The 70,734-nt window shown below is 52.6% G+C and overlaps 1 protein-coding gene and 1 pseudogene across 1 annotated transcript; both read right to left on the reverse strand.

The window, feature by feature from the left end:
- Window positions 1–230: 230 nt before the first annotated feature.
- On the reverse strand, window positions 231–39,617 carry ANKDD1A (ankyrin repeat and death domain containing 1A). The gene is made up of 15 exons (XM_028141934.2): window positions 39,584–39,617; window positions 35,012–35,115; window positions 31,341–31,439; window positions 30,185–30,283; window positions 25,950–26,054; window positions 25,181–25,279; window positions 20,136–20,234; window positions 19,483–19,581; window positions 18,089–18,187; window positions 14,155–14,253; window positions 7,265–7,363; window positions 6,250–6,345; window positions 4,104–4,308; window positions 1,432–1,563; window positions 231–292 (listed from the first exon to the last, which is right to left on the reverse strand). The coding sequence occupies exons 1-15, from the start codon at window positions 39,615–39,617 to the stop codon at window positions 231–233; spliced, it is 1,530 nt and encodes a 509-aa protein (XP_027997735.2).
- A 2,815-nt stretch (window positions 39,618–42,432) lies between these two features.
- On the reverse strand, window positions 42,433–43,036 carry LOC103283813 (transmembrane protein 230-like; annotated as a pseudogene).
- Window positions 43,037–70,734: the final 27,698 nt, after the last annotated feature.

A 70,734-nucleotide genomic window follows, 5' to 3' on the forward strand; every position in this document is an offset into this window, starting at 1 on the left:
CCACACCTGTGGGAAGGGATTACCTGCAAAACCCAGCACAGGCCCCTGGGCCAATCACTGAAAGAAATTGCAAGCATTTGCCTGCAGGCCCTGCATGACGATGCGTTTCCGTAAAAGCAGCTGGAGGTTTGTTAACGGTGATTTTTTTTTTAAGCCCTTAAATGGTGGTCGTCTTCTGTTCAGGGGCCCCCACTCTGAGGTCCCGGCTCCTGAAGGTCCAGCCCCTCTGGTCACATGGCGGTACACCTGCTGGGGGTGCCCGGGCCGGCGTTTATTTTCCTCCGGATGCTTTCTGCAAAAGACGAGACCCCTGTTGCCTCATGTTGCCTAAGGGCTGGTTTCAGGTTTTCACTGGCTGCCAGAATTTGTGTTAAAAGAAGAAGCAACAGTAATAGTTAACATTTTGGAAGAAGAAAGAAGTTATGCCCAATTCCTCCACTCTGAAATGACTCTTTTCCTGCCCTGCCTGTGGCAGCTGTGCAATGGCCAGCATGCCAGGGGCTTTCCTTTCCCCTCGGGAACAGGCTCTCCATGTGTTTCCTGTTGCCACGTGACTAAGGTAGCCTTCACTGCTACTGGCGACTGCCCGATACCCCATCCTGTGGTTTCCCGTAAAGCGCCGCGCCAATCAGCATTACAGTGTGGAAGGCTTTGTCATCAGAGCTGGCCTTGTTTCTAATGGGGGGGGGATTGGTGCTAGAACCTACTGTCCCTCTGCCTGACGGTCCCATGGGATGCCCTGAATACCAAGCCAGGCTTTTGGGACTGACAATTTTCTTTTCTTTTCTTTTCTTTTTTCATTACAAGCTCCATTTGTTTCCTCCTTTTTGTCTAATAGGTGGAATTCAAAAGTTGGGATGGCATTGGAAACTTTGAAATCTGACTGGCTCAACTCATATTAAGCCAGTTCTGGCCCGTAGGTCTTAATAACCTTTTGCACTCGGATGTCGAGTGTGACTCGACACGGTTAGCATTAGAATAAAGGAATCGAGAAAAAAGCAAGCGAGTGCAAAGGGTTAATGTTTGTAAAAGAAAAACAAAACAAAACAAAACAAAAACTCTGCAGGCTGTTTCAGCTTTATTCCAAACTTGGGGGAGGTGGGGGATCAAGTATGGAAGGCTGGAGAGGAAGAGATTGTAGCATCCTGGCTCTGGGGCTGTGAACATCACAGGGATCACCTGGGACAACACCCTCCTTGCACAGGTGGGGAGACCAGGGCCAGGAGGCACTGTGATTTGCTCAAGGCCTCACCTGAGTGCCAGAGAGAGGCAGAGCCGGGACCAGGAATCTGGAAGGTTCAGAGCCAGCGCCACGGCACTGGGGTTTGAGCAGCCTTGGAAGGCTCTGCCGCAGTCCAGTGGCGGCCACGCTGCTCTGACCCTGGGGCCGGGCGCTGCCCTGAGCAGGAGCTGGGCAGGGGACGCTCTTACCCGCCAGGTCCCTCCTGCCGATGGCCACGAGGCCCTCAAAGAGCACTTTGCTGGGGTTCTCACCCGCCGTGGTCACGCCGTGCAGCCAGATGAGCAGCATCCGATGGCCGTGCTCCTGGAAGCTCTTGGTGCCTGGGGACCGTGAAGGAGAAAGAGAAAAGCAAAAGGAGTCAACCTGGCCCACGGAGCACGAGCCAGATCCCAGCACGTGTCTATGCAGCCCTGACTGCCTCCGGAACGCCAGCCTTCCTCTGCTCTAGAGGGGTTCAGCCCAGAGAAGGGGAGGGCAGGGGCAGAGCCGCCTCGGGTAGGGTGCGGGTGGAGGTTTTGTGTTGGGAACCCTGAACCTCCCCAGCCCCAGGCTTCCTCCTGAGCATCTACCACGCATGCTGTTGGTGTCACTCTTAAGAGAGAACTGGCACTCATTGTGGGACACGATGCACAAGGCGGTCGGCGTCATCTCTGGCTGCGCAGGACAATCTGTGCCTTGCCCGCTAGTGGCCCTCCTCGAGGAGAAGTCGGCTTAGTCAGCGTCCGAGCTGGCCAGGTTCTTTCCCGGCATCAGTGGTTCCCGGCCGGACGTGCCCACTGGGAACACCTGGGAACACCTGGGAACACCTGGGAAGCTGCAGGAACTATTGACACCTAGGCTCCCCTCCCTCCCCCAGCTTCCCACAAGCGTGGTTCTGGGAACAGCTGGGCACTGAGTGGTGTTACCGCTTCCCAGGTGATCCCAAGGCACAGCCATGTCTGGAAATAAGTGTTCACGCCTTCAGTGCCGGTGGTGGGGTTGACTAGTTTCAAACTCTGTGACTCGGTCTGCTCTCCCAGGCAGGGCGATGGCGGGCCAGCCATGGGTCCAGGTCAGTCCTTTGTGTCTGACCTTCCTCCCCGGGGCCCTCAGCGGCACTTCCTCAGGGGCTGCCCTCGGCGCGGCGCGGCAGTTTCACCCGACCTGTTTGTTCACTAGCCTCTGTCCCCCAGGGCCCTCTGTCGGCTGTGAAAGCTCGTGTCTGTGATAGTTTACTTTTGGATACCCTGCTCTATTCCACTAACTGGTTTGCATATTTTTGTGTCAGGTGTCTATATTAGTTATTTTAACTTTATAAATGATTGAGTCTGGTTGGGTTAGATCGTCTTCACTCCTCCCCCCCAGAATATTCATTTATATGTTCCCTGTTTATTCTTTCAGTCAAGCTTCAAAAACCTCCTATATTCATTTGATTAAAACTAGATCAGCCCTGACCGGTTTGGCTCAGTGGATAGAGCGTCGGCCTGCAGACTGAAGGGTCCCAGGTTCAATTCCAGTCAAGGGCATGTACCTTGGTTGCGGGCACATCCCCAGTTGTTTCTCTCTCATCGATGTTTCTAACTCTCTATCCCTCTCCCTTCCTCTCTGTAAAAAAATCAATAAAATATATTTTAAAAAAAACTAGGTCAAAGTTTTAATCTAATTTGGGAAAAATCAATATCTATAAGATATTTCCAGCCAGGAATACAAAATGTCATTCCATTTACCCAAGTTTTCTTTTATGGCTAAACTAATTTTTATTGTTTTATTAATATGTCATTCATATTTCTTTTTATAGACACACATTATTATAAAAGTAATATCTTTTTTAAAATGCCTCTATATATTTGGCCCACTTATTGATGGTACATAGGAATACTCTGGTGTTTTTATATTTTATCATATATTTAGCCATTTCATGGAATTAAATTTTGTTTGTTTGTTTGTTACTCCTCACCCGAAGATATTTTTTCCATTGATTCTTAGAGAGAGTGAAAGGGAGGGAGGGAGAGAGAGAAAGAGATTGATGCGAGAGAGACACATCAATCGGTTGCCTCCTGCCCACGTCCCAACCCGGGCCAGGATCAGGCCTGCAATCCGGGTACGTGCCCTTGACTGAGAACCTTCAGTCTCTGGGCCGATGCTCTAACCACCAAGCCAAACTGGCCAGGGTTGAATTTATTTTTTAATGTTTTAATTGATTTTTTAGAGAGAGAGGAAAGGAAAGGGAGAGAGAGACAGAAACATCAATCAGAAAGAAACATCAACATCGATTGGCTGCCTCCTTCTGGGGGGATCGAGACTGAAACCTGGGCACGTGCCCTGACCAGGAATCGAACCGGCCACCTCTTGGTGCCTAGGTCAATGCTCAACCACTGAGCCATACCGGCCCGGCTCATTGAATTATTTTATTCTAAGAGCTTTTCAGTTGATTCTTCTGGACTTCCTGTGTATATAATTATAGCATCTGGACTTAATAAATCTCTCTCTTCCTTTCCAGTGTTTGCACTCATTTCTAATTCTGTTTCATGCCTTAGTACCAGGGCCAACATTTTCAGATACCCGTTAGGTAATAGTGGTCACAGAGCTCCTCTTCTCTCTACTGGGAGTGCCTTCAGTTTCCTGTATGAACCGTTAGGATCAGCTCCGGCTGATTCACGAAGACTGTGAGGTTCGCAGGACAATGGGGCGGGGAAAGCAGAGGGCATGCCGGTGCAAAGGCCTGGACGAGTGAGAAAAGCACGCCGCGTGCTGGCAATGGCACGTGGCTTCACGTGGGCGGCACAGGCTTTTCCCCCAGAAGCACAGGAAACAGAAGCTACCTCAAGCGCCCCTACCCCTCCACCTGCTGGCTGCTCTGGGGTGCCAAGGCGAGGGGTACCTGTCCACTGTTGCTCGATGGCATGGACGTGGGCCTCAGTGAACTCCCAGCAATACGCGAGCTTCTTCCACTCGTGGGGCCGCAGGTACCTGGAGGCCAGTCGCCACAGCACAGCGCGAAGCTGCTGCGTTTCCTGCCGATGGTCCTGCTTAAAGGTCACCCTCTTCCCAGCGAGGTCACGGGGGTCCCCGAGTGAGAGGTGGTCCTGTGGGGCAGATCCCAGAAGTGCAACAGGGGTTTCTGGGGGGAATCCCTGCCAGGCTCTCCCTCGTGATCCTGGGCTGGGAACTGGGAAACGGTGTCGTGGCCAACCTGGGCTTCCTGGCTGCTGCTCTGGTTTCCGCCTCGATGCCTTGCCTTGGCCTCTGGGACCCGAGCTGCTCACCCTGCTCCTCCATCCAGAGGTCCTTTCCTCACCGCCCTGCCCCTCAAGCCCATTGCCACAGTCAAAAGGCCACCCAGATGCCACCTCTCAGGAAGGCTTCCCCATTCCCCTCTTTTCTCTGTTTTTACGCGGTGCAGGTGTCAGAAGGGCGGCTCAGCAGTTGTGGCTAAAACCAAACAAGGCACTGGACTTGCCACATCCCAACAAGCAGTGAAGGGTGAGGGGACAATTCTTTCTATGCAGAGCCAGTGATAAAATGAGAGGTTACAAAAGAATTACATAATAGCATAAGCTAACCCACAAAGGCCTCTGCAAGCCCCTCTAAAGGAAGAGGATACAGAGTTCCGGTTGTTGAAAAGCTCATGGTGAGAAAGGTCACCCTGGGGTCTGCATGTTACTTCCCGGTCAGCAGTGTCTGGCCAGTCACCTGTGAGGGGAGGACCTGGGAGCATGGCTCTCACCCTGGTAGTAAGAAGCCGTTTCTTAGAGCAGGGTTCTCAGCGGCATCTCCGTGCATCAGATCACCTGGGAGCTTTAAGAACTACTAAGCTTCATCCCCAGGCCAGAGATTCTGACTGAATTGGCCTGGGGATGGGGGTGGGGGGTAGGGGGGGGAGAATTTGTGATTCTAACTGCACCTCTGCCCTAGAGTTGAGAGCTTTAAAGACTGTTGTGGTTTAACATTAAGCACATAAACAAATCATTTCGTCAAACCCTTCATATTAATATCCTGGGGTTACATTTAGGGGTTGTCTGTTGTAAAGGGGTGGTAATGTTTATGAGACTCTTGCATGTCAGTGAGAAAGAATATCTCGTGATTCCTATTGAAATTGGTTATCCACCAACTGATTTGGAATAGTGATTTTTTTATTTTTATTTGAGAGGTGTAGAGAAGTTTACAAAGTTTGTAAACAACATTGGAATGATATTTGAATGAAATTCACTTTATTTATAGGTTTAACTTATTGGGTTTACTAGGATAATTTTTAAATTGAGGAAGCATTTGAAGTACGTGAAAAGAAAATCTATTATATTAAATGTATTCATTCACTTTAAAATGTTTACAATAGTTTAATTAACTAAATTCATACAGGAGCCAAACACTAATCAAAAGGCTTCTTTGAAAGTGACTATTCAAATTTACTGGGATGCATAAATAGAATAACAAGATTTATAAAATAAACTTAAAATTTACAGAAAATTAGTTTTTTAAAATTATAATAAATTTAGTATTACTTTTTAAAATGGAAGTAAATGTAAAAAATCATTTTCTGTGTATATAAACAACCCTCAAAGACACCAAAAAAAAACAAAACACAACCCTGCCCCACCCCCACTTGCTGAGAACTAGAACAGCAAATGCCTGGCCTTCCTCAGCCACCCTTCTTTCCCAGTTCCACAGCAGACATCACTAATCAATCCCAGCACACTTTCCTCCTGGGTTTAGGGAGTTGCCTGGATACAACACCCCAAGCAGTAATTCCAATCACCCGGAGATGGCAGCGATCTAGGACCAGCCAGCCATCTCTTTCCTCACACCTGCACGCATGCATCTATTCATCCCCCAACCAGGAGCCAGAGCAGCGTCCTGTAGTCTCTCCACACTGGTGTGGGTGCTCCCCATCGCAGGCCCTCACAAACCTCCCTGGTGGGAGGTAAGGCAGGGATTACTACCGCCTTGGAAACTGAGGGGCCCCTGAACTGGTCAAAGCCAACTCCACCCGGAGCCCAGGTCGCTCCCTTTGTGCAGGGCCCCAGTACCTTCTCCCATTGGTAGAAGCGGTCAGCTTTTATGATCATGTCCACCAGGCTGATGTGGTTGCTGCGGGCGGCCACGGCCAGGGCGGTTTTCCCTTGCTGCAAGCAGAAGCGAGGAGGGAAGCCAGAGTTTCTACAGGAGGGGTGTAAGGTGACCTCTAGCCGGGACCACAAACCCTGCCGCCCAAAGAAAGTGGTTTCCAGCCACCTATACTTCTTATTGGAGAGGAGGAAGGGTTTCTGGTCATGAGGAGGGAGGTGGGGAAGTCACGGGTAGAATAAGCAGTAATAATCATTCCAGCCACCACCTCCTGTGTTCTCTAGAATTTAGGAGGCCTTGGTGCTTATGGAATGCAGCCTGCATAACACTTCTACGTCACCTGTGAAACAGGTGGTACCAGCCCCACTCCTCACATGAAACCAGAGCCCAGAGAAGGGGCTTGGGCTCACTGAGGCAAGTTTGCCTATGTCCCCACATGTCCCCAGCCCTTGGATCCAGGCCTCCCAATCAGGGCTGGCCTCAACCACCCCCAGGGATGGGAAGCTCCTCTTCGAGTTTGGCCAGCTGCCCAAAGGCCCAGCTCAAAGCAGGGAGCCCCTCCCAGGTCCAGCCTCAGAGCCTGGTCCTGCCCAACCCTCCTCACCCCATCCCAAGGGCCTTTTGCAAATAACCTTCCCCTCACAAGCCTCATACTAGGTCTTCACTCTTCTCAGACCTCCAGCCACTGAGGACGTAGTCACCCCACCGGCATGATGTGCTGAAAAGCGTCCCCCTCCCCCACCAGTGACTCAAGGTGCCCAGAGTCTGATGGGGCCATGAAACAGAGGGCTACCACATCCTAGGCCTAGAGAACAGGAACGGGAGGGCCAAGGGCTGAGGGCCCTCCGAGGAGGCAGGGGAAGGCAATGCAGCAGGAAGGCTTCCGGGAGGAAGCTGCATTCGAGGTGGTCTGTAAAGGAGGGGAGGCCCTGGACACTCTGAAAGCTTGAAAGGGAGGCTGGCTGTGAGCAGAGGTACCTTATCGCTCAGGTTTAAGTTAACGCCCGCAACCAGGAGCATCTCCGCTATGTCCTGCCTGGCGTGCTCTGCGGCAAGGTGGAGGGGCGTCTGCTGCCTCTGGAAGAGAAATCAGGGGACAGGGGAATGGAAGGGCATGGAGAAGTGGCCTGTGCTTAAAGCCGGGACAGGACCAAGGTGGGTCCACTCCCGGTTGGGCCTTAACAACGTTTCTCTAAGAAGTTATGAGGAAGAGTGAGCTGGGTTTAATCGTAAGCATAATACCAGAGAAAAGTTGGTAAAAACAAAAAAATACTGCTCACTAGCCCACCCAAGTCAACCTCTGTGATGATATTTCTTCTAGGCTTTTTTTTTAAATGCAGAATGGCCCTAGCCGGTTTGGCTCAGTGGATAGAGTGTCGGCCTGCGGACTGAAGGGTCCCGGGTTTGATTCTGGACAAGGGCACGTGCCCAGGTTGCGGGCTCCACCCCCGGTAGGGTGCGTGCTCGAGGCAGCTGATCAATGATTCTCTCTCATCATTGATGTTTCTATATCTCTCTCTCCCTCTCCCTTCCTCTCTGAAATCAATAAAAATATATTTAAAATAAAATAAAATAAAATGCAGAATGTTCTTAGTTTGTTGGTTTTACATATTTGAGACCATCCTGAATATGCATACATTTTGCACCTATTTTTATACCTATCATAACACTTTACACATATTATCAACTCTAATAAACACCATTTTAAAAAATCTCGAGAAACCAAGATGGCGGCATAGGTGAAACACCTAACCTGCCGCCGGGCACAACAATTTCAAAGGCACAACTAGAGGTCAGAACGGACATCGTCCAGAACCACAGGAGAGCTGGCGGACTGAAATGCCCACAGCTGGGGGGAAGGAGAAGGCCACGAGGACAATCGGGGGAGCCGTAAAAGCCTGAGGTATGGAGAAACTGGCGGAGACACGAGCACGCGCGCCTGCGGGGAGGATGGAGCCGGAGAGGAAGGGGCGGCTGACGGCCTGGCCGGCGTTCACTGGCAGGAAGGAGATAAAGGCTCTGGAGTGCGCTAAGCGCCGGTTCCGACTGCACTGAGCGCCAGTTCCGGGCAAAACCCTGGGAAGCCAGGCGCAGGCTGGGGGAATGAATCTGGGCTGTGGGGCGCAGGCACAGAGGAGCGGGGGAAGGCAGAGCTCCAGAGGCGCGCACGGGAAGGGGCGCAAAGGACGGACTGTTGCCTGCGCCACTGAACTGCCCTAGCGGGAAGGAGACATAAGCTCAGGACCGTGCTGAACCCCAGTTCCGACTGCACTGAACCCCAGTTCCGGGCGAAACCCTGGGAAGCCAGGCGCACGCTGGGGGAATGAATTTGGGCTGTGGTGGCGGAGGCACAGAGAAGCGGCGGCTCCAGACGCGCACACTGGAAGGTTCGCAGAGGACGGACTTTTGCCTGCGCCACTGGGTGGCCCTGCTGGGAAGGAGACAGGGACGCCAGACTGCGCTGAGACCCAGTTCCAACTGCACTGAAACCCAGTCCCAGGCGAGAATCTGGGAGTCCAGATTCATTAGGGGAGGGACTGGACTGTTTGGCAGTGGGCGAAACTTCAGGGCGCGTTTCTCTCAGAGGTGTTTGCAAGGAATACAGAGGGACACAGACACAGGAGCCTCATAGGGCGGGGCTGACAGGAAGCCAAGGTTGTAGGCTCCACCCTGTAGCTCCGCCCCAGCCAAGCTGAGCAGAAGCTTTTTCCTGCTGAGTGCCTCAGGTAGTGGCTGACCCACACTACATTGGAGACCCAGAAACGAGGGCATCTAGTGGTTGGTGTGAGATGACACCAGATTTCAATCACTTGCATAAGGGAGGCATTCTAGAGGCAGACTCAGTGAGCGCCAAGGCATTGCTGCATCAAGACCCGGCCCACAAACATGTCTCCTGCACAGCAACTCTTCCTATATAGACAAAGAGGGTCCTCACGGCCAATTGGCCTGGAGGACAATTCCTCCCAGTGACACCAACAACAATCAAGACTTAACTGTACAAAGGAGGACCAAGATGGAGACATAGGGCGGCAGCCTGATCGTTGCCTACCACAACAATATTGAGACTACGACGGGAGAGCAGAGCAGACACCAGCCAGAAAGACCGGGGGGCTGGCTGAGCAGGTGCTCTACAACTAGAATAAAAGAGAGGGGTACGCAGGATGATGCTGATGCCGGTGACCCAAAGTCCACACTTTAAGAACTATGGCTCAGGCGACACAATGGTGGCCTGGAACGTGCTCGGCGCAGTTCCCCCGGCGGTCTCCGGCTGAGGGGACGGCTCCACTCGCTGCCGAGCACGGACAGACGAGCCCCTGGGAGACATGGGGAGGGAGACTCCGTGCTTGCTGACCTCCGAGTCCTTCAAGAATCTCAATGCCCCAAAGTGGCCAGGTGCGCACGCTCAGCGACTGGCCACCGTTGCAGACCCAAGGGCTGACGCAGCGACACCGGACCAGCCCACCGCCGGGCACCGGGCACACCACAGCCTTGCCGAGCCCGCCGCCCAACGAGTTCTGCGGCAGCCGCCCTGGAGCTCTGAGAAAATGACCGAAGGAATTGCTGAGAGGGAATTGACCAACAGGAATTGGGATCAAGAAGACGAAACCCCGCTGAGACCCGAGTCCAGGCGAGCCTGTGAGCCTCTGGGCTCAGATGTGGTCACACGCCTCTGGGTCTAGGTGAGGCCTCACGCCCCTGGGTTTGGGTGAGGCCACGCACCCCTGGGTCCAGGTGAAGCTGGATTCCGGGTTCGGGTGAGGCCATGTGCCCCTGGGTCCGGGCGAATCTGAACCCTGGGTCCGGGTGAGGCCGTGGGCCCCTGGATCCGGGTAAGGCTGGGTCCCGAGTACGGGTGAGGCCGTGAGCCCCTGGATCCGGGTGAGACCACGCGACCAGGGGTCTGAGAGAGGTAACGCGCCCCTGGGTCCGGGAGGCTTCGTGCACCTAGGTCCAGGTGAGGCCACGTGCCCCTGGGTCTGAGAGAGGCCACGCACCCCTAGGTCCGGGCGAGACCATGTGTCCCTGGATCCGGGTGGGGCCTCGTGCACCTAGGCCCGGGTGGGGCCGCGTGCCCCTGGGTCTGGGGGAGGCCAGGCGTCCCTGGGTCCGGGTGAGACTGTGAGTCCCTGGATCCGGGTGAGGCCTCGTGCGCCTAGGCCCGGGTGAGGCCACGTGCCCCGGGGTCTGAGAGGCCAAGCGTCCCTGGGTCCGTGTGAGACCATGTGTCCCTGGATCCGAGTGAGGACGCGTGCACCTAGACCCGGGTGAGCCCAAGTGGCCCTGGGTCTGGGAGAGGCCAAGCGTCCCTGGGTCCGGGTGCGACCAGGTGTCCCTGGAGCCGGATGAGGCCTCGTGCACCTAGGCCCGGGTGAGGCCACGTGCCCCTGGGTCTGGGAGAGGCCAAGCGTCCCTGGATCCGGGTGAGACCATGTGTCCCCGGATCCGGGTGAGGCCTCGTGCACCTAGGCCCGGGTGAGCCCAAGTGGCCCTGGGTCTGGAAGAGGCCAAGCGTCCCTGGGTCCGGGTGAGACCATGTGTTCCTGGATCCGGGTGAGGCCTCGTGCACCTAGGCCCAGGTGAGGCCACGTGCCCCTGGGTCTGGGAGAGGCCAAGCGTCCCTGGGTCCGGGTGAGACCATGTGTCCCCGGATCCGGGTGAGGCCTCGTGCACCTAGGCCCGGGTGAGCCCAAGTGGCCCTGGGTCTGGGAGAGGCCAAGCGTCCCTGGATCCGGGTGAGACCATGTGTCCCAGGATCCGGGTGAGGCCTCGTGCACCGAGGCCCGGGTGAGCCCAAGTGGCCCTGGGTCTGGGAGAGGCCAAGCGTCCCTGGATCCGGGTGAGACCATGTGTCCCTGGATCCGGGTGAGGCCTCGTGCACCTAGGCCCGGGTGAGCCCAAGTGGCCCTGGGTCTGGGAGAGGCCAAGCGTCCCTGGGTCCGGGTGAGACCATGTGTCCCAGGATCCGGGTGAGGCCTCGTGCACCTAGGCCCGGGTGAGCCCAAGTGGCCCTGGGTCTGGGAGAGGCCAAGCGTCCCTGGGTCCGGGTAAGACCATGTGTCCCTGGATCCGGGTGAGGCCTCGTGCACCTAGGCCCGGGTGAGCCCAAGTGGCCCTGGGTCTGGGAGAGGCCAAGCGTCCCTGGGTCCGGGTGAGACCATGTGTCCCTGGATCCGGGTGAGGCCTCGTACACCTAGGCCCGGGTGAGCCCAAGTGGCCCTGGGTCTGGGAGAGGCCAAGCGTCCCTGGGTCCGGGTGAGACCATGTGTCCCTGGATCCGGGTGAGGCCTCGTGCACCTAGGCCCGGGTGAGCCCAAGTGGCCCTGGGTCTGGGAGAGGCCAAGCGTCCCTGGATCCGGGTGAGACCATGTGTCCCTGGATCCGGGTGAGGCCTCGTGCACCTAGGCCCGGGTGAGCCCAAGTGGCCCTGGGTCTGGGAGAGGCCAAGCGTCCCTGGGTCCGGGTGAGACCATGTGTCCCTGGATCCGGGTGAGGCCTCGTGCACCTAGGCCCGGGTGAGCCCAAGTGGCCCTGGGTCTGGGAGAGGCCAAGCGTCCCTGGATCCGGGTGAGACCATGTGTCCCTGGATCCGGGTGAGGCCTCGTGCACCTAGGCCCGGGTGAGCCCAAGTGGCCCTGGGTCTGGGAGAGGCCAAGCGTCCCTGGGTCCGGGTGAGACCATGTGTCCCAGGATCCGGGTGAGGCCTCGTGCACCTAGGCCCGGGTGAGCCCAAGTGGCCCTGGGTCTGGGAGAGGCCAAGCGTCCCTGGGTCCGGGTGAGACCATGTGTCCCTGGATCCGGGTGAGGCCTCGTGCACCTAGGCCCGGGTGAGCCCAAGTGGCCCTGGGTCTGGGAGAGGCCAAGCATCCCTGGGTCCGGGTGAGACCATGTGTCCCTGGATCCGGGTGAGGCCTCGTGCACCTAGGCCCGGGTGAGCCCAAGTGGCCCTGGGTCTGGGAGAGGCCAAGCGTCCCTGGGTCCAGTGAGACCATGTGTCCCTGGATCCGGGTGAGGCCTCGTACACCTAGGCCCGGGTGAGCCCAAGTGGCCCTGGGTCTGGGAGAGGCCAAGCGTCCCTGGGTCCGGGTGCGACCATGTGTCCCTGGATCCGGATGAGGCCTCATGCACCTAGGCCCGGGTGAGCCCAAGTGGCCCTGGGTCTGGGAGAGGCCAAGCGTCCCTGGGTCCGGGAGAGACCATGTGTCCCTGGATCCAGGTGAGGCCTTGTGCAACTAAGCCCGGGTGAGGCCACGTGCCCCTGGGTCTGGGAGAGGCCAAGCGTCCCTGGGTACGGGTGAAGCCAGATCCTGGGTCCGAGTGAGGCCGTGCGCCCCTGGATCCATCCGGGTGAGGCTGGGTCCCAGGCCCGGGTGAGACCACGCGCCCCTTGGGTATGGGTGAGGCCACGTGCCCCTTAGTCCGGGTGACGCCGTGCCCCTGGGTTCGGCCGAGACCAAACCAGAGGGAGTCGGACCTCCATTACCACCATTTGTCCACCATCCAGAGCTGAGGGGTCAGTGCTGACATGTACACATAAGGAACTACTGGACATTGAAATTGGGTCTCAAAAGAACTGTTGGTCCAGGGGGAAGCTCGTTACAGATTGATTCACTTGCCTGTCAGCATAACTATTATTGCTCGTCTCACATTCAGTTCTTATTAGTATATATCTAGTGACACATGATCTCGTTCATCTAGGGGAAATGATGAACAACATAGACTGAGGAACAAGAACAGAACCAGAAGCAAGGAGGCATCGATCGGACTATCGGGCCTCAGAGGAAGGATAGGGGAGGGTAGGGGGAGGGTGGGGGGAGGGGGAGAGTTCAACCAAAGGACCTGTATGCATGCATATGAGCCTATCCAACGGTTAAGTTCAACAGGGGATTGGGGCATGCGTGGGGAGAGGGGTGGGATGGGAATGGGGGGATGAGGACAAATATGTGACACCTTAATCAATAAAGAAATTAAAAAAAAAATAAAAAAAAATAAAAAAAAAAAAAAATAAAAAATCTCACCCAAGGATATGTTTGTTGATTTTAGAGAGAGGAAGGGAAAGAGAGAGAGAGAGATTGATGTGAGAGAGAAACATCCATCAGCTGCCTCTTATATGTGCCCTGACTGGGAATCGAACCCACAGCCTTTCAGTGTATGGGACAATGCTCCAAGCAACTGAGTCACACCAGCCACGGCAAACACCATTTTTAATAGCTCCGTCATAGTCTATGTCAATACTGTAATTTACCTAACCACTTCTCTATTATGAAGTATTTGGCCCATTTTCAAACTGAAGACTGATAATGCTGCAATGAATATCTTTGTGCAGGAGCTCTTAATATATTTCTTGAAGCTCAATTCTCAGATGTAAAAATAGTCACAATTTTAATGGTATATGCTATCTCCTGCTAAATTGCTTTCTTCCCCTAGTGGTGTGTATGTGCTGGCACTGAGGAATACATGGGTAGGAGGTGGATTGAGGGAACAGGGGTTTAAAAGGGCTCCTGACTGATCACAACTTCAGGACTTGGAGGCCTCGTGTTATTACACAAGACTGCCCTAGTCACCCCTGCCCCAGGATTCTCCCTGGGGGGGAGTGGGGGGAGTCAATGAAAGGAAAAGGTTGAATGTAGGAAGGTGTTAACTACAGAGTTCATATATATATATTATGGGAAAAACTTGAAAACAACCAAAATGTTCAAAATAATAGGGGAATGGTTAATAAAAATGATGCGACCACTACCGTCAACAAATCAAGCTATAAAAGCAATGCCTTAGCGTTGGGCCATCTGGTAGACTGCAGCCGAGCCCAGCCAGTCTGGGAGGGTGCCCAGAGACTCCGTGGGAACCAAGTGGTTTCTGTAGCCACTTACATTGTCGGTGGCGTCCAGGTCACTGCCAGCATCGATGAGGAGCTGAACCAGGGTGGGGAAGTTGTGCCTCACAGCGAGATGCATTGGAGAGGCTCCCTGCTGGGGTGAGGGAGACACAAATCAACTGATGGGTCCCTCTTGGGACTGCCGAGCAGGAGGTGGGTGCTGGGGGGTGAGAGTAGGGAGGAGCATTGATAGTGCTTCTGGGTTGGATGGGTGGCCTGAGGCATTCACAGCCCCCTCGCCTGAATCCCTGGGGTCCAAACACTGAACCGCAAGGTGGGTGGGGACCTGAAGACCCAAGTTTGAGACTTAGCTATGTCAGGACCTCACACTGTGACTTTGGGCAAGTCCTTTTCCTTCTCTGATACTCTTCATCTGGCAAGTGATGTTTGCCAAGGTCCCTTCTAGCAACACCTTAATGTTCTCGGATATCCCATTTAACCCACACATGAACCTAGAAAGTATATAAGGATGGTATTTTTATTGGTATTTTCATCTTACAAATGGGAACACTGAGGTTCAGAGAACTTATGCAACTTGCCAAAGGACATAGCTAATAGATACCTTGTGTTAGTGAACTTTCAACCCCTGGCACCTCGGTAGATGCCTGTTACCTACTTATGTGTGATATCAATGAATGAGAGAGCTGGATGTGACTGGAACCGAGATCTCACTCCAAGTCCAACACTTATCCAAGGCCTTGCTCAAGGCTAGAAGACTCCCTTCCCAATGGTCCCCTGTGACCCCTGACTGCATGACAAAGTGAAGATACTGCCACTGTATCCCCCTCTCTAGGTCACACACATACTGTGCAATAGTACAAAGCCAGTAAAATTGGTAGTATAGGTCTATACTGATTAGGGAACTACACCCTCACATATTGAGTATAAAAAGGTTATAAAACAGAACACACACACACATACAGCAAGAATGCCCACTGTTGCCCTAACCGGTTTGGCTCAGTGGATAGAGTGTCGGCCTGCGGACTCAAGGGTCCCGGGTTCCATTCTGGTCAAGGGCATGTACCTTGGTTGCAGGCACATCCCCAGTGGGGGGGGGGGGGGGTGCAGGAGGCAGCTGATCGATGTTTCTAGCTCTCTGTCCCTCTCCCTTCCTCTCTGTAAAAAAATCAATAAAATATTTATATTTTTAAAAAAGAATGCCCACTGTTGCCATTACTAGTTTAGGACAGGAAAAAAACGGTTTATAAATATTAGAAAAGATTTTCCCAGCCAGTGTGGCTCAGTGGTTGAGCATCAACCTATGAACCAGGAAGTCGAGGTTCGATTCCTGGTCAGGGCAATCGATGATTCTCATTAATGTTTCTATCTTTCCCTCTCCTTTCCTCTCTGAAATCAATAAAAAATATATTTTTAAAAAGATTTTAATGATATCAGTATTTGTAGGCAACCTGGTTGTTTTCATCTAAACAGGTTAAAATAGTTATTACCCCCCCTCCCCCACCCAAAACGCTACTAGAATTAATTTAAAATAGAAGACAAAAACACTCAAGTAATTGTAATCAATGTAGCTCTCTGGTGGGTGGTGTTGATAATAAGGAAGGCTACAAATGTGTAGGGGCAGAGAGCAGATGAGAAATCTCTACCTTCTGCTCAATTTTGCTGTGAACCTAAAACTGCTCTAAAAATAACGTCTATTAAGAGAACCAAACACACCCAGAATGATCAATGTCAAGGGACCCAGGAGCCAACTGAAAGGGCGCCCGATGGTCAAAGCTGAGACATTTGAGCGACAAAGTAACATCGGATTATAAAAGGATCTCAAGAAGTAACTCACAACAAAAGAACTTAAAGTAGGAAAACGATTAATGGTTCAGAGTCAATAGTAATCTAAAACAATAACAAGGAATCACTTAACTATAGAAGAATATCTAATATTGGTGAAAGGTCACTCATAAATGACTGGAAGCTATGTGGTGTGATGTTTTGGGAAAGCAATTTAACAACTTGCACCAAATCATAAGATCTTGGGACAGAGCAGGAGTTGCCACAGCCCCAGGCTGAGACAGGGTGTGGAACCGAATCTGATGAGTCAGTACCAGAGCTCGAGGAACAGGAGTCCGCACAGGCAAACCACACAACAAGCCCGGCCGGCAGCCGCTGAAGTCGATGAAGAGCCAGTCAGTAAACAGAGCCGGAGTGAAAAGAAGGCGCGGAAGGCTGGGTCCCACCTGGGCCTTCGAGAGGTTACAGAGGTTATAAAGGGTCATTATCCAGAAATCTAAGAATATCCTCTTTGTCATCGCAAAACCAGATGTCTACAAGAGCCCAGTTTCAGATACCCACGTAGTTTGGGGGGAAGCCAAGATGGAGGATTTATCTCAGCAAGTCCTGCTAGCTGCTGAGCAATTCAAAGTTCCAGGTGAAGCTGTCTCAGACATTCAAGAAAACACAGACTCCAACTGTCAAGAGGAGAATGAAGAGGAAGAGGCTGATGAAACCAGTGTGGGAGTTAAGGTCATAGAATCGTTCATGTCACAAGCACATGTGTGTCAAGAGCAAAGTCAATCCAAGCCCTGAAGAACAATAGTAATAATATTGTAAATGCTATTCTGGAATTCACAGCGTAACCATCTGAAAATGAGGACTTGTCTGTTTGTTTGTTTTGGAAGGAGTGATTGCTGCTTGGTTTGAAATTTGTTCTGTTTCCATCATTAATAAGCATTTTTGTGGGATTTAAAACAGGAATCATAAAAATGTTTTTACTACCTGACCTGGAAGTCCTGCTTGGAGAATACATCTATAATGCAAAATAAATGAAAAGTTATGCCATAAAGATGTTCATGAAATCATTCTTTATAGTTGCAAAGTCAGCACCAACAGTTGAGGATCTGTTCGATGTGATGTGGATAGTGGACCACATCTGTCATGGTCAACACCTAAAAAATGTCTACCAGGGAAACTCTGCAGCAACACTGGGCACCTGGGCTCGGGAGACTCCACTGGACTGGAGTCAATTCTGGTGTCTTGATGGGGAAAACAAATAAGCATCCTCCTTGCAGAAGTCTGCCTTATTCTGGATTTATTCTAGAGGTGCTACTACTATGAGGAGAAACAGAGAGGAGATAAAGAAAAGTCATTGCTTTACTAGGGTGTCAGGATTAAGGATGCCCCTTTTCTCTATATTCTAATGAATTGTGTTATACTGTTTTTTACAATAATGTTATATATTTTTTAACATATTTTTATTTATTTCAGAGAGGAAGGGAGAGGGAGAGAGAGATAGAAACATCGATGATGAGAGAGAATCATTGATTGGCTGCCTTCTGCACAGCCCCAGGGAGGGTGAAGCCCACAACCCAGGCCTGTGCCCTGACCAGAATAGAACCATGAACTCCTGGTTCATAGGTTGATGCTCAACCTCTGAGCCACACCAGCCAGGCTACAATAATTTTAATAGAGTACTTATTTCAGCTATGTGAAATGACCTCTTTCTAATTTAAACAATAGATAGTTCCTCGTTTGTGTAAAGGGAATAATAATAGTGCTTATCGATATGGAAACAGAGGCCCAGGGAGGTCAAAGCTGCTTGCCCAAGGTCATTCAGTGTGAGTGGCAGAGCCAGGTCTCAAAGCCAGGTTGTCTGACACCAAAGTCCAAGTCTTAACCACAAGGTTATACTGTTGCCTATGGTACACTGCATGTGCCACAACACAACAGGAACAATGTGGAAACCAAGAGGCTAAATCTGGAATAAGATCATTCCTGACTCAATGGATACATGGGAGGCGAACACGAGGAGATACTTCACTTGGAAGGCAATGCAAGCGTGGTTTCTAAACCTGTCCCACTGAACCTTATTTGACTCTCTTCCGCGCTGCCAGCTGGCCCCCATCCTAACCCCAATCAATGGGGTCATGGGAGACTTTGGGGTCATGGGGACCCCCTTCAGTCCAGGTCCCCACACTTACATGATCAGCCACGTTGGTGCAGCCCCCTGAGTGGATGAGGGCCCGGGCCACGTCCTCGGAGCCACTGAGAGCTGCATAATGGAGGCAGCTCTGCTCTTTCTAGAGGAAAACAGAAATCAATGCAATGCCCTACGGACCCTTCATAGCGGGGTTTGCAAAGCACTTAGGAATTCATTATTCCATTTTTCTCATAACCCCTCCCCCTCTCCCCACCCGCTGGGACTATTATCCCCTTTCAACTCTCAGGCTGAGGAAATCAATGACTTGCCCAGTCCTGGTGACAGTGAAAGGAGCTCACAATGACCTCAGCCTTTCCTTGCCTCCTGTCACAAACTCCAGAACACAGGCCAAAGGCTGCACAATTTCTTACCTGGTAACGACACCCAGAGTACAGACTCTGAGGAGATGGTTTTCAAAGAAGGGGACAAATAAGATTTGCCAGTACAGGGCAAACCCCAGCACAGTGCACATGATAGCGAACGGTCGACTGGTCATTCTGGTTGTTCCAGTCATTCAGCCATAATGGTCGCTTAGGCTTTTATATATATAGATTATTCATACTTAGAGTGGTTTAACGTTGATATTATTAAATTTGCATTTGCCATCTTGCTATTTATTTTCTTTTTTGTTAATCCTCACCCCGGAATATTTTTTCCATTGATTTTCAGAGAGAGTAGAAGGGAGGGGGAGAGACAGAAAGAGAAACATCTGTGTGAGAGAGACACATTGATTGGTTGCCTCCCCATTTCATAGTTGGGAAAAGAGGCTCAGAGAGGTTAAGTAACTTGCCCAGATCACAGCAGCTCAGCAGTGGAGAAGCCAAGACCAGACCCTGGGCCTGCTGCCTCGTAGCCTCTGTGCACACAATGTTCTGGAATCATTGTGGCTGTTACTGCTGACGCCGTTACAACTCAGCAGCCCAGGGCAGCCATCCCAGCCCAGGGCACGTGTAGGAGGCAACCGATTGATGTGTCTCTCTCATATCGATGTTTTTTCCCCTCTCTTCAACTCTCTCTAACAACTAATGGGCTCAGCCGGCATGACTCAGTGGTTGAGCATTGATTTATGAACCAGAGGTCACGGTTTGATTCCCGGTCAGGGCACATGCCCGAGTGGCGGGCTTGATTCCCAGTGTTGGGCATGCAGCGGGCAGCCGATCAATGATTCTCCCTCATCACTGATGTTTCTATCTCTCTCTCCCTCTCCTTTCCTCTCTGAAATCAATAAAAATATTTTAAATAAATAAATAAAAATATATGGAAAAAATATCCTTGGGTGAGGATTAACAAAAACCTCAGACATGCAATCCAACGAAGTAATTACTTGGTTATGTGGAAGATGAAGGAATAGAGCTATTTAAAAGTCCGCCGTCAGTCGTGGGGAGGCCTGGCTACCTGAGTGAGGGCATTCACGCTGCTCCCAGCCGCCAGGAGGAGCTGCACACAGTCGGGGTGGACCCCTTCAGCAGCGGCGTGCAGGGCGGTCAGACCCTCCTGAAACACACGGGAGAGGGGAGCGGTAGGGGGAGGGCAGGAGGCTGAGGCCAGGACCTGAGACCAGAGGACACCCTCCTGCCAGGCTCCGGGGCTCGGAGCTCTCCACTGCCCTGCTCCTAGGACAATGACCCCATTATTTGCGGTTCCCTAATCCCTGCCCCTGGTTTTCTCACTTTGAGGGACAGGTGGTACACTCATCCCCTCCTCCACCCCTCCGCTCAGGCTCTCCCGCCCTCCAAGCAGCCTCACCCCGCTCTCTGTCCATTCCCTCCTATTCCAGGAACCACCCCCGCCCATCCCGGTCACGAGACTTCTCCCTTCTGTGAGCACACACCCTGTGCATGACTTCCTGGTAATCCCTCTTGCCTGGTGCCCCACTAAGCCTGGAGTTTTGTGCCGCGGCTTAGCTTTTTCTGGCGGGCTGTTGGTTCAAGAACATACCCTCAGCTTCCAGCTTTAGGGCCTCTATGGGGGAAAACCACGGCCTGGGGGTTCCCTGAAGGCAGAGAGTGAGTGTCACCTGTTTCTGCATCATCCAGGTGGCAACTCACCACATTCCTCTCCTCCAAGTCCAGCCCGATGTCCACGAGTTGCTGCAACACAGCCAGGTGGCCCCGGCCAGCGGCCAGGTGAAGAGCCGTGTTCCCGTCCTGCAAGGAGGGGCTGGTAGAATCACACACCTCCCAGGCTCTGAGGGCCTGCTAGAGCCACCCCTTATTTTATAGACATGGAAACGGAGGTCCAGAGAGGGAGTGACATCTCCAGGGTCACAGAGCAAGTCCGTGACACGCTGCAGCCCTGAATGCTGGGCCAAAGCCATCCTGCTCCTGAGAACCGTACCGAAAACTACAACCAGGGCACTGCCAAGGGCCAAGTCCTGGTCTCTCTTTTTTTACAATTCAAGGCAGACACATACTTAAAAATATATATATCCCTACTTTCCATGCTCCTGTCTAAAACCGGCCCCTCCCTGGGGACTGCAGACCACCCTCCCTCCTTCTGCTCAAGGCCAGGCCTCCAGCCTCTGCCGCCTTGCCTTTTCCCAAGGCATTATTAGCTTCTTGTGGAATATTGTGGCCCACCCTGGCCACACACTTAAAACTGGGACTCCACCCCTGTCCTCCTGATCCCCTCATCCTGCTCCACTTTTCCTTCTCCATAGCACCGCCGGCCTTCTCATACCTTTATGATTTACTTGTATCCCCTGCTCATGGTTTATTGTCTGACGCTATTGGCAGAACGTAAGCACCACAGGGTGGGGATTTCTGTCCATTTTGTTATCTGGTTTCCCCAAGTGCCTAGAATAGAACCTGGGCACACAGCAAACTCTCAATAGACATTTGTTTGATCCTATATAATAAAGAGTAATATGAAAATTGACCATCACTCCAACACACAAGATGGCCACCCCCATGTGGACACAAGATGGCCGCCACAAGATGCCCGGCAGGGGAGGGCAGTTGGGGGCGACCAGGCCAGGGGAGGGCAGTTAGGGGCAATTGGGCCAGCAGGGGAGCAGTTAGGTATCAATCAGGCTGGCAGGGGAGTGGTTAGGGGCTGATCAGGCTGGCAGGCAGAAATGGCTAGGGGCAATTAGGCAAGCAGGCAGGCAGGCAGGTAGGTGAGCAGTTGGAAGCCAGCAATCCTGGATTGTGAGAGGGATATCCAACTGCCCGTTTAGGCCCGATCCCACCGGGGGAGATCCAAGCCTAAACGGGCAGTCGGACATCCCTCGAGGGGTCCCAGATTGGAGAGGGTGCAGGCTGGGCTGAGGGACACACACACACACACACACACACACACACACACACAGACACACACATGCACGAATTTTGTGCACCGGGCCTCTAGTGAGTAAATAATGTGATGGGAGCTTCACATTTGCCTCTTGGAACTTGAGAGCCAGAGGACTGGTAGTTGCCTCACATGTGAGAAGTACAAAGGTGACAGTGACAGAACCAAGAGGCTCCATGTGGTGGGGCAGAAGGCACAGTGTTCTTTGTATTAGAAGTCCCATGAGGGCAGCCTGCTTGGGGTTATCCTTAAAGGGGTCTCACTACGAAGGACAGCTGGAAGGAGGCTGAAGGGCCCCAGCAAAGAGGAGGACAGCTGGAAGGAGGGTGAAGGGCCCCAGCAAAGAGGAGGACAGCTGAAAGCGGCCAGAGATAGGTATGTCCCTAAAGAGGAACCACAGATGGAAGATCAGGGCAAGGACCCTGAGGGACCACAGAAGCATCCAGAAGGGAAGATGCAGCCTTGGCCATTCCTCACACCCCAAAGGCCCCTGGGACACATCTCGCTGAACCAGTCATAGGGGCCTCCTCACTCAGGCTCCTTCCTCGCGCTGGCCTGTCTCATTGCCTTCATGAGGGGTGGACATTCCCATTTAAGCACAGATCTTTAAAAGGCCCGATGAGGATGTGAACGTATACCAAAGCCAAAGCAGCACTTAAAAGAGTTGAAAACAGCCCTAGCCAGTTTTGCTCAGTGGATAGAGCGTCGGCCTGAGGACTCGAGGGTCCCAGGTTCGATTCCGGTCAAGGGCATGTACCTTGGTTGCGGGCACATCCCCAGTGGGGGGTGTGCAGGAGGCAGCTGATGGATGTTTCTCTCTCATCGATGTTTCTAGCTCTCTATCCCTCTCCCTTCCTCTCTGTAAAAAATCAATAAAATATATTTTTTTTAAAAAAGAGTTGAAAACATGCCCTGCTCCCCCATCATAGATCCACATGTACATAAAACAGCTATACCTATCTTATGGGAACAAAGGTGAAACATTTAAATTTCTTTTATGATGACAGTTATATCATATTAATAAACAAAAAAATCCCAACAGCTTTGTTCTGCTTCTCTCCTATTTCTCTGCAAATGTGCATTTAGCGGCCTAGTCAGCTCTCTGCAGCAAGGATCAGACTGTGGGAATGTGGCCATAGGGTTAAGTCTCCTTGATCAAAGAAATGCAAACGAACTGACAAGGGCCCCCAGCTAGCAGGGCAGGGCTTTCTTCTTCCTTCTGGGGTATTAATATCCACATCCTGCTCTTTGAAGCCGCAGGTGGCAGGGACCCCTAAAAGGGCACTTGAATTCTGCCTGGGCAGGGCAGGGGGGTCAGAGACAGGAGAGCCAGGCAATAGAGTGCTTGGCCTGGGGCCCAGTGACCTCTGCCCTCTGCAGTGGGGATGCCCAACCTCTCCCTATCAGCTGCTGTGAGGCCCTATCAGCAACTCCTCGATGTACCCAGTGGAATTAATCACTTCCTCTGGATGCTCAAAGCCTCTCTACCATTACAGCACCTGTGGCACAACGTGTGTTGTCATCAGGTGGGACAGCAGGAGTCAGACCTTCAGTAGCCCAGAGCCTTGAAAAGCTCTCTTTGCTGCCCTCCCCAGATGAAAATATTCCTCATCTGAGCATACAGAACTTCACAGGGGTGTGCAATTTTAAAGGCTTCTCTCTAGAATTTCTGATTGCAGGCTTCTGAGCAAGTTCATCAAAGCTGGGCTAGTCGGGCTGGCATAACTCAGCGGTTGAACCTCCTGTGAACCAGGAGGTCATGGTTCTATTTCTGGTCAGGGCATATGCCCTGGGTTTCGTGCTGATCCCTAGTAGGGGGTGTGCAGGAGGCAGCCAATCAATGATCCTGTCTCATCATTGATGTTTCTATCTCTCTCCCTCTCCCTTCCTCTCTGAAACCAACAAAAATATATTAAAAAAAAAAAAAAGCTGGGCTTTTCTCATTCTCTGGTTTTGGTGTTCTTGCTCTCCTGGGCCCCGAGTGCAATCTTTTTGCCTCCGGAGTGATGTGTCCTGGCAGGGGCTGTCCTTTCCCCGCTCTGTAACCCTGCTTCCTGGCTCAGTGCCTGGCACAGAACACAACCATCTCCAGCCATGTTTACAAAATGAAGGGAAGCAGCCTAATCTGATTCTCAGGCCCCAACGCAGCCTTTTCATCCCAAGAGGATGAATGCAGACAGATGAATTCAGTGCAGACCTGAGGGCTCAGTGCCCCAGGAGGCAGCCTAGTGAGGAGAGGAAGCACAGGGCTAGGCATCAGGATGCTGGCCCCAAACCCAGCTTGGCCTTTGCCTCGCTGTGTGACCCAGGCCAAAGCAGTCCCCTCCCTGGCTCTCAGTTTCCACATCTGTGAAGTGAGAAGGCTGAACTGGCCCCCGATGAAGATGCCTTCCAGTTCTAAGACCCTGCGATGTATTTGTCTGTGAGCTCTCTGTCCGAAGCATAGAAATAGGACTCCTATTCCAACCAAGCACGTTAATCAGAGGATTAAAAACGGAGTTCATCTCTTTGTTAGAAGCATTGTTTAGAATCTGCTGCAACATACACTGAGTGGCCAGATTATTATGATCTCTGAACATATATATATATATATAGAGGCCCAGTGCATGAATTTGTGCATGGGTGGGGTCCGGCCAGCCTGGCCAGTGTTATGCCCAGATTTCAAGATCCCCAGAGACCACCAGGGAGCTGAGTCCGATGCAAAAACAAAGAGCCTTTATTCAAGCTCGAGCCCGGTCTCTCGGCACCTACCGATGCAGCGGTGGGATGCAAAAGAGCCCAGAGCTCCAGAAGTACAGCAATTTTATGGGGCTTGGGGTCGGGTGATGGGGTGATGCTCGGACCACCGAGTTGGCTGATTCTGATTGATTGGGTGAGGACTAGGGTCCGGTTACACAAAGACAGGAGGTGGTTAGTATTCTTTTGGCCTTTGGTTATCTCCCTTTGTATTCTTATTGGCTGATTTAAGGGCGGGCTGGGTAACTGACACATTCTGTGCTTTTTCTCAGAAAAAGGAGTCATATCAGGGACATAGTTACACAGGATGGAGGATACAGTACATTTTGTACTGTCCTGCTCTGCCCTTTCAGCCAGGGGGAGGGGACATGGGTGGTTGGCCGGCCTGCCTGCTGGTCAAACTCCTGGTCGAGGGGACAATTTGCATATTAGCCTTTTATTATATAGGATATACACTGAGTGGCCAGATTATCATCATAATCAGAGATCATCAGAATCTGGCCCCTCGGTGTATTTGCCTAATGATTTGCAATGGTCCATTGGTACGAGTCATTTTCAGGGTAGTCCTTCCAGTCCCCAGCCCTCACTCCTCTGATTCGTGAAGTGCTCCCTCCTCAGTGCTCTCACCCTACTTTTGCCATAATCGCTGTAGCTTACCAAACCACAAAGAAAGCAAATGACCACAGGAGGGTGGCTACCACCCCCCTAACTCTTCCCACACCCCCAGCAACAGATGTTCCCAATGGAATCACAGTCCGCTCCTACCCACTCTGGGCAGCACTGCCAACCAATCCGATTTGCCATGCTGACTCCCCATATTAGATCATAGCTCTTTACGAGGATTGTGGCACTGAGGTCCTTGAGTAAGAAACTGTCTTGGGCATCCCTGTGCCCCTCACCTGTAGCACAGAGTTGACCCAGAGAGTGTGCTCAAATAAATGCCTGCTGGGTGGACATCGGACACACTCTGGTCTTTGGGCTTCTGCCCCTCCAGCAAGTTAGAGTCAGGCCCAGATGAGCTGCCAGTGCCCACCCCTCTGGAGCCCAGCACCTGCGGTCACAGTACCTTGTCTTTGACGCTGTGGTCACAGCCAGAGCCCACCAGGAAGTCCAGAGCCTCCAGCTGCCCGTGTGCAGCAGCCAGGTGAAATGCTGTCCTTCCCAGCTGACGGGAGGAGAAGAGAGTGAACTTTTATGCTCTGCCCACCCGGCCTCTCTTTCCCCAACCACGCTGGGCTTGCCGTGGCTTCTCCTGACCCAGACACTCTCCCCTCTCCTGGCCCCACACACCCAACTTCCCAACAAGACCCCACTAGGGGGGTCCCTCCCCCACTGAAACCCTCCTGTGGCTCCCTGCTGCCTACTGAATAAGGGACAGAGTCCTGAGGCTGGGGATCGAGATCTTCATGAGGGACCCCAACCCTCTGGCCCTCGCTCTCAATATTCTGACCCACCTGAACTCACACACAAAGGGCCCTTTTCCACCTCTAACTCTCTAGGATGCTCTCTCCTCCGTTTGGAATGGCCCCCTGCTTTCCAATCTTATTGACAGAATTCAGTTCATCTACCAAATGCCACCTCCTCCAGGAAGCAGAAAGCAGTGGCTTCCCTCTCTAACATGTCTCGTCCTTAGCAGAGCCTCTCCGACGGAACTAACCATCTTTCTGCCGTGTCTTGCTCATTTGTGCCCTAATGTCCCTTCTAGACCAGCAGCTCCCTGAGACGGGGCCCAGTCTGCACCAGCCGGAGCTCAAAGGACACACTTGAGGAATGGGCACGAGTGGCCCCAGGAGCCCCGGGCCCAATGGAAAGGACAGGCTTGATGCCACCCGCACCTTGTCAGCCTGGTCCAGGGCCACGTCCTCCAGGTCTTCCATGATGAACGCCAGCACCGGCACGTGGCCTTTCTGGGCTGCGCAGTGCAGTAAGGTTAGGCCGTCCTGAAACAAGCCCAGGTGGTCCCTGCAGTCTGGAACGGAGACCCTTCTCACACACGGTGAGGAAGGAGGTCTCCTGGCCCCACAAGCAAGGTAAGCGAGGGAGGTTTGCAAATGCTGTGTTTACAGCCCAGAGCCTTCTATTGCAGCGAGAGTGTTTACAGCACTGCTTTTCAAATAGATTGCAACAATGAACGGGTCACAAAAATCAATAGAACAATGCTTTACATCTTGACAGTGGTTTGGGTTATACAAGAGTAGCATTTGTCAAATCTCAGAGAGTATAAATTTAAGATTTGTGTATTTCTTTGTATGTAAGGAAATTGAACCCTAGTTAATAATACGTATGCTGAAGTATTTAAAGGAAGTACACTAATGTCTATAATTTATTTTTAAATGCATCCAAAATTTATAAAGAACTCTAAAAACTCATCAATGAAAAATTAAATAACACAATTATAAAATAATTTGGACATCAAAGTATATGGATGGCAAATAAGCTTGTGAAAAGATATCTGACATCATTATTGAAATGCAAATTAAAACCACGAAGAGTTTCCAACAATAGACTATGGAAAGGGGAAAATGCTAACAATCTTACAGTGGAGAAACCTGGCCGTCTCTACTTTAACTAACTGATGAAAAGTGATATTGTAGTTTATGCTAGTAATTAGAAATATATATTTGGTCTTTATCCCTCTTCCTTGAACAGAGCTCCTAAAACCTTTCAAATTTCCTAAGTGCTGAAAGCGATAAAGGTGTCTATTATTATGTTAATGAGGTAACTGGAAAAGCCCCCAGGTAATGTAAGGTTGGGGCCTGGGAACCAACCTCTATTAGAAGGTTGAAACTTTGTCTTAAGACACCCCCCCCCCCCCCCCCCCCCCCCCCCTCTCTCCCCCGCCGACACGCAGGAATGGAGAGGACCAAAGGTTGAGTCAAGCACCAATGGCCACGGATGGCATCACTCATGTCTATGTAATGAAGCTCCACAAAGACCCAAAGGAGGGGGTTCGGAGAGCTTCCAGTTGGTGAACCACAACACATCCATGTGCTGGGCCCCAAACTCCACAAGGACAAGATGCTCCTTTGTTCGGGGCCTGACCCTGTTATGGATGAAAAGGGGGCACATGCTAACCTGACAAGCTCAGGGAAGGTCTGCATGGTGACCTTGCAAACTCAGAGACCTAAAGTAACCACAAAGGGTGGTCTGAAATTAAAGCTTTTTAAAATAAAAGGCCATTTATGATGGGTAGTCATGTCCTAGGCCTGTATCTTCCCTGACAAATATCAACTTTGACCTTAACTGAGCCTACTGTCTTTTTGCATCTATGATAACATGATAACATACGTTTGGAATGTCAGGGTAGCTTCCCTTTTTCCAGACCCCTTAGGGCACAACCAATGCACCAGGAGGCCACAGAGTCCCTCACTGTTACTGCTCTCCTGTTAATGGATGACTGTGAACCAGCCTTGTGCCCACTTTGTAAAAGAATCATGTGTCTATCATTTTACTTTTTATCCAATTCCAGAGGTTTCCCCGCTTTGCTTTCTCCCACCTCCCTAATCTATTGAAGTATGGTAGCAATCATCTCAGGTAGAAACTGCTATTTGGGTTCTGTACTTATTTGTTTGCTAAAACAATAGAATTTTCTGAACTTATTGATTGTGATCTCACTGGTCATCGAAGCACATTCCTGGGACCCAAGACAGTTCAGTTATCCTAAATTGCCTCAGTAGCTACAGATAGTGCATTCCTGTTGACTCAGTGGTCCCAGAATCTGGACAGCACAATTATTCTAAATTGTCCAGGTGGTCGGTCCCAGATAATGTGTTTCTGTTGATTCAGTGATTCGTAGATAACTAAGTTGCTCAAATTCTGCTTCTGTAAAGATGCTTTTTCGCAAAACAGGTTCCTCATTCCAGACCCAAAGATGTAATCGATACTTTTGTGATATTCTGCCAATATAAGCCAGGCGTGGCAAGCTGTTCAGGGCTGCGAGATTTGGAGCTTTAGCCCCTCGTATGCCACCAGCCTTTAATAAATGACTCCATAATTCGACTTTTTTGAGGCGTCCATTGTAAGATGGGGGTTACACTACAACACTATCACCAATGGATTTCATGTAACCCCCTTACATCTCCTCTTTTGATTGTAGTGTATAAAACAAGTGCAAAACTCCCATTCTCGGCACGATTATCTCAACCCATTGAGATTCTGCTTCCTGGCAATTGTCACAGTTTGGCTCAAATAAACTCACAAAAATTCCTCACAGGTTTGAATGTTTCTTACGTTAACATTATGTATCTCTTCATCTGGCTAGTGATTCATATCCTTTAATATCCTTTGTAATGAACCAGTAATCTAGTAAGTAAATGGGTTTCCTGAGTTCTGAGAGCTGCTCTAGCAAATTATTCAAACCCGGGAAGGGGCTCCTGGGGATTGGCGTCTGAAGTGGGGCAGGCTTGCAGGGCTCAGCCCTTAGCCTATGGACTATGATGCTGTCTCCTGGTAGATAGTGTCAGAATTGAGTTAATTTGGTGGGACCCCTGGTCAGTGTCTGTGGAGAATTGAGTTAATTACTTGGTGGCATGGAAAAACCACACACATAGGAACTGGTGGCAGAATTGGATCAAAGTAACATTACCAGCGACAAATCATGGTGGTGTCATATGCCCCCTGATAGCAGGAGGTGAGAAAGGAACTTGCCCTCTGTGGTCTCCTTCCCAAAATTCTGTCACCCCAATCTAATCATCAGACAAACCAAAATGGAGGACTTTCTACGAAATACTAGTACTTGACCAGTACTCTTCAAAAGTGTCAAAGTTGTGAAAAACAAGGAAAGACTGAGAAATGGTCACAAGGTTAGAGGAGACTAGGGAGACAAGACGACTAAGTGCACTGTAGAATATTAAGTTTTTTTTAAAAAAACTGATGAAATTTGAATGCAGTCTGTAGTTTAGTAAAACTTGAAATATCACCAATGACTGGCTTTGGGCTGAGCAGACAGGGGTATGAATGGCCTCTGACACAGCTCATCTAACAGTGAGATGAATACCTTTGGGAAGGACCGTGAACAGGATTGAAAGTAAGACTGGGTGGACTGTTTGCAAAGATGGCTGCTACAATTCTTCCCACCCTTAGAAACACCCTACGTGGTGGGGCTGTACTACTCTCCTCGGGGGTAATCCAGTACTCTCCATCCCCCGAATCTAAGCTGGCCCTGTGATGGGCTTTCAGCAATAGAATGTGGTGGACACATATCGTGTGACTTCACAGCCCCGGCCTCAAGAGACCATGCCACTTCCACCCCTGCATTCACCCATCATTGAAAGAAATGCTAAAATTTCAAGCAGAAGTTTGACAGAAGTGGAATAAAATGTTCTTTTCCCCAGAGCCCCTGGCTGACAGCATTTGGCCAAGATGTTTCCATTTTCTTTAGAACCACTGTGCGGGGGTTCCAGGCACTCTAACTGGCTGGGCCTTCCTTCAAACCACAGCGCACACCAGTGAGCAGCCAGGGATTGCCGGGCTCCCTGACACTGCACCCGGTAACATATACACGGCACTGCACGTGCTTCTCCCACAGCTCGGAGGTGGGTACCAGCATCCCCATTTCCAAAGGGGAAAACTGAGATTCAGGGGGGTAAAGTAACTTGCCCAAAGATCCCAGAGTTTGGTAACCAGTGCTTTCTCCTATCCCGCCACCCTGAGCACAAGGGAGGCAGGGTCCCCGCCTCTCCCTCATTTAATCTTCCTACCACCCTCTGAGGGTGTTACTTGTATTCCTCTTCTGTGCATGAAGAGGCTGGTCAGACAACTGGGGACTGTCACAGCCTCTAGAGTGGTAAAGGATGAGGGGATCAGAAGAAAGAGGTGTTCCATGTTGATGGAAGAGGCACCTCCGGCCCTTCTCCAAGCGCCAGTGGGAGCAACGAGGGTCCCAGTTTCACAGGGTTGAGCTCAGCTGGGTTTTCAGGAGGCAAACTGGGGCAGGCAGAGGCATGTATGTGGGACCAAAGGGAGCAGCGACAGGGCACGTGTCAGAGGTGGGGCACACCTGTGCAGTTGGGTCCGGGGACAGGGGGGGCAGGGGCAGTGGGGTCCAGCGGGCTGCCAGTTGAGGACTTACCTTGTTCTCACAGTGGATCTTGGCCCCCGAGTTAACCAGGATCTGAAGAATCTGTAAGTGGCCAAACCAGGCAGACAGGAGCAGTGCATTCATCCCAAACTAGGGGAGAGGACACGGGAGGAGGGGAGGAGAAGGAGGAGGTGTGGCTGCTTTGCAAAGTCACACAACCATAAGAAACCACAAGTGCCACCCAGGCCAAGGAGCTCCCAGCTTTAGGAATTTAAAGTCCAGGACGTTTTTAAAAACAGAGGCTGATACACTATTGCAAACTGTCAGGGTAGGGGAGGTTGCTAAATAAAACAGCTGCCGTCTACTGTCACCATCATTTCATAAAGAGGGACCCTTTTAACACAAAAAAATTGGAGGGAGCCAATCTCAGAATATATTCTTTCCAAATACATTTTTTTTGGTTTTTTTTTTTTTTTTTTAATTGATTTTTAGAGAGAGGAAGGGAGAGGGAGAGATAGAAACATCAGTCAACTGCCTCTTGCACACCCCCTGCTGGGGATTGAGTCCACAACACAGGCATGTGCCCTAATCAGGAATTGAAACGGTGCCCTCTTGTTACATGGGTCGAACGCTCAACGGAGCCACACCAGCCAGGCCAATATTTAAATTTAGACTCTTAAATGTATCCCTATCAAATGTCATCATCAGAATCAGCCCTTTCCACAAACCTGTAGAGCTAATTTTGTAGACCCTGCTACTCTTCAGTGCTCAGCAATGTGCTGCTTGCCAATTTGCTAGTCTTTGTGCAAAGTGTTGGTTTAAGGATTAGACAGGACAGTGCCTTGTGGCATACCAAGAGAGACCTGCCTTCTGGTGACTTCACTAATCCAATCAGTTATCTGTTTTACAGCCCATATCTCTCCTTGCCCACGTGATGTCAGCAGGAACTGAAAAGGCTCTCTGAGAACTGAAAGGCCCTTGAAAATGGAGAGATCTTTATGACTGGACAAGGGGTAAATGGGACCACTGCAGTGTCAAAGCCCCTAAAGACTCAGGCTCCCTGCCCACTCTGCACCTGTGCATCTGCATATCAGCGGTAACCCTGGCAACGACAGCTGCTCATAGATCCAGAGTGAGCTTCCCCACCCTGAGACAGACAGACAGACAGACATGCACACACAGACACGCCTCCATAGGGGTCCCGTACCGCATCCTCATCGTCCACAGCAGCCTCATGCTCCAGGAGCAGCCGCACAGCTTGCTCGTGCCCTGCACCTGCGGCCCAGTGCAGGGCCACCCTGTCCACCTGCCAGGAGTGAGAGGAATCCTGTGAGGCACTGGCTGGCTGCCTGGCCCACCTCCCGCCCCTTCCCCACCACCCACCACCAGGCCAGGAAGCTGGTCTACAGCATGGGAGGCCTTTGCTGGCTCTGGTGACCAGTGACTGGGGCCCCAGCCGCATTCGGGCCGCTCCCGTCTCCAAAGGGCAGCAGCTGAAAGGCATGTGGTAAAACACAACAACTAGCTCCATCTGTCCCCCACCTGCAACCCTTCACAGCTCCCCACTGCTCTTGGGACACACTGCATGGCCTGGCCCTGCCTACCACTGCTTCTCACAAATGCCAGCTTCCCCACTCTTCCCCGGTGGCCTATGGTTTTTCTCCAAGTCCCTGAGGGCCCCTGAGGGCCTGGGTTCTGTCCCCTCTTTCCCTCAGAATGGGTCTGAGGGTGCCTGACCCTCCACCTAGTTCTCACACCACCTTGGGAGTTTATGATGGTATCTGGCCCTCTGAGCAGGCCTGGTGGAAGCCAGTGTCCCTCCATAGTTTTCTTTTCTTTTTTTTTAATATATTTTATTGATTTTTTACAGAGAGGAAGAGAGAGGAATAGAGAGTTAGAAACATCGATCAGCTGCCTCTTGCACACCCCCTACTGGGGATGTGCCCACAACCAAGGTACATGCCCTTGACCGGAATCGAACCCGGGACCCTTGAGTCCGCAGGCCGACGCTCTATCCACTGAGCCAAACCGGTTTCGGCCCTCCATAGTTTTCTGTTTGGGGGTGGGGGTGGGGGGGACAATGAGAGAAACACTAATTTTCAGAGTGGTGTCTCTGCCTGGAACACTGTCCTTCTTCACTGGCTCCTAAAAAACACCTCTTCCTCAAGAAGCCTTCCCTGACCCCCCAAGTGGGACAGACCCCTCCCACCCCCGTGGAGCTCAACTTCCCACCATGGGAATGAATTGCTTGTGATACTCAGTTTAATGTCAGTCCTCCCCGACTAGACTATCAGCTCCAAGAGGGCTGCATCATGGGTTCTGCTCTGTCCCTAGCACCTAGCATGGTGCTGGCACAGAGTAGTAAGCCCTTAATAAATACTTATTGATTGAATGAATCAATGAATGAGTGAATGAATGAATAAGTCTAGCATTAGCATCCTATCATCCAACAAATCCATGCTTCCTTGCTAGTGCTTGTCCAGGAGTTGCGACCAAGGCTCCAGTCATCAATAACTTGCTGTGTGACCTGAGGTTACTTGCTGCCACATCTGTGCCTGCTTCAACATATGAACCGGATTAATACTTTCTGCCCCACTCCCCTCTCTAGGGGTGAGTGAGGATCACCAGGAAACAGGTGGATGAGTGCTCTGAAAACCTCAGAAATCCTGTCACTATTACTGAGTCCCAGGAAGGCTCTGAAGACCCAGGTCATACTCTTGTCGTGTCACCCCAGACAGAGCAGCCCCTGCTGCAGTCAGAAATCCTGCATCCACCCTTTCAGCCTCCACGGACGAGCACCCAAGCTGGCTTCTCCTCTAAGGTGCTCCTGACAGCCAGAGCCCTGAGGCGGGAGCTGCTACCCCGGGTGGTACTCAGGCCTATCCTCGGTGTCCCCCACCAGAAGGGATGGCTTTGCCCTCTGTCCTCTTCCCCGGCAGGGCTGTGGGCCACCTCACCTGCAGCCTTCAGAGCTAGGTGTGTGCCCCTCGCCCGTTAGAGGTGCCCCATCCCCCAGGCTTCATGTCTGCTCCCCCAGCCTGGTCTTTGAGTCCCTGAGGGCAGGCGGGGGCCCACAGCAACTTGACACATTCAGTGGGCACAGAGGGCCCTCAGAGAATTGAGCTAAACGGCTGCCTCGTGCATGCTCAGCCTCTCTTGGTCTGGTCTCTCTTGGTCTCAAACCCCTGGACTTCTGACCTCAGGCATCACTCCACCTTTGTCCCTCCAGGTTCTGCTCCTATCTGCCTGTCAGCCTCTGACTCCTGACCTTCCTTGGAGTCAGGTATGCCTTTCAGATAGGTCACAGTATCTATACTAATAAAAGCGTAATATGCTAATTAGACCGGACAGCTGGACGACCTTCCAGACATCCTTCTGGACAACTTTCCGGATGAAACGTGGCTGCGAGCGTGGCTCAGAATCCTGGCCCCCCACTTTCCAAATTTCATGCATCGGGCTTCTAGTCTAATCTAATAATAGACAAATATGCAAATTGACCATACCTCCGACACACCCACAAGCCACGCCCACCAGCCACGCCCACCATCCAATCAGAGCGAGTATGCAAATTAACCCAAACCAAGATGGCTACAGCCACAGAGAGCAAGGTTTCCTAGGTAACAGAGGAAGCCAAGCTTTCTGCCAGCCATTGCAGGCCTAAGCCTCCACTCAAGCTACAAAGTTTCAATTATAGAAGGTAAACAAATTCAAACAAATGGCAGCAGAATGGAGCTTGAGAGAGCAGGCCAGGGTTGCCGCCGGCAACAGGGGAAGCAAAGCTTTCCACACACCCTGGCCAGGCCCACCCGCTTAAGGCAACAAACTTTCAATTATAACCCCAACACAAATGGATTCGGGCCTCGGAGGGAGCCCCAGGCTTGGCTCTGCTCCAGGCTACAAAGTTTCAATTGTAGAAGGAAAATAAATTCCAGATACCAGGGCCTCTGCTTGCGTTGCCAGGGGGCGTGGCTGGCCTGCAAACCACCACAGGCCCCTCACTCAGGCCGCCCCACGCCCCCAGGGTACCCCACCCTGATCCGGGACACCCTTCGGGGCAAACCAGCTGGCCCCCACCCCTGTACCAGGCCTCTATCCTATCTAATAAAAGAGTAATATGCAGATTGATCATCACTGCAACACACAATATAGCTGCCCCCATGTGGTCAAAGATCCTGCCCCCATGTGGACACAAGATGGCCACCACAAGATGGCCAGCAGGAGAGGGCAGTTGGGAGGCACCTGGCCTGCAAGGGAGGGCAGTTGAGAGGGACCAAGCCTGCAAGGGAGGGCAGTTGGAGGTGATCAACCCTGCAGGAGAGGGCAGTTAGGGGTGACCAGGCCGGCAGAGGGGGGAAGTTGGGGGCAAACAGGCTGGCAGCAGAGTGGTTAGGGGTTGATCAGGCTGGCAGGCAGAAGCGGTTAGGGGCAATCATGAAGGCAGGCAGGCAAGCAGTTGGGAGCCAGCAGTCCTGGATTGTGAGAGGCAGGCAGAAGCGGTTAGGGGCAATCAGGAAGGCAGGCAGGCAATCAGTTGGGAGCCAGCAGTCCTGGATTGGGCCTAAACGGGCAGTCGGACATCCCTTGAGGGGTCCCAGATTGGAGAGGGTACAGGCTGGGCTGAGGGACAACCCCCCTCCGTGCACGAATTTCATGCACCGGGCTTCTAGTAACTTATAAGAGTATAAGTTCTGGAATTGCCCGAGTCTGGCTCAGAATGCTGACCCTGACCTCGGGTGAGGCCTCAGAGACCTTGAGACAATGTGGACAACCTGCAAATGCAAATGCAGGTGCAGACTCCATAAACTCTCCCTCCTGGGGGGCGGCGTCCCCGCCACACTGTCCCCATCCCTCCGGAGCGGGAGGAGCCTGCTTACGCACGTGGTTTCTGGCCCTAATGTTGACTCTGCTTCTGATCAGCTCCTTCATCCTCCCGATGTTGTTCCTGCGGGCAGCCTCGTGGAGCTGCCTCTCCAGAGGAAGCACTGGGGGGAGAAGAAGGGAAGTGGGGTGAGAGTGGGGGTCCCCCCACTGCATACCAACGCGCAGTGAAGAGCCCCTCCCTGGCCCTGAATGTTTCCTGGGCTGGGGTCTTCCAAAGGAGTGGAGGGTGGGGGGGATGCCTCTCCTCCATTTCTGTGTGGAGACTTCCCCAGACAGCTTGCGTTTCCTTCTAACTCACCACAGGTCCACATGGCCAGGACTCGGCCAAACCCTGAACGTGGGAGACCCTGGGCAAGACCATCCACAGAGCTAGGTGTGTGCCCCTCACCCGTTAGAGGTGCCCCATCACCCGGCTTCATGTCTGCTCCCCCAGAGCTGCTCTTAAGAAGGGAATGGAATTCATTCCCCCTGGAGTCTATACTGCCTTTTTCACAGCGCTGTACAGAAAGCAGCCAGGAGCTACTGAGTCCTGTGCTGCGTCAGGCCCTGCGGAGGCCAGGGGCATGCTCACCTGGCTTCTCTCTTCATCCCTCCACCTCCCCTCTCCTCTCCCAGCTAGGGGGCCTTCTCTGTGGTCTCTCTGCACACCTCTCACCCTCATCATGCACCTTTACTTCAGACAGTCTCAGACTAGAGTGTAGAGAGCGCCTGGGAAGGCACATGGGCATTCTTTAATTATTGTCAGCTGAACCCAGTGGCGGTGGGCAAAGCCACGCCCTGGGAACATGCTTTGCCAAAAAGGCAGATGTGTTCTCAGCACTGACTCTTATCTTTGCCCAGGTGTCGGGGAGTGGGTTTTGATATGTAAATCCAGTCAAGCACCAGGAATGCAAGAATGCAAATAATCTCCTTTGTCTTGACTTTTGGTGAAACTTCCTGGTATCTGGGGGTATAAAATAAACACGCTGCATCGGCTCTGGGTCACTGTCTCTCCATCAGAAGAGGGCGGCGGTCCACCCAGTCCCAGCTTTTTCCTTCTATCTCTGTGCCTTGTCTCTTTCTTTCATTTCTCAATCCCCAGCCCCTCTACGCGAAGAACCGGATCATCTCTCTTTCCGTGCTGGACGCGGAAAAGAGAGACCCCGCCATACTAGAGAGAACCTCAGAGCTCCCCTGCCAGCCCCCTACATGGGCAGTGGTGGACTCAGAGGGTTAGTGGCCAAGTCAGGAGGGATCAGGCCTGGTGACCCCCATGCTGCTGTCATCCTGACTGCTCTTGGCTTGTGAGGATGCCTGATCTCCTTGGCTGGACCTCAAGCTCCTTGGGGGCCCTGGCCACACCGGACCCTTCCCAATCCACCTACAGCTCACAGCAGGCCCAAAGCTGGGCACAGGGAGGGGCCCACAAAACTCTGCTTCCATGAGTGACACTAATGATCCCCAGACTAAGAGATGCCCGTCCCTCCTCCAGAAATGCTTGGACACACGCGCACAAATATTTCCTGGCTCTTTGCGCAGCCATTACAGGAGGTAATCTTGTAGTTTTATTGCTGCCAGATCCACATCCTGCCTGTATGGTCCAGTGTGAATGTCTAAACCCAGACTCTGTCTAGGGACAGGTGGCCAGTGATGCACTGAGGTGACAGACAGGCCTGTCATCAGTTTGGTTTGCCTGATAAATTCCACATGGCTTCCCAGACGTGGGAGAGGGTCTTGGGCCTTCTGGTGCCTCCCAGATACAACCTGTGGACCTCAGAGTAGCTGCCCCAGGGCAACCAGCTCCGGCTGAGTCACTGTCTAGCTGTATGACTTAGTTACTTCATTATCCCGTGCCTCAGTTTCCTCATATTCCAAATGGAGACATAAGCTGCCCTCCAGGGCTATTGTAATGATTAGATATAAGATATGAGAAGCCTCTAGCATGGTGTCTGGGAAATAGTGCCACCATTGTCATCACTATCATTCCTCCAAGGCAAAAGATCAGAGATTAAATTCTGGTGGCAGTGACAGGAGATTTGTGGGTGGTGGGCACATAGTGCAATATATAGATCTTGTAATATAGAAACCCACACCTGAAACCTGTATGTTCATGTTGACTAATGTCACCCCAATACATTTAATAAAATAAATAAATAAATAAATAAATAAATAAATAAATAAATAAATAAATTCTGGTGGCCAGTGAAGCCAGTGAAGCCCCAACCAAGGAAAGCACCCTCCCTACCCACCTCCCTGCATTACTTTTCTCCATAACACCTCTCACCATGGGCAAATGCTATATTCACATATTTAAGTTTATAGTCTGCTTCCCCCATTATAAGATAAGCCCATGATGGGAGAGATTTTTGTCTGATTTGTCAATTACTATATCCCCAAATTCAGGCCCTGGCATGCATATATATGTGTGTAATTTTTTAAAATATATATATATATTTTTTTTATTGATTTCAGAGAGGAAGATAGAAACATCAATGTGAAAGACAATCATTGGTTGGCTGCCTCCTGCATGCCCCCTACTGGGGATCAAGACCTCAACCAGGACATGTGCCCTTGACCAGAATCGAACCCGGGACCCTTCAGTCCGCAGGCCGATGCTCTATCCACTGAGCCAAACCGGCTAGGGCAATGTAATTTTTAAAATTTGGGCCCTGGCATATATTTGTTAAATGAATGAGAAACACACAACTCATTAAGTCTCTTCGGGGGCCTTTGACCTATAAAGTACTGCCTCAGCTAAGACTCATTAGCCCCCGGGAAAACCAAGCCGAGAGCTCAGGTAAATGATAGGGAAGAAGCCCAGGGGAAGGCAGCTTCCTGTCCATACTTCAGGGGATGGAGAAAACTCCACCTTCCAGGCGAGGTCCACCTTGATAGCTCCACCCGCCCCACTCCGAAGGGCCTGCCCTTCCTGCAGTGAGGAGGCCCTTCTGGAAGAGCCCCGCTCAGATCTCAAACATCTCCAGGAAGCACTGGCTGTGGGAAACCGCCCGTTGTCTTCACTAGCAGAGAGGTGTGGACAAGGAGCCCGGAAGGCTGGTGACCCTTGAGCCCTGGCAAAGGTCAGAGCTATGCACCCACTGTTTAGTGGAGACGGTGGTACCTGAAGCAACTTCCCCACAAGACAGTCATGCAAACCCTTACTGATAAGATAGTCTGTTACTGGAAATTGCCTGCCTAAGGGCTATAGGTGTAACCCAAATTGAATAAAAGGATGGCAAGCCCAGAGCCCAAGTGGAGTCGTTCCTATTGGGTTGGGCTCCCGCCTGGCCCCCCAATTTCCACATTATTATTTCTTGTCTCGTCTCTTTCATTTGCATGCGGCCCCTTCTCCAGATCCTGAACCCTGAACCACGCGGGACGTGGGTCTTCACACTGGCTACCCAGCTTTTCCTTCCTTAACCCCTTGGCTGTAAGCCACCACGATCCAGGTTTGGGAAAGGAGCTGGCACTGCAGGTGTGAGCTTAGAGAAGCTGGGGTTCTAGTACCCACGCTGCCACTTTCTAGCAGCAGGATCCTGGGCTAGTCCGTCCCCCAGGGAGTCTCAGTTCCTTCAGCTGTAACACTGCAGGAGGGTCAAGAGAAAGTGAACTGAAGAGATCCCTTCCAGCTCCGACTCCCTTTCTCTTAGCGGAAGCCTCGGGGCTGTGGGCTGGTTCGTGTTGGCAAACAGCCAGGAGTCCAAATGGGAGCAAGCTGACCCTGCACAGCCCAGATCAAACGGAGTCTCCTCTCTCCCATCCACCTCAACCCATGCGTCCTCTTTGTGGCCACATCAAACACACACTGCACTCTAATCCCTGAGCCTTTGCCCAGGCTGGGGCCTCTGCCCAGAACTCCATCCCACACTCCCCATGCCTCTTGCTGCACATTGTAAATAAAGGTCCTGATCAGGTGGTCCTCTGTCCCAGGCAGAACCCTGTACCCTTTGAAATAACACCGTGATAGAGCCCCTCCCCCACACCCATCCCCTTGAGGACGCTGGCTGGCACCATCCTTCTCTCCCCTCCCCCAGCTGATGCCCACATGGTTGCTGCTACCTGGCCTTGAGACCCTGGCACTGGGCACACCATAGTTCCTCCCCTCTGGGTTTCAGTTTCCCCATCTGATGTGGTCACCGCTCTTCATGCGCGGGGCCATGCTGGGGGAGCTGGGGCCTTCAGCACGTCTACCACTTACTGACGGTGACCGTGGGCCTCCTATTTAACCCGCCTGTGCCACAGCTTTCCCTTCTGCAGAAAGGGAGATGGAAATAGGTCCCACCCAGAGGGCCGCCCTGGAGATCAAAGAGCGCGCCTGTCCCTCGGCCTGGCACACGAAGTAAGGACTCAGTCAAGGATGGCATTGCCAGCTTATTGCGAGCTAATGTCTCCGGCTCGTGGCCAGTGTCCCCTCGACCCCATGCACGTTCCTCTCGGCGCCACAAAGGAGCCCAGGACCGAGAAGGACACGTGGACCGAGCCAATCCCAGCCGGGGTCGCCCCCGCGGGAGTGTGGGGGTGCGGGGGGTGCGGGAGATGCTCTGGTCCTCGGCCCGCCCCCGCCCCGGCCTCGCCGCGCCGCGGACTCACGGCCGTCGGTCTCCCAGGGCAGGTGCTCCTCCATGCCGCCGCTCGCAGCCCCGCGCTCGGCCCTGCGCCAGCCCACCAGCCGCGCAGCCCCGGAGCCGGGCGGGAGGGGAGAGGAGGGGGCGCGGAGTCGGAGCGGGGACCATCCAGGTGCAGGCGGCAGCCGCTCCCCTTGACCCTCCCCCCCTTCCCCACCCCCCACAGCCTCGGCCCTGGGGGTTGACGTGAGCTCGGCTCTGCGGCTCTCCCCGCCCCCCGCTCCCCATCCCCCACCCCCTATCCCAGACCCGGCTGCCGGTCCCTCCTTCGGCTCCCCGGACCTGGCCCACCACCCGAGTCGGGGAGGGGCCACTCTGGCTCCCCAGGTCCCCCTGGGCGTGTCTCCCTCCTCCCCTCCCCTGGAGCTGTCCCAGCCTTCACGCCCAGAGGTGTGTGCAAGGCCTCCAGCAGGCCCCATCCTTGGGGACTTGGGCAGGCTCTGAAGACACCGAAGCCCCAGCAAGCCTATGAAAAGATGGTCCGATTTATTCATGATCAGAAAAACACAAGTTCAAATGAGAAAGGTTTCACTTGCGCCAATTAGACTGGCAACAATGAGAAAGCTGGATAATGCCAAATGGTGGGGAGTGAGGAGCTGTCCCGGCCACGTCACTGCTGGTGGGGGTAGCCTGGGGCCACCGGTCTAAAAGAGTCTGGCAACAACGAGGGGAATGATGCACAGCGGACTGTGACTGAAATCCAGCTCCTCCTCCCCCCCTTCCCCTGTGAAGCCCACGGGCTGGAGGGAGGGGCTGCGAGGGGTTCCCCCTGGTGGTCCCTGGTGGACCAGCAGGGACCTCTCTCCCAGGTCCCTGAAGCGGAGGTGAGGCCCCAGCAGTGCGGGTGGCAGGCTTCTGTCATATCTTGAGAAATTAGAGGGTTGTTTTTTGTTTTTGTTTTGTTTTTTTTTTGTTTTTAATATGTTTTATTAATTTTTTACAGAGAAAGGGAGAAGGATAGAGAGTCAGAAACATCGATGAGAGAGAGACATCAATCAGCTGCCTCCTGCACACCCCCTACTGGAGATGTGCCCGCAACCAAGGTACATGCCCTTGACCAGAACCGAACCTGGGACCCTTGAGTCTGCAGGCCAATGCTCTATCCACTGAGCCAAACCGGCCAGGGCTTTGCTTTGTTTTTTAACAAAACAGAACTGACTTGTGGTTTGCACTCTGCCTAGTTGACGTCGTGCTCCTTTGCTATTTGAGTGGCATTCTCTTGGAAAGGTGGCATCCCAGCCCCAGCCCCCACCTGCTGAATCAGAACCTGCATTTATTTATTTCTTAATATATTTTTATTAATCTCAGAAAGGAAGGGAGAGGGAGAGAGAGAATCGTTGATCAGCTGCCTCCTGCATGCCCCACACTGGGGATCGAGCCTGCAACCCAGGCATAGGTTCATAGGTCGACCCTCAACCACTGAGCCACACCGGTTTCAACAAGATCCCTGGTGATTCCTGTTTACATTAAAGTAGGAGAAGCGCTGCTCTAGGCTGTCCACACCACTTCATCCAAGTCCATTGTTTCACAGGCTTTTATTTCGGTATCTTCCATAAGCAGATGGAACCTCGTGCACCGTCTTCATTTACTGAGCACCAGCTGTGAAGCAGCCGCTGTGTCAGTCTGTATTAGCATTATCTCAGGCACTGTTCCCTCTTCCCCACCCCCTACCCGGTGAGGCGAATGCTGTTAGCAGCCTCTTTTTCCGGGAAAACTGCTGCTCACAGATAGTCACAAGACCTGAGGAGCCGCAGGCCTGAGGTCCCACAGCCAGTAAGTGGCCAATTCAAACACAGCACATCAGCTACACAACTGCTCTCATTGAGGGCCCGGCTGGGATGCCTGCTTCTGTGCATCCCCTGCAGGAAAATGGGCACATGCCAATATCAGGACACAGTCCGTGGTGGTCCTTGTCACCTTACAGTGGTGGGAACCTTCCCCTCAGAGTCCCAGGGCCACTCACTGAGAGTCGGGGGGTCTCTGCCCAGGGCTGCAGTGCATTCTGCCTGCTCTCCCTTCTGAGATGCCCTGGTTCTGGGCATCTCAAATTGGGGTGCCTATACTCTGGGGTACACAGTCATGGACAACGGGCACAGGAAACCATAGTCAAAACCTCAATTTTACATGATGCCTGAGGCAGGGTGGAAAAGTTGCATTTTTTATATGTGTTTTTTTTTTTTGATTTTTTGTTTTTTTTTACTGATTTCAGAGAGGAAGGGAGAGGGAGCGAGAGATAGAAACATCAATGATGAGAGATAATTATTGATCAGCTGCCTCCTGAATGCCCCCTACTGGGGATGGAGCCCACAACCCCGGGCATGTGCCCTGACCAGAATTGAACCCAGGACCCCTCAGGCCTATGCTCTATTCACTGTGCCAAACCAGCTAGGGTGAAAAGTTGCGTTTTTATTAGAACAGCCATGTTGTTGTTGTTGTTGTTGTTGACATACTGCCTTCTTCCATTTACCACAAGAACAAACAGACAATAAAGACTCTAAAAAGGGTGGTGGCAGCAACACTTCCCTCTGCAGAATCACCTCCCACTTTCTTCCGTTAACATTGCTCTTCTTCCATGATGCAGGTTCATGTGGAAAAGCTTGTCAGCTTTTTGTCAGGGCCAGGAGATGAAAAATACAGAGCATGTCCTAGTTAGCTAATTGTAAGCTCTTAGGATGGACCCATAAAACATGGCCATGGCTTTGTTAAGCATCTGCAACCTGCAGAATTCCTTAGCCCGAAGCTATAGTTTCTGCTCAGTATCTTAAAGCTGAGCTCAGACCCATCTGACTCTGCTCCTCAGGGCTGAGGTAGGCGCTAGTCATCAAAGTCTGGAATGTCATCGTAGGAGTAACCCCGGGAGCCTTTGGGTGCATAGTAAGCGATGCGCAGGTGTTAAAACCCTGGCAGGAACACCAGGATGCCAATGATCAGAACAGGAATGGCCTGGTCTGCCCCCCACCCCTTTGCTGATATAGCCAGCCAGCAGAAGGGAGCCTATGGGAATGAGAAAGGTGCCAATCAAAAAAAGTACCGTAGCCCTAACCAGTTTGGATCGGTGGATAGAGCGTCGGCCTGCGGACTGAAGAGTCCCAGGTTCGATTCCGGTCAAGGGCATGTACCTTGGTTGCAGGCACATCCCCGGTGGGAGGTGTGCAGGAGGCAGCTGATCAATGTTTCTCTCTCATCGATGTTTCTAACTCTCTATCCCTCTCCCTTCCTCCCTGTAAAAAAAATCAATAAAATATATTTAAAAAAATAAAAAAAGTACCGTAGCAAGCGCAATGGCCTTCCATGGAATCTTAGGAGGGCTTTTCTTAAACTGGAGGTCGATGTAGCCATCCTCTGTGCTGGAGAGTCTTGAGTATTTCACTTTACTCCTGGGGGTTCCAGTAGCCAGGTTGGTGTGAGATGGCGCCATAACACACTGACACAGCGACAGTCCCTCAGCCGGCGCCAAATCGTCCGCGCCGACAGCCCGCTCACCATTGGGAACAGAGATGCTCATGACACACCTCACCGAACTGCCACCTGCCCCTCCCCGCACAGACTGGTTCAAACACAACCATGGTTGCACGAGTAAGAGTATAGATGCAATACCCCGGGGTCACTTTGGACAAGGCCACCGAGCTTTGGGTGTTCCCACTGCTCTATCCGGGAGGGTATTGGGAAGGAAACATTGGGGAAGCCAAACACTGGCTCTGCCCTTCTTCTGTCCCTGCCAGGATGCAGAGCCCATTTCACCATGCATCTCCAGCCCTCACCACACACACACACACACACACACACACACACACACACGCACACACACACGCCATCTCCATGTCTTTCTCAAAGCAAAGAGTACCCAGCTTCACACATATGCTGCCTCCACCCCTTTGGCATCAGGGACTGCGGGGCTGAGGGACCAGAAGAACAAGTAATTCAGAGACCACCAGGTTTGACGTGGGTGGACAGAGGGCCTGAGAGCACAGCGCTGGGGCCCGGGGTAGGGGAGCGGGGGTGCTCCAGGACCGGTGTGAGTCTGTGTGGCAGAGGGAAGTGACTGACCTTAACACTGATTAGGAATAAGGAGGAAATATGAAGTTGAGGGAAAACAGGTGAAAAACGTGCTTTGTGGAAAAAATAAGGCCCATTACTGTCATGTATGAGCTCTCCATATTAACTTTGTAGCTTAGTAAGGCATGTGATTTCAAATGTCTTTTACGTTCCTCCTCGGGGAGGGGGGGAAACAATAAAACTAAACTTGCAAAAGTTCCCGCAGCAGAACGGTGTTCCGTCTGCCCTGCCTCAGAGCCTGGGCACTTGCGGCTCCGTTTTGCTTGGAGCAGCTCTTACCCACCCCTTCCATGGCTGGCTCCTTGGCCCTTTCCAGGACTTGCTAAGTGTCACTCTCCCAGGGTAATGGTGCCACCCCGACCCTCACTGTCCCTGTCACAGCAGCCTTCTCCTCCCAAGCACAGTCACAATGTGTGATTCTGTGGCACTAATAACACTGGGTTCACCTGCTCCCACTCAGAACCCATTGCCCTGTCGTTTCAGGCTCAAAAGAAGCACTAGTCTGGCCCCAAAGCCTTGAAAGCGAATGCAGGTCATTGTTTGTAAAGTGTCAAGGAATTCAAGAAAATTCAGACACAGCAAAGCTTTCTGGAAGCCATATTTCAACATGTCTTTCCCCAAAGAGCCAGTCATGTCAATAGGACCCCTCCCACTCCTCCCAAGTCTCTGACTCTCATCTCCCTCCAATCACACTCTTTCTCTCTCTGTGTGTGTGTAACCCCTAAATGTCCGCTGCCCAGCTTTGTGTTTTCATACAGAATCATTATTTCTGCTCACCCCGCTGCCCTGGAATCTCCCCCTCCCACCCCAATAGCCCTATGGCGTGCCCACAAGTCAGTTGCCTCCTTCAGAGGCTGTAAAAATTCAGTTTAATACTTTTGAACAGGGGAGAACCAAGATGGCGGCATAGGTTAAACACCTAACCTGCAGCCGGGCACAACAATTTCAAAAATACAACTAGAGGTCAGAACGGACATCGTCCAGAACCACAGGAGAGCTGGCGGACTGAAATGCCCACAGCTGGGGGGAAGGAGAAGGCCACGGGGACAGTCGGGGAAGCCGTAAAAGCCTGAGGTATGGAGAAACGGGCGGAGACACGAGCACACGCGCCTGCGGGGAGGATGGAACCGGAGAGGAGGGGGCGGCTGATGACCTGGCCGGAGTTCACTGGCAGGAAGGAGATAAAGGCTCCGGAGTGCGCTGAGCACCGGCTCCGATTGCACTGAACCCCATTCCGGGCGAAACCCTGGGAAACTCACTCACTTTCGCAACTCCGCCGCCCCCGCCGGCCCCCCGGCCCAGGACGCTGGGGACGCCGCCGCAGCGGCGGCGCCCGGAGCCCGGCGGCCTCCCAGCACCCGTCCCCGCCGCGCAGCCCCCGCGCGCCTGGTCCCGCGGGCCGTGCGCCCCGCACACCGGACGGAGGCCCGGGCGCCCTCTCCGTGCACCTCCCGGCGGCGCTAGACTTCAGTAGAGTTGACTGAATTCAAGGGATTAAAAAGTATAAATTGGGGGGACGCCGCGGCGGCGACGTCCGGAACACGGTGATGGAGGTGCCTGGAGCTCGGCGGCCGCCCAGCGCCCGTCCCAGCCGCGCAGCCCTCGCGCGCCTGGTTCCGCGGGACGCGCGCACCGCGCACTGAACGGAGGCCCGGGCGCCCTCTCCGTGCACCTCCCGGCGGCGCTAGACTTCAGTAGAGTTGACTGAATTCAAGGGATTAAAAAGTATAAATTGGGGGGACGCCGCGGCGGCGACGTCCGGAACACGGTGATGGCGGTGCCTGGAGCTCGGTGGCCGCCCAGCGCCCGTCCCAGCCGCGCAGCCCTCGCGCGCCTGGTTCCGCGGGACGCGCGCACCGCGCACTGGATGGAGGCCCGGGCGCCCTTTCTGTGCACCTCCCGGCGGCGCTAGACTTCAGTAGAGTTGACTGAATTCAAGGGATTAAAAAGTATAAATTGGGGGGACGCCGCGGCGGCGACGTCCGGAACACGGTGATGGCGGTGCCTGGAGCTCGGCGGCCGCCCAGCGCCCATCCCAGCCGCGCAGCCCTCGCGCGCCTGGTTCCGCGGGACGCGCGCACCGCGCACCGGACGGAGGCCCGGGCGCCCTTTCCCTGCACCTCCCAGCGGCGCTAGACTTCAGTAGAGTTGACTGAAATGAAGGGATTAAGAAGTACAAATTGAGAAGTTTGAAAAAGATGGCGGCGGAGGTTAAAGGCTGTTCTGTTGCCTCGCACCCAGCGAAATCGGAGGGGATGAGGTGTGGAAGTGCGTGGGTCTGGCTGGTGGCGGGGGAAAGGGGCTTTTGTTCCAAACCTAAGGGAGATTAGCTCTCCATCATCCTGAAACCCATCTTCTGGCGAACCCCGGGAGACCCAGATGCCTGCGGGGAGAGGCGGGACTCTTGCGGAGGTGCGCCCAGCAATCAGTGTTTGCTGCGCTGGAGTGCGGAACGAGGGGACTTAGATACATGGAAGGCAGAAGGACCAGACTCACAGCCATCGAGGCTCGCCGCACCATGGCCTGTTGGCGCCCTGAGACCCCGCCCCGCCCTGGGACCCGCCCCGCATGTTTTGAAGACCTGCCCCGCAAGTCTTGCAGGCACACCTGCGCCCCAAGCAACGGCTTGTGCATGTGGGTGGCCTGCCCTCTGGCAGCGGACCAGATGATCTGCTGTTCTAGTCGGACTGCTCCAGGGCCACTCAGACAGGAGGAAGAAACTACAGTTTTTGCTGTAATCCTTGCTGAGTGCCTAAGGCAGTAGCTGATCTACACCCCATTGGAGACCCAGAAACGAGGGCATCTAGTGGTCTATGGGAGATGACACCAGATTTCAACCACGTGCATAAGGGACACATTCAACGGGAATATTCAGTGAGCGCCAAAGCTTTGCTGCACCAAGACCCGGCCCATAAACGTGTCTCCTGCACAGCAACTCTTCCTTTATAGACAAAGAGAGCCCCCCCAGTGACACCAACAACAATCAAGACTTTACTATACAAAGGAGGACCAAGATGGAGGCATAGGGCGGAAGCCTGATTGTTGCCTACCACAACAACTTTGAGACTACGACAAGAGAGCAGAGCAGACACCATCCAAGACCACCATAGGGCTGGCTGAGTAGATGCTCTACAACTAGAATAAAAGAGGGGTATGTGGGATGATGCTGATGCCGGTGACCCAAAGACCACACTTTAAGAACTACAGCTCAGGCGACACAAAAGAACTATGGCTCAGGCGATACAACAGCGGCCTGGAACGTGCTCGGCGCAGTTCCCCCGGCGGTCTCCGGCTGAGGGGACGGCTCCACTGGCAGCCAAACACGGACAGACGAGCCCCTATGAGACATGGGGTGGGAGACTCCGCGCTTGCTGACCTCTGAGTCCGTCAAGAATCTCAACGCCCCGGAAGCGGCCAGGTGCGCATGCTCGGCGACCGGCCACCTATGCAGACCCAAGGGCCGACGCAGCGACGCCAGACTGGCCCACCGCCATGCACCGGGTGCACCGGAACTTCGCCGAGCCGCCGCCCGACGAGTTCTGCAGCAGCCATACTGGAGCTCTGGAAGGATGGCCAGGGGAATTGCTGAGGGGGGATTGACCGGCAGGAATTGGGATCGGGAAGACGGGGCCCCGCTGAGACCTGGGTGCGGGCGGGGTTGCGCGCCTCTGGACTCGGGTGTGGTCACACGCCTCTGGGTATAAGTGAGGCCTCACGTCCCTGGGTCTAGGTGAGGCCACATGCCCCTGGGTCCAGGTGAGGCCGGACTCCGGGTCCGGGTGAGGCCAAGTGCCCCTGGACCCGGATGACGCTGGACCCCATGCCCGGGCGAGGCCAAGCGCCCCTGGGTCTGGGAGAGCCCACACACCCCTGGGTCCAGGCGAGACCATGTGTCCCTGGATCCGGGTGAGGCTGCGTGCACCTAGGCCCGGGTGAGCCCAAGTGGCCCTGGGTCTGGGAGAGGCCAAGCGTCCCTGGGTGCGGGTGAGACCAAGTGTCCCTGGATCCGGGTGAGGCCTCGTGCACCTAGGCCCGGGTGAGGCCACGTGCCCCTGGGTCTGGGAGAGGCCAAGCGTCCCTGGGTCCGGGCGAGACCATGCGTCCCTGGATCCGGATGAGGCCTCGTGCACCTAGGCCCGGGTGAGCCCAAGTGGCCCTGGGTCTGGGAGAGGCCAAGCGTCCCTGGGTCCAGGTGAGACCATGTGTCCCTGGATCCGGGTGATGCCTTGTGCACCTAGGCCCGGGTGAGCCCAAGTGGCCCTGGGTCTGGGAGAGGCCAAGCGTCCCTGGGTCCGGGTGAGACCATGTGTCCCTGGATCCGGATGAGGCCTCGTGCACCTAGGCCCGGGTGAGCCCAAGTGGCCCTGGGTCTGGGAGAGGCCAAGCGTCCCTGGGTCCGGGTGAGACCATGTGTCCCTGGATCCGGGTGAGGCCTCGCGGCACCTAGGCCCGGGTGAGCCCAAGTGGCCCTGGGTCTGGGAGAGGCCAAGCGTCCCTGGGTCCGGGTGAGACCATGTGTCCCTGGATCCGGGTGAGGCCTCGTGCACCTAGGCCCGGGTGAGCCCAAGAGGCCCTGGGTCTGGGAGAGGCCAAGCGTCCCTGGGTCCGGGTGAGACCATGTGTCCCTGGATCCGGATGAGGCCTCGTGCACCTAGGCCCGGGTGAGCCCAAGTGGCCCTGGGTCTGGGAGTGGCCAAACGTTCCTGGGTCTGGGTGTGACCATGTGTCCCTGGATCCGAGTGAGGCCTCGTGAACCTAGGCCCAGGTGAGGCCACGTGCCCCTGGGTCAGGGAGAGGCCAAGCGTCCCTGGGTCCGGGTGAGACCATGCGTCCCTGGATCCGGATGAGGCCTCGTGCACCTAGGCCCGGGTGAGCCCAAGTGGCCCTGGGTCTGGGAGAGGCCAAGCGTCCCTGGGTCCGGGAGAGACCATGTGTCCCTGGATCCAGGTGAGGCCTTGTGCAACTAAGCCCGGGTGAGGCCACGTGCCCCTGGGTCTGGGAGAGGCCAAGTGTCCTTGGGTACGGGTGAAGCCAGATCCTGGGTCCGGGTGAGGCCGTGCGCCCCTGGATCCATCCGGGTGAGGCTGGGTCCCAGGCCCGGGTGAGACCACGCGCCCCTTGGATATGGGTGAGGCCACGTGCCCCTTAGTCCAGGTGACGCCGTGCCCCTGGGATCGGCCGAGACCAAACCAGAGGGAGTCGGACCTCCATTACCACCATTTGTCCACCATCCAGAGCTGAGGGGTCAGTGCTGACATGTACACATAAGGAACTACTGGACATCGAAATTGGGTCTCAAAAGAACTGTTGGTCCAGGGGGAAGCTCGCTACAGATTGATTCATTTGCCTGTCAGCATAAATATTATTGCTCGTCTCACATTCAGTTCTTATTAGTATATATCTAGTGACATTTGATCTCGTTCATCTAGAGGAAATGATGAACAACATAGACTGAGGAACAAGAACAGAACCAGAAGCAAGGAGGCATCGATCGGACTATCGGGCCTCAGAGGGAGGATACGGGAGGGTAGGGGGAGGGTGGGGGGAGGGGGAGAGTTCAACCAAAGGACCTGTATGCATGCATATAAGCCTATCCAACGGTTAAGTTCAACAGGGGATTGGGGCATGCGTGGGGAGAGGGGTGGGATGGGAATGGGGGGATGAGGACAAATATGTGACACCTTAATCAATAAAGAAATTTAAAAAAAACAAAAAAAAAAAAAAAATACTTTTGAACATGCCACGTGAATATCATGGATGAAAAAGAGGCACTGGCCCTAGCCAGCTTGGCTCAGTGGATAGAGCATCAGCCTGTGGACTGAAAGGTCCCAGGTTTGATTCCGGTCAAGGGCACATGCCTGGGGGCGTGCAGGAGGCAGCCGATCAATGATTCTCTCTCATCATTGATGTTTCTATCTCTCTCTCTCTCCCCCTCTGCCTTCCTCTCTGAACTCAATAAAAATATATTTTAAAGAAAAAAGAAAAAGAGGCACTGTAATAGATCTAACTGGAAGTGACCTCCCAGGGTGATCTGATAAAAAATTCCCCCCTTGGCAGGTCATGGTGGGCAATCACACCTCAGGCCTATAATAAAAGGTTGTCTTTGCCTTAAGCAAGCCCTGTCCACTGTCTAGGTTAGCAATTCTCAAATGGTGTGCAGCAAGGATTTTTAAAACATGCAACACCTGACTGTTTTATTTAGGGGCACTAACCTCTTTTCTCTTAGATTGTCAAATAAAATAAATGACAGCAGCCAACACAACAATAGCCGGGCGCTGTGAATGAATCAAAAGTATACCTTTTTTTTTTTTTGTCAGATCATCAAAAAATATATTTTTTGGTGTGTCACAGAATTTTAGTAATTAGTTTACATGTGCTACGAAATGAAAAAGGTTGACAATCACTGGTTCAAGTTAACACATCTCTGAAATGCCTCTTTTTCAGATCCCTTGGAAGTTTAACCACCTTCAAGAGAGCACATAATCTTAACTATCCTACAATCCGACCCCAGCCTCTCGTTCTCCCCACCTCCAGATAATCTTCCTTACTTCCCTCCTTAATTCCAAATACATTTAAAAAACCCCGCAAACTGTCATTCCGGGAAGCATTTTTCTCTGTTTGTTTAGATATGTTTCCAGGCTTATCCTCTGTTTAGCTCAAATAAACTAATAAACTCTTATTTTTAAAATTCTGCAGGTTTGGACATTTCTTTCTTCTGCTGACAACATTTATCTGTTTACTTACTGGGTTGTTATCCACTCCCCGGCTTCCCTGTAGGCACTTTTGCTGACCATTAAACCACAGGGAGAGAGGGAAGGAGGGAAGGACAGTGGACGGCCTCGCAATGGCACACGATCCCCCAAGTTGATGGGAGCCCTGAACGTGTAGGTTTTCGGTTCCAGGTGTCCCAGGCCACACTCGGGAGGAGTCCAGATACCCCTGGATTGTCCTTCTAGCTCTGACCTTGCTGGGTTTGGGGGCTGCTCCATATTTGTTTCAGATATTTTTAACATTAATTTTGTTTTATAATTAGTGGCCTGGTGCAAGAAATTCGTGCACAGGGCGGGGGGGTGGGGGGGGGGGGGGGGCGGGGTTGTTCCTCAGCCCGGCCTGCACCCTCTCCAATCTGGGACCCCTCAAAGGATGTCCTACTGCTGGTTTACAGGGATCGGGCCTAAACTGGCAGTTGGACATCCCTCTCACAATCCAGGACTGCTGGCTCCAGCTGCTCACCTGCCTGCCTGTCTGCCTGATTGCCCCTAACCACTCTGCCTGCCGGCCTGCTTACCCCCAACAGCCCCCCCTGCTGGCCTGCTCACCCCCACCTTCCCTCCCCACTGGCCTGCTCACCCCCAACTGCCCCCTGCTGGCCTGCTCACTCCAAACTGCTCCCCCCCCCCCCCGGCTGTCCTGATCACCTCCAACTGACCCCCACTGATGGCCTGCTCACCCCCAGCTGGCCCCCCTGCTGGTCTGCTTACCCCCAATGGCTCCTGCCATCCCATCCTGGCCTGATCACCCCCCGGCGACCCAAGGTCCCAGCCTCTCCTTTTTTTCTTTTTCTTTTTCTTTTTTTTCAGTGCCTCCTGAGCAGAGGCCAGGGCCGGCTGGAATCAAGTATCTGGGATTTATTTATCTTCTATAATTGAAACTTTGTAGCCTTGAGCGGAGGCCAGGGCCAGCCAGGGCAGGCAGAAAGCTTGGCTTCCTCCATTGCCGGGGCACCACAAGCCTCCTGCTTGCTCCAGCTCCGTGGCTGGCCGCCATCTTGGTTGGGTTAATTTGCATACTCGCTCCTGATTGGCTGGTGGGCGTGGCTTGGCGTAGCGGAGTGATGGTTGATTTGCATGTTTCTCTTTTATTAGTGTAGATATTACTGGTACGCATTTCAAAGTCAAGTCTCTGAAAGTTGTCATAGTCAGTTGTCGTAGACCAGCAGCTCCCACCTGGTTCTCACTCTCCTTCACTCCACATCCAGCATTTATTCCCAACTGATGACCCAGCAGTGGCCCCAGGCCCCCACAGATGCTCAGTGGCCAACCAGAGGCATTCTCTGCGCTGAGGAAGCAGCGTCCCGCAGACCTCCCACAGCTTCCCGTGGTTCCATTTCAGCTGCTGGACATGCTTGGCTTCTCAGATTGACCGGTTAGTGACTCCACTGATCACTGCCTTCCCCAGCTCCTTCGACAACTGTGCAAAGCGAATTATGGTAATAAAGCCCCTGTCCCACCATTCAAAGGGATTCTGCTCCCCAACTATATCCCCACTGACACAAGAACATTTTTGCTGTTGTTTACCCTTATATTATTTGATTTGATCATATACATGTATATATGATATAACATATATATTTTTTTCTCCCTTTCCTATAGTAGATACTATACATAATTTTTTTCACCTTGCCTTTTTTTGGTAACAGCTTTGTTGAGATACCACACAATTCACTCATTTAAGTGTACAATTCAATGGGTTTTAGTATTATTCAGAGTTGTATAGTCATCACCACTAAATTTTAGAACATTTTCATCACTCCAAAAAAAGAAAAGAAACCCCATACCCTTTAGCTTTCACTCCCTTGCCACCCACAGTGTTCCCATCCCCTTACGACCCCAGGCCACCACTAAGCTACTTTCTGTCTCTAAGATTTGCCTGTTCTGGACACCTGCCTGGCTTTACTCACCAAGCAATCCACCTGGGATCTCTCCACAGCAGTATGTTGTTCTCTCTCTCTCTCTCTCTCATTCCTTTTGTGGCCTAAGAGTCCTCCATTGCGTTGCTTATTCACCCAGTTCCTACCGATGGACTTTTGCCCTGTTTCTAGTCTTTTGCCATTACAATAGATTTACAATGAGTAGCCTCATCCATTTACCATTTGGCATTTTTATTGATTTCAGAGAGGAAGGGAGAGGGAAAGAGAGATAGAAACATCAATGATGAGAGAATCACTGATTGGCTGCCTCCTGCACGCCCCCTACTGGGGATCGAAACTGCAACCTGGGCATGTGCCCTTGACCGGAATCAAACCAGGGACCCTTCAGTCCACAAGCTGATGTTCTATCCGCTGAGCCATTTGGTATTTTTTGCCAATGCAGAGCTATGGGGTCTATTCTTGGAGATGGATTTCTGGGTCAAAGGGTAAGTGCACAAATGATTTTACTAGCTGTTGCCAAATCCCCTCCACATGTTCTACACTATTTTCAACCCCCATCAGCAAGCAGTGTATGAGAGAGCCTATTTCTCTCAGATTTTCCAACAGAATACACTCTCAAACTTGGAATTTTGCCAATCTGATAGGCAAGAAATGTTAAGCTCGGTGTAATTTTAATTTGCATCCCTATCATTACAGGCAAAGTTGGTTATCTTTTTCTATGTTTATGAACCACTTTCATTTTTTTCTGAGAACAATCTGTTCTTATCTCTAGCTCACTTTCCTTTATGATTGTTGACCTTTTTTTTTTTTAAGAGAGTTTTTTAAAAAATTGATCTTAGAAAGGGAGGAAGGGAAAGAGGGAGAGAGAAACATGGATGTGAGAGAACTACATCCATCGGTTGCCTCCTGTAGGCGCCCCTACTGGGGATCGAACCCACAAACTAGGTAAGTGTCCTGACCAGAATTGAACCCTCAACCTTCTGGTGCACAGGATGTCGCTCCAACCAACTGAGCCACACAAGCCAGGGCTTAAGAGAATTTCTTGTTTTATTAATAAAGTAATGTCTGTTGGTTATCAAAGAAAATTTAAAATACAGGCAAGGAAAAAAAATAGCCATAATTCATCTACTCAAGAATGCCACTGGGAATCACTTGCTATATACTATGCTAGCCCCTTCCTAACAAAAGAAAAAAGATACACACAGTTGTATACAGGTTTAATATGATTTCGAATCCACTTGTTTATGACTTGAGTGAAGTTGTTTTAATCCACTCGTTTAGGACAAAGAGAAAAAATAGCTTTGATGTAAGTATGAAGTGTTGCCAGGATGTCATCATTCTACACCTGTTGTCACTGATAAGCAGTCTGTAACCCGGCAGCTGAGGGATTCCCCCGCAGACTCATCGATAAGAAAGTGGGTAGAAGTAACCATGGCAATGGAACGTTCACACTATAAATACTGACAGCTTGTGAGGACTATTTGAGTTTTAACCTAAAAATTCCCAGAACACCTTTGGGGCATTCTCTCCTGTCCTGGCCAGGCAAGAGGCAGTGGCAACAAGCCCTAGGGCTGCCCAGTGAGAGAGGTCAGCTCACCTACCACAACCAGCATCTCACTCCCTAGCAACGTACTCGAGCAACAGAGAACTTTTACTTTAGGCACTGGCAGCTGGAAATCAGCTCCGGTTGGTCTACCCAGTGCCTGCTGGCAGAAAAGGGTACACCTCATATTAAATTTGGACTTTATTCCTTCATCTCCCCATTGCCTGGAGCAAACAGTGTGATCAACTTGTCGTTTGTTTGGAGTATGTTATTTTTGTATTTGGCTTATTAAGAGATATTATCCTGTGTGCTTTGGCTTATGAAATTATTAGAATTCCTACAGCAAACTTGTGCTTAAATAAATTGCTGGCAAAGACAACTCAGTCTCTGAGCATTGCTTTTGCTGCCCCCAAACAAACACACACACACATACACACACATGAAACAGTGGTAAAGAGTTGCAGGTCTTGTGCCGCACGTGGGAGTCAGAGGCTGCCCTTGTCTCCCTGCTTAGAGCATCAGCTCTGTGAGGGAAGAAGGCCCGCTGTGCCTAGAGGAGGGAGCGGGGTGTCGGGGCGGAAGGTTCTGGCCACGTGGGTCCGGAGTGGACAGCCCCCGGAGAGGTGCCTGTACTGAGTGGGCAATTTGACTGTTAGTGGGAAGGAGCGTCACTCTGCAGAACTGTTCACCCAAAGGCGAGGGGAGGGAGATGGGGGAACAACAGAACAAGCTGTGTGGCCCTGGACAAGTCTCTCTCTCTCTTTTTTTCTTCTTAAATATATTTTTATTTATTTCAGAGAGGAAGGGGGAGGGAGAGAGAGAGAAAAAAACATCCATGATGAGAGAGAATCACGGATTAGCTGCCTCCTGCACGCCCCACACTGGGGAGTGAGCCTGCAACCCGGGCATGTGCCCTGACCAGGAATTGAACCCGTGACCTCCTGGTTCATAGGTCCGTGCTCAACCACTGAGCCACACCACCTGGGCGTTCCCTCTTTTCTTAAGGAAATAGTCCTGGATGGTCTTTTAGGCCCCTTCCTATGAAAGAATTATACTAAGATGGGATGAGTAATCTATTAGAAGAAGAAAGTATTGGTTAATGACCCAAAAGGGCAGGGCTGGATTATTTTCAGGCCTCTGGACACCCCCTAAATTCACAAGCCTTCCCCGCACTTGTGTGCCCCTGTCTTCCTGCGTCTAGTCCCAGCTCTCCCACCCTCTAGCTGTGTGACTCTGGGCAAATCACTAAATCTCAGTTTCTTCCCTCAACTTTTTAACAAGGTCATTTCAGAATGTTTCCCCAGCATGCAGTGAATGCCCCATTATGGTGGTGATCATTACCCTTCTGCTCCCACCTGCCACGGGCACTACCCTGGGCCCAGTGCCAGGAAACCTAAGCTCCATTTTACAGAGGAGGCAGTGAAGTTGAGAGGCAAATGACTCGACCAGGGACACGCTGCAAGCAAGGTGAGAGTTGCAGGCGGAATCCAGATGTGCCTCTCTCCAAAGTGAGCCCAGTGGTCCCCAAGGTGCTGCCCCCGCTGCGTCCAGATTGGGGTCGTGCCACCGGTGAGACCCGAGGACATCTCTCAGACCAGCGTCCGCCGGGGCAACCCGACTCTCGGGGCCGACCCTCTCGCCGGGAAGGAAAGCGATTTGGGAGAAAGCCTCAAAAACAGCGCAAGCAGGTACTCCGGTGTGGAGGAGCCAGACAGGAGGGTGGGCGCTGAGCCTCCTCCAGGAACTCTGCCGGGAGCGGGCGGGGCCCGTTTGTCCCGGCTGCAGTTCCTGTTATCGACGCGCGGGGGAGCCAGAGCCGCGAAGAGCTGCCCTAAATACCGTAATTTCCGCGGGTGTGCGCACACGTAGTCTGTGCCCAGCATCGTCAGGACCGTGACGTAAGCCAGAGGGGCGCGAAGAGGGAGGGGCTGGGGGGTACAGGCTGTAGTCTGACCTGAGGTTGGCTCGGCCCCGCCGGGAAGAAGCAAGCACAACGCGGGGCAGCGGGTGCTCGCCTGCGCTTACTCTCTCGCAGCGGGCCCTCCATCCGGGCTTCCTGCTGCTGGTTCCCCTAAGTGCGGGTGGAGGTCCTAGAATGCCAGGCCAGGGGCTTGGTGCGTGAGGGCGGGGCGAGGGCGGAAGAGATGCAGCGGGGATATGAGTAAATGTGGGGTTAACTGCCTCCGGCCTTTCTAAACCAGAGGGAAAAGACAGAATGTTCGCACAGAAAGTTTGGGAATTGACTATGGGTTCCTGTTAGAGTAATGTACATTTTTTAAAAACTGCAGAACAGGGCAAATGCTTAACCCCCTCTGCCCGCCCCCCCCCAAAAAAAATTTATAAAGGCCTAATTTCTAAGAGAGGTGTTGCCTGGAGAAGGGATGGGATGACCTGACATTCTTGGCTTGGGAAGTGAAGCAGCTTTGTGTGGTCTGGGCCGAGAGCAGGGGCAGGGGCCAGTCCACACCCGCACATGAGGTCGGGGCCCCAAGCCTCTGTAAGAAGGTTGCCTAGCCCAGGCAGTGTCCATAGGAGTGCCCACCACTCAGAGTTCTGCCAACCCAGCCAGCACGGTTCAGGGTGGGAAGTGGAGGGAGGGAATGGGGGGTGGGAGGAGTGGACAGAGGGGGAAATGATGGGGGAAGCACAGGAGCTGGAAAAGATTTTCATTTTCCAGGCCTGTTTCCTCGTCTGTAAGGTGGAGATAATAATACCACGTAAAAATAATAATAATCCTAATGCAAAGGCTGTTGTGAGAATTCAAAGAGCAGGTGTTCTAAAAAGTGCTCTGCGACCCCAGTGCAAAGGCGAGGCAGGAAGCCTCCTCTGTGGAGGCCGCCCGGATTGCCCCAGATCCAAAATGCTGCTCTCTCCTGGGGCTCCCAGGGCTCATGGTCCAGCCCTGGCCTCCGCGGGGATAACGTTTGTTTTGCATCTACAACCACCGCTACACTGCTATCCCCACTCTCATGCCTGCCGGACCGTGAACATTTCAGGGCAGTACGGTGGCTGATTCATCCTTGTATTCATTCAAAACAAGGCCTGATAATACTTGGCAAAATGATACTAAGTTCATCTTTTTTTTTTTTTTTTTTTAAAGTGCAGACTTTTGCCCTGACCGGTTTGGCTCAGTGAATAGAGCGTCGGCCTGCAGACTCAAGGGTCCCAGGTTCGATTCCAGTCAAGGGCGCGTACCCTGGTTGCAGGCACATCCCCAATAGGGGGTGTGCAGGAGACAGCTGGTCAATGTTTCTCTCTCATCAATGTTTCTGGCTCTCTATCCCTCTCCCTTCCTCTCTGTAAAAAATCAATAAAATATATATATTTAAAAAAATAAAATAAAGTGCAGACTTTTAAAAAATGTACATATACTTCATGCTCAACAACTCCATTCCTAAGAATATACACCACAGAAATAATAGCAGTGATAAGGCAAAGATAAATATGCAAGGATGTTGGTTGCAGTATTGTTTGTAACTATAGCAGAGAACGGGAACCAACCCAAGAGTCCATCAAGAGAGGGTTGTGAAATAAATTGAGGTGCAGCCATACAATGCAATGCTGAGCAGTGGTTAAAGAGAACTGAGTGGGTCTGTAAGTGCTGATGTAGGAAGAATCTCTAAAAGATAGCAAGGGCAGAACAAGAAGTACAGCAGGAGTCCATTTCTTTAAAAACATTCTCCCACCACTGCTTCAATCCGTTCTTGGTCAAAGCTCCCTTCCCTGCCCCACCCAAGATGTCAATCTGGCAGATCCTTTGCTACCCAGTTCCTTTAAGATATTAAAAGTCTGGTCTAACCCAATTTAAATTCCAAGCTCTTTGCATTTTCAAAATACGTATAGCACAGATGCATACCAGGCTCATCATTGTCACTCATTTATTTCTCACCACAGCCATCCAAAGTAGATACTGTGATTATTATCCCTATTTTGCATGGGAGGAAATGATGGTATAGAGAGAAGTTAAACTTTTTTGCCAAAGTCGCACAGGTCACACATGTCAGAGCTAGAGTCTGTGACTCCAGAATCTGTGCTCTTCACTGTTATGTCACCCTAGGCGTACAGAACCACACATGGGACTTTTTCTTGTCTCAGGCTTTCAGCCGGCACCGTATATACAGTTAACGAGGTGTATGGTAATTAATCTAGCCATTCTCCTAATGATGGACAGGTAAATCATTTCCAGTCCTGTGCTCTCCCAAACAATGCTGCAATGAATGTCTTTTTTCAGGTGTTTTTGTACACTTGTACAAACATTTCAGTAGGTTAGATTCATAGAATCCACGCAGTTGCTGTGTCAAAGGGTAAATTTAAATTTGGATAGCTATATACCTATGGTTGTATAATCAACTACTCCAAAACCTGGTGGTTAAAACCACCCTTTTATTTTAGTCATGATTTTGTGGGTCAAGAATTCAGGAAGGGCTCAGCTGGATGGTTCATCTTTGCTTCTCTTCCAGGCTGGAGTCATCACTCACATGACCCAGCCTCAACGCTGCGTGACTTCTCTCTCTTCGAGTGGTGTCACATCCTCCAGGGCTTCCCCACCTGGTTCAGGCTTCTCACAGCAGGATGAGGTCAGGTGATTGCACTTCAGGGAAACTGGCGGTTGGCTTGCAAGAGGTAAGAAGTGGAACCTGCTGGGCAAGTTAAGGGATACACATCTGGAACTAGGACATTATCATTTTTGCTGTATTTTACTGGTCAGAGAACTCACAAACCAGCTCAAATTCAAGGGAAGGGAACATAGACCTCACCTCTCTATTGAGAACAGTCAAAGAATGTTTGGCCACCTATACCCCACAACAATAGCTATTTCCAAAATGTTGATCAATTTACATTCCCACCAACAATGTAAGAATCTTCCCCTCTGTGCACTGTAAAACACTGGTACCAATATGGCAGTTGAAAATAGTATTTCATTGTTATTTTGTTATGCATTTCTTTAATTATGAGGGAAGTTGAGCATCATTTCATTTTAAATTTTTCTTTCCTTGTGATTGTCTTTGCTCATTTTAAAATTTGGTTCACCTTTTTAAATATTAATTTTTAAAATGTGTGTATTAAGGAGATTAGTCCTTTATGTGACAGTATGTTACAAATAGTTGTTCCAGTGTGTGGCATTTTTGGTAATTTTCTTCATTCAGATTTTTTTGTTTTATATTTTTATTGATTTCAGAGAGGAAGGGAGAGGAAGAGAGAGATAGAAACATCAATGAGAGAGAATCATGATCAGCTGCCTCCTGCACACCCCACACTGGGGATCGAGCCTGCAAACCAGGCATGTGCCCTGACCGGGAATAAACCGTGACCTCCTAATTCATAGGTGGATGCTCAACCACTGAGCCACGCCGGCTGAGCCATGTTTTTAGTTTTGTTTTTTTTAAATATATTTTATTGATTTTTTACAGAGAGGAAGGGAGAGTGATAGAGAGCCAGAAACATAAATCAGCTGCCTCCTGTACCCCCCCCCCCCCGACCAGGGATGTGCCCACAACCAAGGTACATGCCCTTGACCAGAATCGAACCTGGGACCCTTGAGTCCACAGGCCGACGCCTTATCCACTGAGCCAAACCGGCCAGGGCTGTTTTTAGTTTTTTATGTGTTCACATTATCCATCTTTTTACTTTATGACCTCTAGGTTTTGTGTGGTATGTTCCTTTCCTTTTTCAGAATTTTCCTATTGGTTTCAAATGTTTGGTGTGTTTTTGCCTCAGAGGAAGATTAATATCACATTCTGCGGCTCCCTCCCCAGTCCTGTTGGTGATTGGGTTGAAATAGCTTTCAGTTGTTAGATCCCTTAGAGAAAATGCACAGGCTTACATGGGAGGGCTGGGCTGGATGTCACCTATTTACGTATATACATATTTTTATTGATTTCAGAGAGGAAGGGAGAGGGAGAGAGAGAGATAGGAACATCAATGATGAGAGAGAATCATTGATCGGCTGCCTCCTGCACACCCCACACTGGGGATGGAGCCTGCAACCCGGGCATGTGCCCTGACCGGGAATCGAACTATGACCTCCTGGTTCACAGGCGACACTCAACCACTGAGCCACACTGGCCGGGCTGGGTGTCACCTTTGAGTCTTCCCTTCTGTAGGACATTGAAGCTGGTTGAGGGGTGGCGGTGCCATATCAGAAAGGCCCCTGCAGCACCCCAGGCACCTGTGGGGGAGGGAGCCCACGAGCCCAGCAAGGGCAGCCCTGTGGTCACAGGCCCTGCACAGCCCTGGCCCTGGGCCTCACGGCCTCTCCAAGGGAGGCCTAACACACAGCCCCTGGCCTGCGACTCCGGGACCTTCAGGCTGAGTTCGGGCTTCCTGGAAGGAAACATTCCTTGGAGGCCCAGGAGAGGGGCCAGACGTGCCCTCAAAGAGCTGATTCATGAGGTCGGAGATTTCACAGAGCAGCGCCTTGTTCAGAAGACCAAACGCAGTCAGGCCTTTGCCAACGACAATCCTCCTGGTCGCAACATCACAGCCGTGGGGAAGGGCAGGGATCTGCTCCAGGAGCCGCAGGTTTGGGGGGCTGCTCTGGGCACAGGCTTTCCTTCCCTCCCCAGCCGGGCTCTGCTGGCTCCTGTCCAATCCTGGAGGGCCGGACAGCAGCAGCCACCCACTCCTTCCCCAGGCAGGGGCCCCGGGGTGCCCAGGGAGCTGAGTGGGCACTCATTTGTTCGGGATTTGTGGAGTGTCTGCTATGTCCAGCCAGTGTTCTTGGGATACAGTAGAGAATAAAGGAAACTAAAATTCCTGTCTCTGGACCTTACCGACAATAAAAATAACCCTAGTGAGTAGGTAAATATGTTAGGAGGTAAGTGCCAGGGGGAGAAATGGGCCAGGAAAGAGGACTTGGGAATTGGGGGTGGGAGGGGCTAACGGCCGGGGACACTTCATTGGCCCTCCAGCCTGGTCCATCAATTCCGAGCCCATTCAGGAGAGCCAGGAAGGAGAGGGAGGGGTTTATGGCCCTGGTCCCTCCGTGCTGGTCCCTGCTCTTGTCCGGTGGCCTGTCCCACAATCCTCTCCTTCCTGGTTCCAGCAGCCCCTTATTGTCCTCCCCCGCAGGCCTGGGAGTAGCAAAGGGTTTCCTTGCATCCCATCCACACCTTTGCAAAAAGTCCTTGAATAATCCTAATTTGAGTGCTGTGGTCTGCTGGAAGGCTGAGAAACCCGGTGCCATCTGAGCAGGACTGTCAGGCCCGGCACATCTCCGAGGAATAGTTTCTGGGCTGAGGGAACTGCCAGGGCGAAGGCCTGGAGAGGGGAGGGTAGGCCTGACCTGCTTGAAAGAGAGCAAGAAAGCCCAGTGGCGGCAGCCGAGGGAGGGGGGACCGGGAGAGGTGTGGGAACTGTTATCAAAGGGGTGTGCTGAGAGGTGAGGGCGTGGCTTTTGCTCTAAGTGAAGTGGGGGCCACCGGAGGCTTCTGTCTGAGGAGTGACATGATCTTGAACACTAACTGAGGGTGGAAACAGGGTGGCCACCGAGGGGGCTATTGCAATACCCCAGGTGAGAAACGGCAGTGGCTCAGCTGGCGATGGGGAAGAAATGAGTCAACGGGACTTGCTAGGATTGGCCGTGGGGTGTGAAAGGAGGCAAGGGTGCCTCGAGGATCCTGGCCCATTGGACTGAGCAGCGCTACTCAAGGCTTCTAGTGGGCTCTCCGCATCTACCCAGCCTGGCCCTCAGATCCTGGCCCTCCGGGTGGGGTGTGTGTGTGTGTGTGTGTGTGTGTGTGTGCCCCCAGCCCCTGGCCGTACACTGCAGACCCACCTCTGCTCTGGCAGGCTAGAGGTCTGCCAGCCTCTGCAGGAGGCTCCTCAGGCACCCGTAGCCCCTTCTGCTTGGGGCCGTCTATCTGCGGTCCCGGGGTCAGGAGCGGAGTCAGCCCTGGGTGCTGGGAAGGGAGGCTAAACCAGATCCCCAGAGGCAGCCCCGTGAGTCGACTGTTACCTTATCAGTGACCTGCTTTCTGGGGCGCTCCCAGACCTGTGCTTTCTGCAGCCCGGGCTCTGTGGCTCAGCCAGGCCTGCATGTGACCTGCTTCTTCTTCCAGCACTCACTCAGCTAGCTTCCTCTCAGGCTCCTGCCCTCTGCCGGGCCTCCTCATGGCCCTCGGCAGCCTCTGCCCCCACCCCTGCTGGGTATGGTCTTTTAGACCCAGTTTGGGGGGGCCTCCTTTCACAGCATCCTGGTGGGGTCACTTGGCTGAACTCTCACTGCCCCAAGTTTCCTGAATTCAGGCTGTGAGTGCCTTCTGGGCCAGCCAGGCCTGGCCGCCGTGGACAACAACACCACCATAGAACTTTCTGGGCCAGCTCCGTGCTGAGCTTCCCACAGGCCTGCTGGGTCCGTCAAGTACAGAGGTGGGTTCTGGGGGACCAGTTCGCCTGCACGTGACCTTGGGCAGTCACTTAACTCCTCCAAGCCTCCATTTTCTCAGCTGATTTCGTGGCGTCCCTCCCACACTGGGGGTCCTTGTAAGTAATTTCTAAATAAGTTACTGCATGCACTACCCTGAGCACAGTGCCTGGCCCTTAGGATGTGCTCAGTAAAAGTCAGCTATTTAAATCATCACCATCTCCAGATGGAGACACTGAGGCTCAGAGAGGAGGGGAACTTATTCAAGGTAACAGAGCTGGAAAATGGTGAGGACAGGCTCCCCTGTGCCCTGACCCATCAGTCTACCCTTCCCCTCCACCCCTTCCTCTGGGAGGCCAGCACAGGGTAGGTGTCAGCGCACAGATGAAGAAACCAGAAGCTTACACTCTCTCTCTCTTTTTTTTTAAGATGTGTTTTTACTGATTGGAGAGGAAGGGAGATGGACAGAGAGATAGAAACATCGGTGATGAGAGAATCAATGATAGGCTGCCTCCTACACACCTCCTACCTGGGATCGAGCCCAAAACCTGGGCAGGTGCCCTGAACAGGAATTGAACTGTGACCTCCTGGTTCATAGGTCAACGCTCAACCACTGAGCCACGCGCTGGGCCAGAAGTTTACACTCTTCGAACTTCAGAGGGAGGGAGGTCCCTGTCATTATGGGAGATAGAGAGGTGAATTAAACATCCTCAGCCCTCTAGGGAGAGGCCAGAGTTCAGCATCCCTCCCTACACAGGGGAGCCAGGAAACCTCCATGGCAGGGTGACACCTGGGTTCTTGATACATGACGGGCTCGTTGGATCATACACGAAATGGTCAGCGCACCATCTGAATTTTTAAAGACCAAGTTTCAAACATTCTGTTCCTTTTTTTTGAATAAAGCATCAAGAGCCCCAGAGAATCCCATGCTGTGGCACCTAAATGACCTCTCACAGCAGATGGGCCACAAAAATCCATGTTACTTCACATGTCCTGAGCTCACCTTGGGGAAGTAGGGTCTCCGTTAGGCAGGGCACATTATGCCAGCTGCCCCGTGCTGTGGGGGTGTGCATGTTCACACAGGCTTAGGTCACCCTCTCTCGGGCTATTAGGTGACTGTGGCTTGAGTGAGCACCATTACCCCTTCCAGCAAAGATCCTACGCCCAGTCCTGAGCACTAAGGCCAGGAGAAGCCTTTCGAATCAGAGATGAGAAAAGAGTCTCCTGCCTTCCACACTCTGTCAGCACAGAGGGCAAGGCCTGGTCTAGGTGACCCCAAGGTTGAGCTAGGGCGTCCCATCCAGCTCCCTCGGCACGGCTTCGCAAAGGTGCAATCATTCTGCTGCAGACCTGCCCTTCACACGGACTTCTGCCGGGACTTTTGGTTTCGGTTTCGGAGAGCAGAAATGAGTCCTGCCCTTCCCCTCCGCTGCCCTCCACACTCTCCCTCCCTCCTCCCTTGTCTTTGTCGTCCCCTCCCTGGTGGGCAATGGCACCCTGGTCTCTGGCTCTGTGGGAAGGGGGAAGGGAAAGAAGTGGGAATAGTTGCTCAGAACTCACTTCATTTTCAGGGCTGGTGGCCACTTCCAGTTGTGCAAATTGTGTACTGCACAATTCTAGGGGATGCGGTGACAATGATGTCACCAACATTTGCATAGTTTCGGGTGCACTTTCAGGCAAGTGGCAGTCAAGTGTCCTGAGAGGGGGCATCTTCTTCTAAATTGTCTGAGTGCTTTGAGTGGGATGAAGGAGCTGAGTGCATTTTGGCTCTGATTCCCCAAAGCCCCAAGCCAGCTGGTGTCCCACAAGCGCCCCCCCCCCCCCCCCCCTCCCTCCCGCTCCCCCCCTCCCCCCCCGCCGGGCCTTGCCCTCTAACCAACTTCATTGCTCAACTTCTCAGCTGGGCTAGAGCCCCAGTGATTCTGATTCAAAAGAGGCTGGCCAATCACCTTTCGGGCCATTTGTGGGCCCCAAGTAAGTCTCTTTCTTTCTGGGCCTCAGTCTCCCTATCTGTAATATGTGGACAAAATGCTCTCTAAGGGGCTCCCCAGATTTACATCTGCGTCTGTGCTGAGGGGCCTGGGAGGCAGAGAAGTTGGGTGTGGCTTCAGGGTCCTGTTTACTCTGAAGGAAGGAGGTCATTGGTCCCCCGATTAAAAGCAGGGCTCAGAGGAGATTCTTTTGTTGAAGGATGAAGGTGAGGATCCCATGAGGTCACCCAGAGGGCCTGCTCTGGCCTGGGCAGGTCCCCTCGCCTCTCTAACTTCAGTTTCCTCCCCCATGAAGTGGGGTGATAATACTCACCTTGCAGGGGGCTGTGAGGATTAAAGGGGATACCGTGTGCAAAGGCTGACACAGAGGAGGCTCGGGGGAAAGGCAGGGGAAAGGGGCCTGCAGCTCCATAGGCGGCTGGCCGCGGAGCACCGCAGCCCTGACCGTGCGGGCACTGCCTGACGCGTGTTCCAGGGCAGGAAACCTACCTCGTTTCCTCTGGTCTGACAGCCACCCCGCGTCTTTCCTCCCACTGTGGGCTCCCCTCCCCTCCCCTCTCTTTGCGTGGCCACACTTCCTGGAGGACGCCTAGGCCGGCAGCGGCCCCAAAGAGCCCAAACCCCTTCGTCTCACATACGATGCCCTCCCCTCAGGCCCGCACTGCCCCTGCTGTTACCCAGATACCTTGAGTTCCTGGACACCCCCAAACAAACCATACATGGTCACAGTCCGTGCTTTACCCGTGCTGCATCCCTTCTGGTCACATGCCCTTCCTTCTCCCTCTCCCTTCCCCCAAGATAGCTAAATCCTGCTCATTGTTTAGGGCCGAGCTCAAATGTCACCTTCCCTGGGACGGCTTTCCTCGTCCTTCCAGTAAAGAAAATAATCACCCTTCCTGTTGGCTCGGCAGCCCGGGACTCACAGTGGGGAGGTCTGCGGAGCTGAGTCAGTCAAACCCCCATGAGCCTCAGTGCCCTCATCTATGAAATGGAGGCAAATCACCTGTACCTCCAGGGGCGGGTGTTGGAAGAGTTCAATAAAAGGGGGGCACGTAAAGCCCCTGAGCACAGTGAGGGCACACAGTTCGTGCCCGATCATCCCTGGTGGAAGCCAGTTCTAGCCGGCCAAGCCTGCAGGGAGCTGGGAGGATGTGTCAGGCACCCTTTCCATCCGTCTGTCCCACCTCTTTTCAGTGGGTCCTCAGATTCCCGCCCAGGGACACTGCCAACCCACAGCTCATTGGAGCATCAATAATGATTGACAGGCTCTGAGCCCAGTGACTGACTTAGTCCCTGGAGCAGGTGGTGCGCCCCACTGCCCTCTTGGGGGCCTGCCTCTACCTAAGGAAGGCAGAGGCCTGGAATGGATTGGGGGGATAGGTCAGATTTCCACGGGTAGCCTGTGTGGGTGGCCCGACCGTCCCACTGATGACTCAGGTCCACTCCCCACCCTTCCCCTTCAGGAAGAGGCTCTGTCATAATCGCAGTTGTGCTACATAAAAATAGCTTCAGTTCACAGACACACGAGCACCAGGCCTTTCCACTGAGGGAAGAGGAAGGCCGTTTCCCCACTCGCATCCCCTCGGCCTTGCTTCAAAACCTGATCCTCTTGGGTGGGGTCTTCACACTTCTCGGTGGATGGCTTCAGCAGCTGCTTCCTCCCGGCTTTGGTGCAGAGGATTTTTGCTGCTTTGCAATCAGCTTCTCACATTTTCTCATTTGTCCCTCACACCAGGGGTGTGGGGCTGAGCAGCTGAGGTTACTGTACCCATTTTGCAGGTGCGGAAATCCAAACCAAGAGAGGGGAGGGGAGTTGCCCAAGATCACATGATAAGTGGATGATGGAACCTAACTCCTGACGCAGTGTTCTTTCTGCTCCAGTGGATGCCTCCTCCTTGGAAAATACTGTGGCCACAGCCAGAGCAAAGAGCAAAAGGAGAGGAGAGAAAGACTAGACAGAGCACAGATTTGAGGAGCAAGACATTCACGTAAACAAACATTTGTCAAGCTCCTACTATGTGCCAGGGACCATCCTAGGCACTAGGACTACAGAACGGAGCAAAAAAGAGGCCTACTTCCTGCCCCTGTAGAGCTTACAGTTTAACAGAATGAGAGCTAAACGTTTATCGAGCGTGTTCTTTACACCAGATGCTTCACATGGAATTTACTTAATTCTTACCAACACCCCCATGAGGTAGCGTATTGGACATTTGTCACTCCTGTTGGCCACCCAGCATTTGAAACCCCTTCCTGGGTGTAGGGTGTTCTCCCCTCATGAAGAGGAGCCCAGCTTCCATGATTGAGGCTCAGTATGCCAGATACTCCCTTTCCCAGCCTCCCTTGCAGCTAAGGATGGGCATGTGACCAGACTTGGCCCATCAGCATGACCACCCGGAGCTGCTGTTGAAGCAGTGACTGGACAGATCCACCATGGCGGTCCGTTAAGGCAGTCACAACAGGACTCATCTGGCTTCCAGCGGCACCAGCAGCCATTCGTAGGGGCAGGGGCCCTCATTCACTGCAGTGTCTGTGCCCAGAGGTGGCAGCCAGCGTTGTCCCTCCAGCTTTGCAGAGATTGAGCATTTCTCCATAGCTAGTTTAAAAAGTGTGTGTGTGTGTTGGGGTTGGGGGGGGGGGGGGGGGCCTTGTCTCTGCTGCTTTCCTCCAGAGAAAGTGGGTGGGGTGGGCAGCACCTGGAAATGACAGGGAGTCTGGGGCGGAGGTTAAGCTTTCTCTGAGGCCTTTCAGCCTGAACCCAGTGGCCTGGGCTAGGGTAGAGGTGGGCGCTGGGTGGTCTCAGAAGCCTGCACCTAGTGGCTGCATAGTCACCCTTGCCCTTATCTATTCTCAGGTTGTCTCTCTTCTCCTACCCACCCTCCTGGCTCTCCCACTGCTCCAGGCCTGGTTCTAGCCCCATGAGCCCTGCCTCGATACCTGTAACAGCTCTTCCTGGTCCCTCATCCTCAGCCCGGTCTCCTTGCATCCAATCACTACCATCCTTCATCCTGGAATCAGAGTGAGCCTCCGAATATAGTGCTAATGGATTCACACCTCTCCTTAAGCACCTTCCAGGACATCCTGGCACCCAAACACCTTTGCCTGACCCTCGACCTCTCTGACCTGCATGTCAGTCCTCCAGCCCCATCCCAGATCTCTGACCACACACCCCTCTGCTCAGTCACCCCCTGCTCCATTGCCACCCTGCCCTTCCCTAACAGTTACACCTCCTTGCACTGCTTTTGTTCATGCTGCTGCCTCTGCGAGGAAAGCTCTTCCTGGCCTCCCCTGCTTTTCTCTCTAATGAACTCTCATTCATTCTTAAAGCAGCTTCAAAGGCCAACTTGTCCACGAAGCGTCCCTCAAGCCTCGACTTCCAGTAATACCACTGTTTCCTTTATTTTGTCCATGAGACGTTTGGTGGCATTTTATGGGCGTGTGAGGGGCTGCTGCCTGGACCAGTTACTTTGGCACGAAGAAAGGCATGCCTGTGGGACTATGAATCTGGGCTCTTGGTCAAACAGACCCAAGATCAAATTTAGACGTTGCCGTTTACATGCTGGGCCACTGTGGGCAAGTCAGTCAACCTCTCCTAGGCCCCGTTTCTTCAGCCTCACGGGGCCCCCGTGACTAATTGGTGGTTTCCCTGTCAGCCTGCCCTGCTACTCTGAGCAGCCCTCTAGGCCAGCCTGATGGGCATCTGCCAGGGGGCCCAGCCTGGGGTGTGGGCCTTTACTACCCATAGAAGCGCTGCCTGGCACCCTTGTCTGAGCTCCTCCCCTTCAAATCCACTCTCCACGGTGGAAATAGAAGGCTGGTCAGAAGGTACAGGATGGGAGCCTCTGGTTGGGCATCTCCTGGCACAAGGAGAAGTACACAGGTGTGTCCCATCTGTGTGCCTAAATGCTGACCAGTACAGGCGAGTGGCTCTGCATGTATGCACACAGCTGTGTACACGTTCGGGGGGAGGTGAGTGCGTGCATGTTGGGGCTAATGTGCTTGCTTGCCTGTGTATATGTGTGCAGCTGCTGTGGTTGTCAACTCAGAGCAAAAGTGCCCACACTTCCTGTTAAGAATCAATGAGAGCCCTAGCCGGTTGCTCAGTGGTTAGAGTATCGGCCTGTGGGCTGGAGGGTCTCGGGTTCAGTTCCAGTCAAGGGCATGCACCTCGGTTGCAGGCTTGATCCCCAGCCCTGATCGGCGTGTGCAGGAGGCAACCAATCAATGTGTCTCTCTCACATGGAAGTTTGTCTCTGTCTCTCCCCCTCCCTTCCACTCTCTCTAAAAATCAGTGGAAAAATATCCTCGGGTGAGGATTAACACACACACACACACACACACACACACACACACACGTGCGTGAATCCATGTATTTTATTGAGGCCCCGCAGCGCCCTGGAGCATCATCAGAGCTGGGAGGAGAGGTGGGAAGGCAGGGCAGGCAGGAAGGCAGGTTCTTGTCTCACTCTGCTTCCAAGTCATCGCCTAACCCCAGGCACGTTCGGGCCCACTTTCCCTTTCTGTGAAAGCAGGATGGGGGGTTAGACTAGGACCTAGTCACTAGGCGATCTCTGAACCCTCCCACCCCTCATATTTGGAGACTCAGAATAGTGTCCTGAGTTCACTTCTCAGAAGGAGGCACCAGGCACAGTCCAGATATCCCACCAGACATGCCTCCCCCCCACCCTCCCCATGTTAATCTAATCCTTCCCAGACCATCCTCAAAAACCCATGGACTCTTCCTTGCGGTTGTATGGGGGAGGGGTCAGAGAGGAAGTTTCCAGTGGAGCAGGGTTTAGTGGCAGCCAGTCTCCCACCCTCATCAACAACTTCCTCTCCAACCCCAATCCCACCCCGCCACGCTCCCGCCCAGTTCCCACATCCTCAAACCAGAAGAGAAACAAATTAGTTGCTCAACTGGACAAGGCAGGAGTCCCTGCCCCTTCCACCCACACCATCTGCGTGGGGGAGGAAGGGAGGGAGAGGCCGGGTTCACAGTCGAAGCTGGCCCCTCGTTTTACAGATGAGAAAACCCGTGTGCAGACAGAGCCTGTGGCTTGCTCCAGGCACAGAGAGACGGTGGCAGTGCCAGGACTGACCCCAGCTTCCCAGGAGCCTTTCCACATCCTCAGGCGCCCCCCACCCCGTGAGGAGGGTCCCTAACTAATTCTCATTCCCACTGAGGGTGGAACACAAGTACCGGAGCTGACCTGGCAGCTCGGGGTGGACGCCAGGAAGCACTTTGCTGGGATGGTAGACTCCAGGACAAGAGTCAAAGGAACACACCTCTGCCCAGGCAAACCTCCCGTGTGGGATGCCCTGGAAGGCAGGAGCTCCTTGTGGTTAGGAAGACCGTGGAGAGACCAGGCTTCCTGCCTGTGACCCTGCGGGGAAGCGGGTGGGACTGCAGGAGGGGGAACCCCACCATGGCCAGGCCTGTGCTCAGCACTCACACCCGTGCCCAGGCAGCTACCGGAAGGAGGGTTTCACAGATGAAGAAACTGAAGCCCAGAGAGGTTGAGTGACTTTCCCAAGGTCACACAGTCAGGAAGTAGTAGGACCTATGTGGCATGATCCCCAAATCTTTTCTTTCCACTCGTTTCCCAAAACATGGACTATGAGATGAATCTAAAAACACGGTCCGTGCCCTGGCCAGTGTGGCTCAGTTGGTTGGAGCATCGTCCTATACACCAAAAAGTTGTGGGTTTAATTCCCAATCAGGGCACATACCCAGGTTGCAGGTTCCATCCCTGGTCAGGGCGGTTTCACTCTAAGATCAATCTCTCTCCCTCTCTCCCTTCCTCTCTCTTTAAAAATCAATAAAAGGATGTCCTCAGGTGAAGATTGAAAAATTTTAAATTAGCCCGATCAGCGTGGCTCAGTGGTTGAATGTTGACCTATGAACCAGGAGGTCATGGTTCGATTCCCGGTCAGGGCACATGCCCAGGTTGCAGGCTCAGTCCCCAGCAAGGGGTGTGCAGGAGGCAGCTGATCAATGATTCTCTCTCATCATTGATGTTTCTATCTCACTCTCACTCTCCCTTCCTCTCTGAAAAAAATAAAGAAAAATCATTTTTTAAATTGAAAACATGGCCTGTAAGGTGAGTTTAGATGATATGGGCGTGAACTGTTTCTGTTTTTTTTTAAACAATATATTGATCCAAATGTAAATCAGGTAAAAATAAATCAGCTCATCAAAACTTGTGGTTTCAGAGGTATTATTGCCCGGGACTAGGCTAAGGATTGAAAGGGGTTTATTGAAAGAAAAATATTGAATGGGTAATAGTAGCAAATGTCTGGAAAGCGACTCATGAATGGCTGGAGCTTTAGAAGCAATGCTTGAAACCTCCTGGTCAGAAGCAGTGACTGTGGGCCTCTGCTGGCAAACACAGGGTGACTCCTAAGAGCCCCCACCCCCATTCCTTCATGGGTGCTGCTCTGGCTCTGGCGTGTGTGAAGGGCAAGTTCATCCTGAGCAATGTGGGCCCTGGGGAGACTCTGATGGAGGAGAGCT

The sequence above is a fragment of the Eptesicus fuscus genome, chromosome 5 (assembly GCF_027574615.1).
Source record: "Eptesicus fuscus isolate TK198812 chromosome 5, DD_ASM_mEF_20220401, whole genome shotgun sequence".
In the NCBI taxonomy this organism is placed as follows: Eukaryota; Metazoa; Chordata; class Mammalia; order Chiroptera; family Vespertilionidae; genus Eptesicus; species Eptesicus fuscus.

Coding starts and splice junctions, on each gene's coding strand:
- ANKDD1A (XM_028141934.2), bottom strand. CDS start 39,617: ATGGAGGAGCACCTGCCCTGGGAGACCGACGGCC. Junction 31,440..35,011: donor ACATTAGGGCCAGAAACCAC/GTGCGTAAGCAG, acceptor CACTCCTGGCAG/GTGGACAGGGTGGCCCTGCA. Junction 7,364..14,154: donor ACCTGGACGCCACCGACAAT/GTAAGTGGCTAC, acceptor TTTCTCTTCCAG/AGGCAGCAGACGCCCCTCCA.